Below are 72,089 nucleotides of genomic sequence, written 5' to 3' on the forward strand. Positions count from 1 at the left end.
CTCACATCTCATATTTTGAACCGGGATTGAGCTCCGGCGCACGCGACCTGTCATCACGGCAATATGGGGTCCCATGGTGTGCCTCCACGTCGTGCCTGCATGGAATCGCCGGAAGCCCTGCATTGGCTTCTCTCGGCCGCTCGTATCGCAAGGGCTTCACTCGGCAGCAGCCTGGAGGTGAATCTTGCCACCGGCTGTCGTGCAGCCCCTCAGACCCTCCTCTCTTTGTCCTGCGTAGACTCCACTCAGCCTTCGGTAAGCAATTAACCATCACAAAATACTCTTGAATGATCTGTCCTGGTGCATTTAATTCAGATTTGTGCATTGGGCTTTGTTCAAATAAGTTCTGACCTATACTGTCAGCAACAGTCAACTGGTTGATCTCTTCCTGTCTGTTGTCTATTGAATCAACCAATACCGTGTTAATTAAGGTGGGAAGAATGGATTAAGTAGAAGATTAATTAAGTTCAGCAAAGGCATCCAAGATTACTCTCTTCAAAGTAACATTCCTTGCTGCATCCATGGTGATGGGTCATGCATTCTAGGCTGGACACTTTCTGGTAAGAGAAAGATTAGTAGCATATCACTTGCATGATAGTGATTGAGTTCTTTTCTTCTGGATGGTTATCAATGCAGTCCATAGAGAGTTCAAAATATGTGATGCGGTCAGCTTATTTGTGACCACTTACAAAATTTATGGTAAGTAACAAATGAAATGCACAATGTCATATCATACTTTTATCTGTTCGCATATATTAGTGTGCTCTTTTGATGAATATTCTGCAAGGAGCTCCATTCTGAAGTTCACAACTTCGCCCTTGGTTGAAAAAGCCACCGCTTAATTTAAGAGATTCTCAGACGAATACCTTGTATGATTATTGGTTAGTTTCTTCATGTTATTGTCATTTTAACTACATGGGTAATATGTATAAAATGATCATGCTCTTTTTTGATTATATACTGCAATTGTGCGGCTACACGATGCTTTAGAATCTACTTCATAGTTGAAACATGCTTGAATAAGTTTTATTGTGAAATTATTGTATGACTTAGTTTTGTTATTATAATACTTCCATATATTATTATATGATTGTTCTTATAAAGTAGATTCCACTTTTTTTGTAAAACATAGTTGCAAACTTAATTTTTTTGTTAAAGCAGTTTCAAGTTTGTTGTGGTGTTAGTGGTATCGATCCCAAGTTCCTAACTAAACTTTTCGTTCTATTTTAGATAACAGGAAACTTTTACATTGGTAGGTTGGTTCTTCATACAAGGTTTGAAGGATCATGACAAATAGTAACTTTGAGCCACATTTTACAAGTATTTGAATCAATTTTTTTATCTAAATACTTGGTTCATTTCTTTGTATTTGAGACTTCTTATGCATGTGATTCATTATGCACCAGCGGCAATCCACAAGGAACCTAGCAAATGGTTTTTCTGTGCTATTGTATGTTTCAAAATTTTATAATTTTTTTATCTGCAATTCTATAGATATGTACCTCCACATTTCCGCAGCAACGCATGGGGTGTTATCTAGTACATTTAGTTGCCTGAGGTGCAGTGTGAATGCACGCTTCATCTTGAAGAATAATGAGCATGCTATTCGATGTTGAAAAAAGTGGAGAAAACTAAATATATGTACTACCTCTGTCCGGGTTTATCGGTCCGCTTCGTATTTTATTTTTGTACCGTACTACCTCCGCCCTGGTTTATTGGTCCCCTTCGTAGTTAGTGCCAAATTTTGACCGTAAAATTAACCAACAAAATGTCAATGCATGTAATAGAAAATTATACCATGAGAAACTATGTGCAAATACGAATCTAATGATATAATTTTTTATGACATGCATTAACATTTTAATAGTTAAATATATGGTCAAAATTGGACACAAAATACGAAGGGGGCCAATAAACCAGGACGGAGGTAGTAGATTTGACTAACAGAATAGTATAAGTTGTAGTATGTCATGAAACATATATTTTGGATTCATATTCGAAGTGGTTTCCAGAATAGTATCAATTATTTTTATAGTTAAATTAAAAGTCAAAGGTTAACCCAAAATACTAAAGGACTAATAAATTAGAATGGAGGTAGTAAAGGATGCTAGAAAATTATGACATTGAAATGTTCACAAAAAATAACTCTGCATTATTTCTTCACGTCTCAGACAAGGACATGATGATGCTTCGAACCTGTGCTTACACTGCATTGACCCAAACACCCTCCAACAGCACGAGGAATGCATGTAGTTGCCTGAGGTGCAGTGTGAATGCACGCTTCATCTTGCAGAATAATGAGCACGCAATTCGATGCTCAAAAAAGTGGAGAAAACTAAATATATGTACTAACTGTGTCCGGGCTTATTGGTCCCCTTCGTATTGTACGCCAAATTTTGTACCATAGATTTGACTAACAGAATACTATAAGTTGTAGTATGCCCCGAGATTTCCAATGATCATATTCAAAGAGGGAGCTGTGGGGAACGAGGGGAGAGGCTGCTCGATCGGGAGGGGCTCAAAGATCGTTAGGGTTGACTGCTGTGGCGGCTGGGCCTCGTGGGCTACAAGGGTTGGGCCGGCCTGGGCCGCTAGCTGGGCTCAGCGAGGCCATGTTGGATCGTAAGCCACGTGAATGAGGAGAATAGAGCAGCCGTGCACTAAGAAAACAAACCTTTCTGTGTGTGCGTTCAGAGTTGTGCATGTTATTGTTTTTATTTCTTGGTGTGTTGCTGCTATCAAATTTTATTTTAGTTTGAAAAAATACCGGGTTGATCTACATGCAGCTTAGATCCTGAATCGCTGCTGCCAGCGGCACACACGACACTATAAGTCTGGCCAATGTTTTTTGCAAGCTGTACGCGAAACTCAGATCGAAATTGCTTCACACACGACACTTGATGCACGATCAGCAAACGACACTTGCTCCCCAACAGCGGTAGCATCAGCTAAGGAAAAAACAATTGCTTCCTGCGTTCACAGGCAGCTGCCAAGTAAGATCGTGCAAGAGTCGGCCACAAATACATCGTCTGTATAGCAGCGCCGAACTCAGATTGACGTACTGCGAAACCGACTACACAAACGCTGCAAGGATAATCGTTTCGTGTTTAATGTGGGGTTGGTATGCATTTATTCTAGACCTCGGCTTATGCCTCCCTGCCATAGTCGGGTGGTACCTTTCAGAAGCTATAGTGATGATTTCGATGGATGTTTTAATTAATGAACACACTGACTTTCACTTTCCTCGCAACGCAGGGGCACATGTGTAAAGATTTAGTTCTTTGTGACAGATGGTAGGAGGGAACACACACGGCTTCTCCTTAGATCCGTCGTGTTCTCAAATCCTTATTAGCATTGTCTTCTTTTGGTAAATTTTTTGCGAGATTTCTTTGGGTTTTTCTTACGTCCATAGCAATGGCGGACATGGCTACTACTACGAGCTTGATCACTTCAACGATCTACGAGTTCTGACGACACTACGTTAGCTTGAAGCGTGCCATGAATGGCTACTACTACGAGCTTGATCACTTCAACGATCTACGAGTTCCGACGACACTACGTTAGCTTGAAGGGTGCCATGAAGGACAGGCAGAGCAGAGGTTCATTCGCACGACTGGCTTGCACACCCATCAAGGATGCAGCCCTCAAGCCGACATCGACGGCGCCACCCGTGATTCACCGACCTAAGCCGAGTCGCCGTGCGCTGCCTGTGATTAATCGTCTAGCCCGTGAGCCGACTCCTTTGTCAACTGCCACATCCTCTGATGCTTCCGTCTGCCGGTAATGTCTCCCTCATCGGCCTCGCCTCGCCGGACAAGCACCGGCCACGGGTCATGGCAGTGATCGATCATGCTTGCCCCTTCTACGCTTCTTTCTAGGTCTGCCTTCTCACGTGCATGCTCTTGGGTCTGTCTTAATATGCACTATGCGTGCTAGCTGTTGTTGCCGCCCTAGACTAGCTCTCTCTCACGCCGGACCGGAGGTAGACGAAGCTTTTTTTTCCTGGCAACCAACGCCCCGGCGCTCAAACGCCCTTTTTTTTCAGCACACAAACGTCTCCGGCCGCACGAACAGCCCATTGTATTTCCAGCGAGCTCGAACTCTGCCACACACACCACCCCACGGCGAGCACACATGCACTCTGAGAGGCTACATCTCTCTCTGGCTCCTTTGGCTCTACCACCTGCCAGCACCTTAAGTAGTAGACGCGCACATACACAGCTCATGCGCCACACCGGCCATGCCCACACGCATTAGCTAACCACTAACTACATGCACTACATGCACGCCCACGCACGTCCGCACTACATGCACGCCCAACGGCTTGGCTGACCCAGCTGCTCCGCTTACGGCGGCACGGCACGAACGACCTGGCCGAGTCTTCGCACGAACCATCCAGCCACGAACGTCCAGCTCCGCGAGTCAAACCACGAGCGCACGCGTCAAGATTAATGCTATCACTAGCTAGCTTTAGTTAAGCTTGAAACATGGCAGTTAGCTAGGTAGCTTACTTTTCTATCGCTTCACGGTTTACTTAAGCTTTCATTGCTTCATTCTTAGGACAAGCATGCCGCTGATTTGGAACGACGGGGCTGCCCTGGGTGTTGGCATTCCTTTTGGAATTAACTGGCCATAAGTAAAATATAACTAGCTTAGGTTTGACAATTTCTTTTCGATCATAAACCATGGAATATTGATGCTAGAGAAGGTGATGTCGTGAGGCTGGAGTTTTTCTTGTTCCGACCACAAGAGAAGGCAAAGCTTTATTTCAATGAGCCACCCAAAAAGATAAGGCTTTTCACAAGCTTCAATGCCCGCAAGGGGACAGTGCACAAGTGGGACTGCGTGCGCCTTCATTGTCATCCGTTCTTGGTCTATACAATATATTTCTCTACCTATATTATTTCTCCCAATTATTTGCCCATCATTGGAAGTGTCCTCAAAGTTGTTAGAATTTACCCAATCCAAGAATAAAAAATAATGATCCGCTTGCACCTTCAGTCAATAATGTAGCCCTTCAATCAATAATGTAGACCTCTTTCTGGCCTGAACCAAAGTGCCTCTTTCTAGATGCTAACAAAATGACAATTTCCAAAGCATGATCGACCATTTCGTAAAGAAAACATGACCGACCATGATCTAGAAGCCTGCAAACTAGATCAAGCTCGCCAAATTGGAACTTGAAAAATTATGCAAAAGAAAGAAGACGCAAAGGGAACTCAGATCCGATTTGTATTTTGGGGCCATAGAATAAATCAATCAATTATCCAAATCATGTTATTCAAGGTACCAATTTAGAAGTTTCTTAACTCTATATCAAATAGCTCCTAATCTGAATACTACTATGTGATTTGTATCCCTCCTCTAACGTATATTTGGTTCTTTGAATCAATTTAACTATAACAGTTGCTTCAGTCAATCGGGAATTCAGTGCTTCGCTTCGTCGTTGTTCGTCGTCGGTTGTCGAAAATTACTCGGCGGTGCGGGCGATGTGGACTGGGACAAAATTTTGTGTCTAGAGCAAGGTTGATCTTTAAAACTAACCATATGCTTCATTTCTGCTTTATGTATTTTTGGGGTACGAGCACTTTTTCCCGTTGCAACGCATGGCCATGTTTACTAGCAGTAGCGGAGCTTGGGCTGATTTTGTGGAGGGGCAAATGGGCTGGAGGGGCAAGAAACATGACTTTAGGCTGATTTTAACTGGGCATATGGGCTGAATACTAGGGGATATATGCTAGTTTTCTCATGGGCTGGGGGGCAATGTCCCAGGTTGCTCTCCACTAAGCTCCGCCATTGTTTACTAGTGTTCATATGAAATCCGCCGTGTTTGCATCCGGTTTGTATGAAAATCCAGACGTGTTTGCATGAATTTCGTTTGACTGTTCTGATAATAGTTAAAATGTATGTGGGCAGTGTTGGATGGCTGCCTCTCGCATCCGTGTCGACAGACTGGTCCTCCCCTGACAACGGACGGATGCGGGAGGAAATTTGGGGGTCATGGTTGGTGATGCCCTAAGGTATATTATTTCTTGTTTTTCGGACTTTGTTTACATTTTTTGGAGTTAAAAAACCAATTAACTCATTGTTCGGGGTCAAGTCTTGGCACCCTCATGTTCAATTTTATTGTTGTTGTATAATGTGTTAACATAGACTCAAGAACACATGTTTGATTTTTCAACCCAGTTTTTCCAAGCTCTTGTACTCCAATTTATTTATATTCACTAAATGTCTAATGCATAGAAAGTAATTTCTACAAAGAAATAGACAGGGGGGGGGGGGTAAAAATACTAATATAAATGAGTAAATAATGTAGAAAATAACAGAGCATAAAAGGAAAAAAAAAAGAAATACTGTACAAAAGAAAAGGAACAAGATAAATAATAAGAAAACAGAAAAAGGAAGTGTTTGCCAAGTGCAATAAAAAGACATTTGGCAAAGAGGAAAGACAAGAAAAAGAAAAAAAATGCCATGGGAAAAAAGAAACTCAACAAAGAGAGTTGTTTGCTGAGTGCAAAAGAAAAAAGCACTCAGCAAAGAGTTCTTGCCCAGTGCAAAAAAAACACTCGGCAAAGGGCGTGTTTGCCTACTAGCCGACAAATGCACTCAGCAAACCCCTGGCACTAGGGAAAAAAATCCAGATTCCATTAGATGATCTCGCTATTGCCATGGGAAAAAAAGGAACTCAACAAAGAGAGTTGTTTGCTGAGTGCAAAGAAAAAAGCACTCGATCAGCAAAGAGTTCTTTGCCCAGTGCAAAAAAAAAAAAACACTCGGCAAAGGGCGTGTTTGCCTACTAACGGACAAATGCACTCTGGCAAACCCCTGGCACACTTGGAAAAAATCCAGATTCCATTAGTGGATCTCTCTATTGCTCCTTACAGGGAGATATTTGTTCAGACGGCAAAAATCAGGCAGTATATACAACGAGTAATGAGTTAAGAAGACACAACTTAATTAAAAGCCAAAATTCAAAGGATGTTTCTCTTCAATTAATAATGCGCTCCTTATAGTGAAAGCGCATTGGGAAATTTCAATTTGCTCCAACTGAAGCTATTTTTGCTTTTCATGGAAGATGCAAGAATCACCGGTTAAAAAGAAATGTCCCCACGAGAGCAATATTCTATTATTAACAATGTGCGAACGGCCACGAAGGTGCTTCCATATGATATAGATGTCGCGGCCATAGAGATTCAGTCTCATTGGAACATTACGCAGAAAAGACTTGTCGTCATGGATGCCAACCTTTTTTGAATGATGCATGGTAACCGTATTTGCTGACAAAGGTATGGTCGACATTCTCCATAGGAAACTCCGCATGATTTTGATGGCCACGGCCAATTGGTCGTCACCATTCTCCTATTTAGCAGCCATCGTTAAGGAATAGTGACACATCTGGAAGTGTCCGCAGCCAGGTTTGTGATCTAGTCATTATCCCCAACTTGTCAAGAGATTCCCTTGCTTGTTGAAATATTTCCAACAAAGTTCCTTTTTTCTTTTTTTTTTGATAAAGGGTGCTTTTATTATCTCAAAATGTAGCATCAAAGTGATACAAAGCATTAAGAGTATCACTCGGCCTCTACATAATTAGGATGCACACAGCCAAACACCAGTAGTCTGATAAACAAAAAGATAAAAGACCGACAATTCGGCAACAGTAGAGTCCATAGACTGACACTATGCCTATGTCGAAAGAGATGGTGGACCGAGCCGGAGATTATGTTGTCATCCATGTTGGGTAAAAAAACCTCCGTAGCCACCTGCTCCAACAGCATACGCACCGCCTTGAACAACGATTGGTACGCTGCTCGTTGTAGCGTACACCACGTATGAAGTGAATGCATACAACGAAAAATAAGCTGCAAAGGAGAAACAGTTTTGTCATTAAAAAAACATCATTTCTACATAGCCAAAGCGACCATAGTAAGGCATACGCTCCCACCCTTATTAGCGTTTTATACCTATTTGAAATACCGTCCAGCCAATGACCATAAATATTGGCAACACTTGTGGGCGGATACAAATTTGACGCTATTTGGATGGCTGACCACGTAGAGCGCGCAAACTTACAGTGAAAAAAGAGGTGTTTAATAGTCTCCTCATGATTACAAAAACAATACTTCTTACTTCCCGACCAGTTGCGTCGTACGAGATTGTCTTTTGTTAGCACAATTCCCCTACGAAGATACCACATGAATATGAAGTCATGAAGAAATAGTAGTGATTGGTATGTGAGGAACGCAGCTTAGTGCGAAAGGGAGTGGGTTGGTGGATAGCATCATAGCATATACGAGACATTTTTTTTTCAATTGCAGTGACGTTCTCAATAATTCAGCTCTTCTCTACTGATTTTTCCCACATGTAGGGGATGAAGTGGTGAGGGTGCAGAACCCGGACGGCAACTTCAGTACGGCATCAGTACGCGAGGGAGATGGAGAAGACGGAGGATCTCCTGAAGATTGGGTTTTATTTTCGATTTCCTTCTGGATTTTTCTTGTAATGACGGTGTTTGACTCGCTCATTCGGAAAATAAAGAAGTGTACCTACCACCTGACCCGCCGTGATAAACCTGTATATGTACGTGGCTTCATGTTTTCTTACACGTAGGTTGGTGGGTAAAGAGAACGAGTGAACGCAGCTCGGTGCGACACGGACATATATGGGTTGGTGGATAGCATATACTAGTCATGTTTTTCCAATGCAGTGACGTTGGCGATGAGGCACGTCGCTCAGATTTTTCCTATATGTAGCCAGCTATGGCGTCTACTGAGCAAGTACCAAGTACTTGACTCTCAGCTCAGCTTCCGAATATTACTAACCTAGTACCAAGTTGTACCTTGAACTGAGACGAAGGTAATTTAGCCAGCTATGGCGTCTGCTGAAACAGGAGGCGACAAGTACCGATCGTTCATGGACGGCGAGGGCGAGAAGAACACCGTGTGGAGGCATGGAGTCCCTCCCAACTTCGACGTCGTGAACAAGCTCTTCGAGGAAGAGAGGACTAAGGTACCCACCATATGTTCTTCCACGAGAACAAATTGTACTTATTTTCAAACATAATTTGTTCACGTACATGATTAACGCCGCCCCGCATGCACGCGCACCAGGAATGGGCGGAGGGGAGTGTGGAAGAGAAGGTGCAGCGGTTGCTCAAGACATGGGAGATGGAGATGTTCCACAAGTTGCGGCCTGAGGACCAGAAGAGCGTGCACTCCCAGGGATTCACCAGCAGCACCAACGGTGAGACCTCACACCGGCACGTTTACAGATACTCTATCCACCGATTCTTGCCACATAAGAATAAGACACCAACGCTTTTCATCAGGGATGAAGCCTCTGACCCGAAAGGAGTGGACGGCCATCGGCGGCTACAACGCGTTCCTGGCAACCAAGCTGCCGCTGGAGCACCGCATCTATGACCCGGACACGGAGACGTTCGACTCCGGCATGGAGACGTTCCTCACGGCGTTCCCCCGGGGCTTCGCCATCGAGGTGCTCGACGTGTACTGCGACGGCCCGCCCAGGGTGGCCTTCAAGTTCCGGCACTGGGGGTACATGGAGGGGCCCTTCAAGGCGCACCCTCCACATGGCCAGCGTGTGGAGTTGTTTGGCGTCTGCATTTTCCATGTAAGTTAATTTGGCATACAACTCTCGCAATTGTCGAGTTGCACAATCAATTTTGTTCATTACAAGAACTTGACTGTCATGATAGGTCGATGAGGAGATGAAGGTGGAGAAGGCAGAGTACTTCTACGAGCGCGGCAACTTCCTCGCGAGCTTCTTGAGCGCGCCTGCTTCTGCTCCTACTGCTGCATCTGCTTCAGGTTGCCCTGTGATGAGAGGAAACTAACTGAAGCACCAAAGAAATTGAAGCATATATGTCGCTAATATCAGTGCCAAGCTTGGATGATCACCTTCATATTTCAATTTGGCTTTGATTCCATTTCATGACATTACAAATTTACGATATACAATGTTAAAATAAAGTAGCTTATTTGCTTGGTACAAAGACCACTTCGGGTCTGCAGGTGTAAGAAGCTCCACTTGGTTTGGAGGACATAACTATCGGAAGAGCTACATGCATGAAAATGACTCGATGACAATGAACTTTCCCAACTAGCTGTACTATATATTTACTCAAAGCATGCATGGCTACACAAAAATTGATGAACGTATATTTCTCTCGAAACAGGCTTTGGCTCCACTTTCTAAATAAAGCAACCAACACGTTCATGCAACAAGTCCATGAGCCACACCGAAAGTAAAATAGTCTACTGGAGCAACGACACAACTCCGCCCAAAAGAGAGCATAAAAGAAAGAGGCTAAAAGGCCACCCAGTAGCCGGGAGCTCAGTTGATCTGCGGCGACACAAGAGGCGCACGGCAGCAGTCATCGCGTCCACCATGTGTCCAAGACGGTTGCGATTCCGTTGTCTAGATAGCAGGTGCAAGTGTTGCAAAAATGAAAGGAATTTGAAAATAGAGTCAGAGATCCGCCTAAGAAAGATCTGCTCAATCATCATGTTATGTTTTGTCCTTATTAGAGATAATCACGATTAGGCACCTGAGTCCGGCACGGACTCGTAGCCCAGGCCGAGTCGGCTGTGTATAGGTAGATAGGTAGTACTATATATACTTGTACGTGGTTCCCCCTGTAATTATCAGATCGCAAAGTAATAAAAATCAGCAGGACCGATACGGCCCTGTAGCCATCAAGTCGCCGCGTGTGTTTCGTTTGTGTTCCCGGCAACTAGTACTTCGTACGTGATTGTTGTCTAGCCAGCCAGAGCAATCGATCTACTTGCGATTTCTACACTAGCGTATCGCCCGGAAAGAAATCGGCCGTAGCTAGTTCGTCGTCCGTCGTTCCGCCGGAAAGTAAACAGCAGATCGCTGCGTCGACGTTGGGACCAAGGCCAACAGTCCTTAGGGTCCAAGCTAGCGCCGCGAACACAAACTAGAAGAGGCGTCTCCACCTCCATGTCTGTTTGACATGGGTTTGGAGGAGCCCAGCCAGGCACAAGGCCTCTCGGTTAGGCCCAGTGCCTCACGTACAAAGGTCCATAGGAATCTCGCCATCGTGCGAGAGAAAAGGATGAGCGTCCCTATCTCCGGCACATCACAAAGGGGGCACAACTTGTCGCCAGGGCCGTGCCGCTTGATCACCTCTGTCCCATATGGCATGCAATCCTGCAACAATTGCTAAACCAAAATCTTAATCATCATAGGCATGTGCGCTTTCCAAAGCCAAAATGTCGAGGAGAGAGACGGCCGCCAGCATAAGGCATGGTAAGCCGAGTCAACCGAGAAGATCCCCGAGGAGGAAAGCTACCAAGATACGGTGTCCAGATGTCCGTGAGAATCGGTGGGAGGCTAGCCCACAACTTGACCCAATCTACGGTCTCCACAGGCCTAACTGTCCGTAGGAACAAGATGTTGCTTTAGCCATTGTGGTTCACTGTGAAAACCAATGCTGTCGGATCCGAGCAGATAGCAAACACATCAGGGAGGAGATCCGCCAATCCATGTGTCATGTCAAAAATAGGTCCCATCTCCGTTTCCTATGGCTACAGAGATCCCATTGCATATCTCATGCTTGATCCGCTGAATAGATTTTTAGAACTTACATATCCAATGATAATAACCTAGGAGGCACGAGGTAATAGCTCAGCATGCATACAAGAACAACACATGTATCCAACAGTAATGCACATATGAAAATAGGTGCCAAATATACGTACGAATTGCGTGTCTACGTGCTGCTAGGCAGTGGCGGAGCTAGGTAGAAACTGCTGAGGGGGCTAAGGGTAAAACATGAGTGTTTGTGGGTGTAAAATGTTAAAAAAAATCTCACTTAAGCTCTCCTCGAAAAAATTTCTTCATAGTTTGGTACAAAGTTGGGGGGGGGGGGGCACAGCCCCCCAGACTTGTACATAGCACCGCCCCTACTGCTAGGAGACAAACTGAAACAACGACGACAATGACATTTGAGGTTCATCTCTCTTATACTTGTCCACGACCACAGACATATGATGAGCCATATATTACGTCATCTCTGTAACGAGAAGAGGCTGATAACAAGAGGAAGAAGATGGGAAGCAGGTGAGATGTAGAGAAACGAGATGAGGGAATTATGATATTTCATCCAATGTGAACAGCACATTACCCACGAATACATTAAATAGCCTAGCTGGCTGGCCTAGGGCTCACCTGACGACTACCCCTCCTCAGCTACTAGTGGCCTAGGGCTCATGTTATGCTTATTCGAACAATTGACTGGGTTAAAGATTAACTTTCACAAGAGCGAATTGTTCTATTTTGGAATAGCTAATGATGATCAAGACGCGTACAAACAATTGTTCGGGTGTGAATTGGGGGCTTTACCTTTCACGTATTTAGGTATACCAATTCATTCCCGTAAGCTGACCAACAGAGAATGGAAGTGCATTGAGGACCGTTTTGAGAAGAAACTGAGCTGCTGGAAAGGCAAGCTGATGTCATACGGAGGCCGATTATTCTCATTAATTCGGTCCTCACGAGTATGCCCATGTTTCTTCTCTCCTTTTTCAAGGTACCGGTTGGAGTCCGGAAGAGGCTAGACTTTTATCGATCACGCTTCTTCTGGCAGAGTGACGATTTTAAGCGAAAATACAGACTTGCTAAATGGGATATCATTTGTAGGCCGAAAGACCAAGGGGATCTAGGTACTGAGAATCTGGAGGTGAAGAACAAATGTCTACTTAGCAGGTGGCTATTTAAGCTTTCTGTCCAGACGGAGGCCACATGAGCTCAGATCCTGCGTAACAAGTACCTTCACTCTAGAACCTTTTCCCAGGGGACAGTGAGGCCGACTGATTCGCCTTTTTGAAAATGATTGATGAGAGTTAAACCACTCTTTTTCAATAGGACAAGGTTCATAGTTGGAAACGCTACCGCTATGAGGTTCTGGGAGGATACATGGCTAGGGGAGACACCCCTCGCACTTCAATATCCTTCTTTGTATAGCATTGTTCAGCGTAGAGACACTTATGTTGCAACAGTACTGCAGTCCACTCTGCTCAATATTCAATTTCGGAGGACGCTAGTGGGAAACCTTTGGGAAGCCTGGCTCAATCTTGTGAGAAGATTGATGGATATTCAGCTGTCTCAACAACTCAATCAGTTGTGCTGGAAACTAACTAAGAATGCAGAGTTTTCACTTATATCCATGTACTTGGATGTTATTAACTCTAGCGCGATTCCTAGAACGAAACATGTTTGGAAAGTTAAAGTACCTTTGAAAATCAAAGTGTTTATGTGGTTTGTGCATAAACAAGTTATTTTAACTATGGATAATTTGACAAAATGCAATTGGACAGGATCTACAAGATGTAGCTTTTGCGACCAACATGAATCAATCAAACACCTCTTTCTTGATTGTCCTCTGGTAAAAATTATGTGGCGGTCGGTTCACATAGATTTTAACAATACTCTTTTGAATTCTATTAACACGTTATTTGGGACGTGGCTTAATGGGATAGATTCCGATACAGCGGGACATATTTGTGTAGGAGTATGTGCTTTATTATGGGCAGTCTGGAACTCCAGAAATGATTTGGTCTTTAACAGAACAGCGGATATTCATCTTTTGAAGGTTATTTTCAGAGCCACTGCGTTGATCCGTATGTGGTCGTTACTCACTCTGACGGAGGCTAGAGGGCATTTGGTTACTGAATCTACCCGATGGGAGATGCTAGCACAGGATATTTTCAACCGGTTTAGATGGCGGTCATGTAATAAAATAGACATTTAGTGTTCCTATCTTTTTATCCCAGCCGGTTGTGGCTTTTCTATTACTGTTTAGTTCTTCGTGATCCTTTTTTTGTTCTTTGTTCGACACATAGAGACTTATGTTGGACCTTTTGCTTTTTAATAATCATGGCCATATGTATCATTCTGATACAGAGGTTGGGGCGAACTCCCTTATTTTGAAAAAAAATCTCTCATCCTATCCACACATTACACACCAGGAGAACACACGCTACCTAGTGTTTTTTTAAGCCAAGTTTTTTCCTCAGGTACTCGGCTTATGCACGTGTAAGCTGAGTATCCTTCAGAAGCACACTACAACTGCAGTCCCTCGGCTTAGTTCCCTATAAACCTAGAACAGCTAGAAAATACACATGACTTGCAGAAACAACTCCGCATAATATCCACAAAACACTTGGCTTGCATGCGTGGCTTGGCGAAGCACATGCCACGTGCCCATCGCCGGTGCTTGAAAGCCCCATGACAGCGGCTCGCTATAAGTCGAGTGTGCCATAGGTTGAGTACGCCTAGTGTGCCACAGGAAGTAGAGCGTGATGCTAGTGTGCCTTTGGCTTATCGGTGTCCACGCGGCAGCCCATGGGGCCTGCTGGGGTAAGGCTGGTCATAATGGGAGTAACATAAGTAGTAATATATATGCCACATAAGAAAAAAGATGATGGGTCAGATAATTAATGAAGAGAGAGGCAAATAGAGTACACATATGTTACCATCACATAGCGGTTCTCAATGCAAAATGAGTCTACAAAGTAATAAATGGGGTGATGCATGACACTACACATATGTTACTATCCACTATAGAGGTAGTAACATAGATTAGTAACATATGTATGTTATTAGTCTAAGTTACTCCCCACTATGACCAGCCTAAGTGGATGCCGAGTCATGAAAGTCGGCTTCCTATAAGCCGAGCATGCAGGAAAAGCACTCCTCTTTATGGCAGGCGCCATGTGGCACAACCTTTAGAGCATGGTTAATAGTATAGTCAGCTGCTGGCTATAAGCCAATGCCATGTCATCTATAGTCCATTTTATAGCCAACATGTAAAATAGTACTCCCACTGTCCCAAAATATAAGAACGTTTTTAACACTACATTAGTATAAAAATGTTTTTATATTATGGGACGGAGAGAGTAGATCAAAAGAGTATACTACTTTTTTGTTATGTCGCCTACTTTTCATTCTCACAAAGTGCCTAGGAGCACGTGCTAGAGCGCTCTTCACGAAGAGCCCGCTTACCTTCTCTCTCCTCTTCTCTTTCCTCCAACTAAGCACAAATATACTAGTTTATTCTTTATAGCCCGCTGACTCAGCTCTATTGTATTTGCTCTTAACGCAGCCCGACAGTCAAACACCTTTATTTTTTCGAGAGACATGGATTTTCTTTTCTCGAGTTATACGTTGGCAAGTGGCCGACGAATAACACTCGGTCTACACCTAGTTGCTGACATGTTGTAAGGCTGGTCATAGTGGGGAGTAACTTATACTAGTGTCATGCATATGACACTAGTCTAAGTTACTACCTCCATAGTGCAAAGTAACATAGTAATAGTATCATAGATGACTTTATTTATTACCTTATAGACTCATTCTTTCTCGGGAAGCGCTATGTTACAGTAACATATTATGTTACTCTAAACACTTCTCTCCTCATTAACTACATGCCACATAAGCAAAAAAAATTAGAGTATGCTATGTTACTATCTAAGTTACTTCCACTATGACTAGCCTAAGCTGGGTCTTGGAGGCCGAGTGTAACACTCGGCGTATAGTTTGCCATTTTGGGCCTTAGCCGAGTATACTTGGCACTCTCTTTTGAAGTTATTCATGTAGAGACATATATTACAGCAATAATCCAGTCGATCTCCAAATAATTTAGTATAGCAACTAGAAAAACGATGAACTATGTATATATCCTAGGGTCAATGTTTGACAGAGTTCGCCGCTGCACCTTCCACACCATCATGCAACCATGGAGAGGGGAGTCATGAATTTCTCAAGCAACAAGATGATCGGCTGCAACATTAAGTCATACAGAGCTAAATGAAACAAAGCACCCATCAGAAAATCTATGCCCACCACCGCAATCTTAAAGCTATTATAATTACAAGATTAAAGCAGCTCGCCCAGTGAGAAAATACACAACCAAATCAAGTGCTTAAGATTTGCATTGATCAGAAGGTTGACGATGAGTGCTTCTAACTAACTCATATCTTATGTTCCGGTGGAAAGGGGTACTTATTTTACATTCACAGGTACATTGAACACATAAAAAACATCAACAATTAAAAAGAAATGGGTCTTACTAAGATGATATTCTTTTATTAACATGTATCTAAAGGTAAATATAAACCCTTCTCTATCTTTCCTTCCGAGAGAGTGTCAGCTAAGCTACCGGCATGCCACATAAGGTTCTACATGGGACACATACAAGTGTAGAAGTTGAAAGTTACAGTGTTGGGATATCCTCCTTAGGTGGGCTGTGAGGAGATAGACATTTGAAGCGTTTTAGCAAATCCATCAGTATGCAAGACCCATTACCCACTAGGGTTGTGACTTAGGGTCATTTTTTACTTTGCACATGAGATAAGGAGGATGTTCACCCTCCCAACTAGCAGCACCAACCAGAGTGATGAATCTGAGTTTAACCTCCATTGGAGAAGAAAAGAGAAACCGAGAAAGATAAGGAACGAGAGGATGATTGAAGGAAGAGGCTTGCCACCAAGGAAAGGGAGTTCCTCCCCAAGGTTTTGAATTCTAGATCCACCACCTTGTCTCCTTCAAACTACGGTTCCATCATCTTTTATGAGATTATTCCAATCCCTAGTTTTTGCAGCCCCAAATCTTGTTGTTGCTCTCCATGATGCACAAATCTTGACGGATGAGATCCTCTAGTGCTACCTAAAGGAGAATTAGTTGTATCCCTTATTAGATAATAGTAGAAAAGGATTGGGTGGCTTTGGCCCGTGGTTTCCCCCCTCAAGTTTGGGGTTTTTTTGCGTAAAAACTGGTGTCTCTGTGTTGATGTTTGTTGCTACATCTTTTGGGCTGAGCACAAATAGGACTTGTCCTACCTGCTTGCTGAAATCAGCTAATACTTGTCCTACCTGGCTGTTGTTTACACCCATTAGGCTAAACCTAGTATCTTCATGTATATTTGATGTATGTGTTTCATTCCATGCTAAGAAATGATCCTTTGGAGTTGGTAGATGACTGGTGGTAAGTTTACTTTGTTTCCACTACAGCTTTAGACCACAAGTGGGTGCTAATTCCCCAGAGTGGCATCAGAGATTTGGTTGCTTAGGAGGTTATAAATCCCATTTAATTGATTATTGCTGGAAGTGCTAGTAATGATGGCTTTGAAAGAAAGCGCTACTACAAGTGGCATGATGAAACTTGAATATTTCAATTACTTGTTATGGAAGCCCATGATGAAAGCCAACCTTTATTGTAAGGATGTGTCTGACCAATTATGAAAGACAAGATACCCACTGGTATCATGGAAGAAGTATGAAGAGTGCTGCACAGAAAGCCGGTAGATATGATTCGTTTGTACATCAACCATAATATATCCAGCCATGTTATAAATGACACAAATGTGTATGAGATGTGGTAGAAGTTGGGGTCTATGTATGAGAGAAAGACATCAATAAACAAGGTCTTGGTGATCAAAAGACTTGCAAATCTTGAGTACTGAGATGTCACCACTGTGATTGAGCACATGAATGTCATTCAATGCCATATAAATAAACTCCTAGCCATGAGATGAACTTTGAGAATGAGGTGCAAGCATTATTGCTACTGAGTTTCCTGTCTGATAGTTAGAACACGCTTGTAAAGTCACTTAGCAATTCAGCTCTAGATGAGATGATGACTTTATGGTGAAAAATAGCATGAAAAATGAAGAAGCCATAATGGAGGAAAATGGTGAGAATGATTCTTCTTCTGATGCATATGTGGCTGAAACCCATGGGAAGAATGAGAATCATGTACATGGTCACATAAGATTTTAGCAAGGCAAAAATAAATCCAGGGAAGATGAAGGTCAAAATAAAGAAAAAAAATATTACTCACTTTCATCGTGGCAATCTCACAAGAAGAGGGAGTGTAGAAAATACAAAAGAGAGCTTGTAGAGCGGAAACTTGCAAAGCAAACCGAGCAAAAGACTGCAATTCAGCCATGACCGCAACATGTGAGAACTATCTAGTAATTGAAAATAAAGAATGTTATAGTGTTATTCGCGATGATGCTGGCACGAATAGAAACCTGAGCGGGTACAAAAACCTAATGGCCCACCAGCCATCCTCGGCGATAAACAAAGCACCAACACGGAGCAAGCTTGAAGAAACCATGCGAATGATGAAAAGAGGATGATGAGTGAGGCCAGAATGGGAGAAGAAGAAACAACCCCAATTATATGCTAGAACACTCCGACATACCACACTCGGAGGAACCATCCGATAATGCCCACCAACCAGGGATAAACCGGGATGAACCTGGAGCCGGCACCCAATTAGCTCCTCGTGCCTGGGTGGGCAAAGTGCCCTAGAAAATGCCTCTCGATAGCCCATCGTTCTCGGGTGGGCAAAGTGCCAAGGAAAACGCATGTTGGACACACGGGGCCGGCACACAACCGGGCAGGGGAACTGAGCAGCCATGTGGGATGAGAGGATGGACAATGTCTCATGAACGCACGAGAGGCAACACGCGTTGCCATGCCAACGTCCCGAGATGGTCAACAAACACACGCATAACCAAACATGGCACACACACGACGCTCGCACGGTAGCGAAGCAGCCCAGCAGGGGAAGGAACGCAAATAGGGTGAACCAGGGCAACGCACACAGACGCGACGCAAAGCCTGGAGGAAAAGTGGTCTTGACCGCGCTCGCAGCCCACCCGGGGCGAGATATCGAACGACACGTAGGGCGCCCAGGAGGCATCAGAGGGAGGTACTCCAGTATTTTTATTGGAATAATATATATTTAATGGAAAAGGTTTGATTTCAACCACATGAAAACAAACCTGGCAAGCCGCCCGCACTGATGGCACATGTTCCCTGGGCCTATCCACCGCTTCGCCAGCCAGCCATATATCTTCGACCGCTCTCTCCTTCACACATTTTCCTTTCCACTTCTCTCTCTTCCTCCATCTTTGTCCCGCGAGAGGAGAGCTCCCATGGCGAACTTCGCCCCCCGGCATGACAAAGAAGGAGAGACGGAGCCACCTCGTTGCTACATCCCACCCGCAAAATGGAGAGCGGTGAGGCCCCGCGCGCCACCGCCGCGGTGCTACAAGTCTACACCCCCGAGGTGCGACGCGGCGTGCGGGGGAGGCGGCCGCTGCAGGCGATGCGTCGCGTGGCCTCATCAACGTCGTCTGTGCTGCGACGCAGCAACGCGTCCATGGCCACAATGCTGTGAGGCAACCTAGGGGAGGCTCTGTTGATGCTGCAAGTCCCCAGCGTCAGAGTTGTATTGGATCACTATCTAAGTCATTGGAGCTCCACCATGGCTCCAATGAAGCGCCGCCGAAACTGCCGTGAAGCATGCCGGAGTTGCAGTGAAGCATCGCGGGGGGTCATTGAAACTTCGCCGGGGTTGCAATGGAGCCGCCGATGCCTCACCGGCGCTGCAATGGAGCTTCGCCGGAGTTGCAATGGAGCTTCTCCGAACGCCGTTGGTGCTGCTTTGGAGCTTCACCAGGGCTGCAATGGAGCTTCACCGAATGATGTCGATGCTGCGTTGGAGATATGGTGGTGCCACGCTGCGCTGCAGTGGAGCTGGCACCCCGTTGCGTTGAAGCTGGTCTGCTGTTGTGGCCTTGCTGCATCGAACGGCCCCAAGGGCACTGATACGATGGCTGGGCAGGCTAGAAATCATCCGGCTGATTTGTGGCAGCGGCGTTTTAAATCACATGGACGAAAAGCATGTTCAAACCATATTTTTGTTTAATTTTTTGGAGCTATATAAAATAAAATAAACGGGGCCTTTGCTGGATGGGCATAATTTTTTGCCACTGTCCGAAGCATTGAGACTGCTCACAGTGAGGAGTAACATAGAGTAGTAACTTGCCGATGTTATTAGTCTATGTTACTATCTCCATATTGGGTAGTAACATATGAGTAGTATCATGAAAGAGTTCATTTATTAGGCTATAGACTCATTATGCCTTGAAATAATGTGTGATGTTATAGTACTCCCTCCATTTTTATTTAATTCGCGTATTAGCTTTGGTCAAAGTCAAGCTTTATAAACTTTGACCAATTTTATAAACAAAAATATTTACATATACGATAACAAATCAACATCATTATATTTATTATTGAATGTACTTTCACATAGTATAAATTTGTAATGATAAATGTTTATATTATTTTCTATAAACTTGGTCAAACTTTACGAAGTTTGACTTCAGTCAACTCTAATATGCGGAGTAAATAAAAACGGAGGAAGTAACTACCTAAGTTACCACAAATCCCTCTCTCCTCATTAATTAGCTGCCACGTAAACAATCTTGTATTGAAATGTGTGATGTTAGAGGGTTCTTGGATCCAAGGGACTATTTTTAGTCTGACTAAAAATAGTCTCTTTTAGAGGCTAAAGTTCTAAACACCCCTGACTAAAGAGAGGCTAGGACTAGTCTTGAGCCTAAAAATTTTTAGTCATAGGAAACCTACTAAAATATGTATTAGCCCTCTTTCTCCTCATTTAATTCATCTCCTTTAACACATGCAAGTTCTGGATTGGAGGGTTTGGAGGATAATAAATGCTCAATAACTTAATTTTAGTCTCTTTTGTATTTGGATCCAAGCATAGGTGAGGCTAGCAAGTTTTAGTCCCACTACTTTTAGTCATGAGACCAAAACGTATCCAAACACCCTCTTAGTAGTTAAGTTACTCCATCGTGACTAGTCTGACCGTCAAAATTCCGGTGGAGCACGAAGCGACGGACGTGTCCTCGTGAACTGGCGACGTATTCAATTCCCCCCGGCGCCGGCTGGTTGGGCTTCTCAGCTTCCGAGGCAACGAACAAACGAATACGCTTCTCCCTCCTCCTATTTATGTCACCCACTCACTCCCGCGCCGCTTCATCTCCATCACAGCTCCACACCTTTACCAGAGACAAGCACTGCTCCCAGCGAAACCTCCGGCAAAGGTGAGGCCGCTGTGCCTGTGCGCATGCACAGAGTGATCATCTTTCTTCTCCGCCTCTCGGCTGCAATCTCTGGTCTTCTCACCGTGTTTCTTTCCAATACCAAAGATCTTGGTTGCTGACGCGGCGGCGATGTTGTTCCTGTCGGCAGGTCCCATCCATCATGGGTGGCGGCGGTGGCTGTGGATGTGGAGACGGGGACGGCGACGGCAACTTGGTGCTGCCCTGCCAGTCCCCTCCGCTCGCCGAGGTCACCCTCGCCCTCGTCGGTAAGATCGGCACCGGCAAGAGCGCCACCGCCAACTGCATCCTCGGGACCCACGCCTTTGCGTCGGAGTTCGCCTACGTAAGCGTCACCGAGACCTGCCAGAAGAGCAGCGCCACCTTCCACGACGGCTATGGCGCCACCCGCACCGTCAACGTCATTGACACCCCAGGTAACAAAAACAAATAACCCATCCGCAGCCTAATCAGCCGAGCATCTCCAGAGATCTGTTCTGTGCGGTGACCATGCACTGAGGGTTTGCACATCGATCTTCAATTTAAGAATTGAATGTTCTGCCAGCTTTAATTTGTGGAGGAAATTCATTCTCAGGGCCTCTGTTATTTGCATGATTGTAAAAACATGGGAATAGGAAAAACACATGATCGGAATATCATGCCCAAGTGAATCCTACTTGATTTGAATTTGTATGATTGCATCCTATGGAATGTAGTACTAATCATTACTCACAAAAAATTCCTATAGGATTTAGTCCTATGAATCAAATCACCAAAGTACGTAAAATTCCTAAAGACTTTTTGCTTCAAAAATTCCATGTTAGTTTTTAGTGCAACTGAGTAGCCCAACATTTGTCATAAGGGAATGAGCAAAATCATATGTTTTTATTGAAATACAACCATATATAATTTCACACGCACAAGTAGTATGTAGTTTAAAGTTTAAACATAACTAATTTTGAATATATACACATACTTTAAGATTTTAGTGCATTTTTTCTACCTGTCTATTGTGTTGCTGTATGTCATCCCATTTGTTTCATGATACATGGGGAAATTCTCTGTTATTGCCCCAGGAACATTGTTATCTCAATTTTTTATTCACATTTGAAATTGTTTACTTTTTCTGTGTGACCTTTTTGTGCCAATGCGGCCTATATCAAACTAAACATGCATTGCTACGTTGAAGCTGAATTATAACAGTCTCACTATATATTTTCTTTTTGATAGGGTTGTTTGACATGGAGATTTCGATCGAGGATGCCCGTAAAGAGATTGTAAAGTGCATTGACATGAGCAAAGATGGCATACATGCTATGCTTATTGTGTTCTCAGCCACATCACGGTTTTCTTGTGAAGAGCAGAATACAGTTGAGTCAATTAAACGGTTTTTTGGTGACAAAATCGTCAACCACATTATATTAGTTTTCACACATGGAGATGCGGTTGGGGATGAAGTTGCCTGGAAGAAAATGCTAGCTGTGAGGTCCCCGGTTTATCTCCAGGTCTATTTCATATCTTAACACTATCAATAAAGTGTTTCACACTGAGTTTTATTTGATTGTGTGACGCCACAAGAATGATTCTTGTGCAGTTAGTGTATATCAGTTGCAATCTTCTTGCTAACAGCTTATATTTTCATCCTCATTTTTGCAGGACATGATAAAGCTATGCCAAAATAGGGTTTTTCTCTTTGACAACATGACCAGTAATATTGAGCGCCGTGAGATGCAACGTCGGAAATTGCTTGATGCAGTTGACTTTGTTATATCAAGTAATGGTGGCACATCATTTTCCTACAAGATGCTCCCTCACATTCAGGTGATTGATTCAGCTTTTAGTAGTATTACTTCTGGATACATGCACCTCTCTCTCTTTTCTCACCTGTGCTTTTGTTCCCTTGTTGCAGGAAGCAAATGATGGACAAAGTGAGAATAGTACCGGTGGATATTCTGCAGAAAGGATATATGAACAATTGACACAGATAACCAAGAAGGTAAACGAGTTTTACATATTTGAGTCGATTTTGTAGTGGTGTGATCCTGTCTACGGAATTGTTGCAGCAGATTTCTTGCCTTGCTGTTAGTATATGTTAATCTGTATTCCCGCAAAAAAAGATATGTTTGTATGTATAACTATCAGGTGTGAAACAAGGTGACAACTATTTTTTTAGGAAAACATGTGACTGCTGAAGTTTAATTTACATCAATATTATTCATTTTCAGTACTAGAATATTCTTTAAATGGATTTTTTCAGTGGATCATGTGTTTTTCTGCTCTGGATAAGTTGATTATTTTGAATTTCGGATACATGATTCCTACCAATATAGACCTGACTTAATTAATTTCATCGGTAGGTTGATGAAAACCTGAACAGTACAGAAGAGGAGATCCAGAGGCTCAAGGAGAGGCTGGAGAAATCTCAGAAAGAGCATGATAATGTCAAACAAGAAATGACAAATGCAGAGAACCTGAGAAGGCTAGAGGAGCAGAAGATGAAGGAGCAGAAAGTGGAGATCAACAATCTGAGAGAGGAACTTGAGAAGGCAAGGCAGGTAGAGATGGAGCGCAAGGAGAAGGAGATCCAGAGGCTCATGGAGAGCCTGGACCTGGCAAACAAGGAGAAGGACAACTACAGAACGATGTACGAGAACAAGTGCATCGTTATGTGAAGAATCCAGCAAGTCATCTTTGGACATGAAAAATCTGAGGCGCGGAGCATCAGCCTGTGCCTGAACTTCTTTCATGTTATTAAGTATTTTGTTGAAGCTCTTTTGCATGGGGCTGCCATCTATCGTGCCTTTTGTGCATTGCATGCTTCATGTCATCTGGAGACCTTGCCTGGGTTATTGTTTAAGGGGTATCTTTCAGCTATTATTATGTTGACATTTGCTTCCTACTTTGTTGCTTAATTTAGCGCTCTGTTTATCCATTGCATCTTATCTTCCTGAATTTATTCCTTGCACTGGCTGAAGTAAAAATGTGGTAAATTCATTGCAAAACAATTGCTGATCTTACAACAAACATTTCTGAATATTTTCTAGAAGATTTTTTTTTTCAATGCATGGTCTTAAGGTAAACTACAAAACTTGTACATAATGCAAGATTTTAGGTAAACTACAAAACTTGTACATAATGCAGGGTTTCAGGTAAACAACAAAAGTCGATATGCCATAGTCGAGGCCTGTCAGTTTAGTTGCATATCACTCATGTGTGGCCAAATGGCTGGTCGGTGATGAGGGGTCAGTAGTATGTTGATTTGTAGTAGTTTCCCTTGAAATGGCGGGATCTAGCCGTCTAAGGTCATCGCTACCGATTCACATTGTCAATCTAAGCCTGGTGCGCAGTTGACCCACGCACACAGCAGTGCCTCACCCTCTCCTTCACCAATGTGCCCCTACCCCTTCTGAAGAGTGTTCCACAGCGTGCAACAAGGGCTATGGGGGATGTGGGTGTCGGAAATAAAGTCTGGGACACCAACCATCGGTATGAGTTTGGGTCCTACCAATCGATGGAGCTAGCGGCAAGGGCCAAGGGAGTGAAATTTGTGAGCCTCTATAGCAGCCGGGGGGAGATCAACTTCCTCGTGGACAGCCACGAGGTCCTGGCGCCCATCAACATTGATCCCAGTGGTCTCCCGCCGCGAGAAGAGTACATGCCCGAGCTCTGTAGGATGCATTCGGAGCTCGTCATTGAGGAGCACCGGCGGCTCAAGCACTACGAGAAGGGGGCTACTGACGAGGACAGGTTGTCGTCTAGCGCTTTGAACTCCGACTCCTGCTCCGGCAGCTCCGTCTCGGTCGACATGGATTCAGAGAAGATCATGGCTAGTTTAAATCCAGTTTATGCAATGTAGTTTGAACCAAATTGTGTTATCTATTTTATATCCATGTTATGCAACATAGTTTGAATCAAATTGGGCCATCGCTCTTTAAATTTGTCTGAAATTTCTTTTTAGGGAGCTAAATCTGAGAGTTTGATTAGGAACCATATTTTTTGTAGTCCTCAAGTCATGAGTTACAGTTTAAGAAGGCATGTAAGAGCAACTCTAGCCGCCGCCCTAAAATTCAAAGAGTAAAATTTTCATTTTACTCTAGTAATTCGACACCTAGCCGAAATCCTAAATTTTGTAAGGAGTAAAACTATTACTCCTCCACCAACCCCCCCCCCCCCCCCCCGTGTGTCTAAATATACTCGGCGCCCACGCGGCCGAGTAAAATCTTGCCCGCCACTTCCCGCCGTCCTCGCCACAAGGGTGGAGGGCGCGCCAAAGGGGGCAGGGCGCGACCCCCAACCTTGTGGGGCCCTCGGTGACTCCCTGACCTAGATCTTCCTCCTATATATACTCATATACCCCGAAAACTTCCAGAGAGCCACAAAGCCACTTTTCCACCGCCGCAACCTTTTGTACCTGTGAGATCCCATCTAGGGACCTTTTCCGGCATCCTGTCGGAGGGGGACTCGACCACGGAAGGCTTCTACATCAACATCATTGCCTCTCTGATGAAGCGTGAGTAGTTTACCACAGACCTACGGGTCCATAGCTAGTAGCTAGATGGCTTCTTCTCTCTTTTTGGTTCTCAATACCATGTTCTGCTCGATGTTTTTGGAGATCTATTCGATGTAATAATCTTTTGCGGTGTATTTGCCGAGATCCGATGAATTGTGGATTTATGATCAGCTTATCTAAGAACATTATTTGAATCTCCTCTGAATTCTTATATGCATGATTGGATATCTTTGCAAGTCTCTTCGAACTATCGATTTGGTTTGGCCAACTAGATTGTTTTTTCTTGTGATGGGAGAAGTGCTTAGCTTTGGGTTCAATCTTGCGGTGCTCGATCCTAGTGACAGAAAGGGAACCTACACGTATTGTGTTGTTGCCATCGAGGATAACAAGATGGGGTTTTCATCATATTGCTTGAGTTAATTCCGCTACATCATGCCATCTTACTTAATGCGTTACTCTGTTCTTATGAACTTAATACTCTAGATGCAGGCAAGAGTCGGTCGATGTGTGGAGTAATAGTAGTAGATGCAGAACCGTTTCGGTCTACTTGACACGGACGTGATGCATGTATTCATGATCATTGCCTTAGATATCATCATAACTTTGCGCTTTTCTATCAATTGCTCGGCAGTAATTTATTCACCCACCGTAATAATTTCTATCTTTGAGAGAAGCCTCTAGTGAAACCTATGGCCCCCGGGTCTATTTCCATCATATAAGTTTCCGATATACAATTTTAGTTTTCGATTTACTTTCTTTGCAACCTTTTACTTTCCGTTCCATAAACCAAAAATACCAGAAATATTACTTTACCGTTTATCCATCTATATCAGATGTCACTTTGCAAATAACCGTGAAGGAATTGACAACCCCTTTATCGCGTTGGGTGCAACTTGGTGTTTGTTTGTGCAGGTATTCGGTGGCTTGTCGCGTTGTCTCCTACTGGATTGATACCTTGATTCTCAAAACTGAGGGAAATAATTACTCTACTTTGCTGCATCACCCTTTCCTCTTCAAGAGAAAAACCAACGCAAGCTCAAGAGGTAGCAGAGTCGTCAGCGATGATGGGACTAGAAGATGTCAATTACGATTCGTTTTGGGATCATTCGGAGGTGGCCGAAGAAGAGGTGGCCGAAGATGAGATGGAAGAAGAGGAGGTGGTTGAAGAGGAGATGGCCGAAGAGAATGAACTTGAGGAGGTGACCAAAGCAAGTACGAAGACACCAAGGTCACGAACTCACAATTACAATGAAGTTGAAGATACTGCTCTATGCTATGCTTGGATGAACATCTCCATGGATGCAATGGTTGGAACGGGTCAAACCAAGGCTATGTTCTAGAAGAGAATTGCGGAGCACTGCAACAACTCGACGGAGGTGCAATCAAGCGGTACACAAGGGTCTCTTGGGAATCGTTGGGAAACCATTCACGACCAATGCAATCGATGGTCCGGTTGCCTCAATCAACTAAATCATGCACCACCGAGCGGTATGCAAGCCACGGAGTATGACCCGTACACCCAAGAAATCTTCTAGCATAGGAACAAGAAGTTCGGCCACAAGCCCTTCGTGTTGCATAACAAGAATTGGATTAAGAGAGTTGCAGAGACCACTCAAAAGAGATCAAGGTTGAGCATATCCGTTGAGGAGTACGATGAAGTAGATGAAGAGGCCAACAATAGACCTAAAGGGAACATAATTGCAAAAGAGAGAAAGAAGGGAAGTGCATATGGTGGCACATACAAAGAAACATTTGTGGCCATGATTGAGGCCAAGAAGGTGTTGGCGGCCGAACGCAAAGAAGAGAAGATGGTGAGGTGGAATGAGCTGAAGATGTTGGGAATGAGAAATGGAAGGCCAAGTTGGTGGCCGAAGAGAGAATGTTGAAGCTGGAGGAGCGTAAACTTGCAGTTGAGAAGGAGAGGCTTCGTGATGCCAAGAAAGTCGAAGATCATGCTATCATGTTCATCAATCCAACTACAATGGATGAAACCGCAAGAAAATATTTGGAGCTCACTCGTGGGAAGATCTTGACCCAAATGAAAGTCTCTCTTCAGAATGGTGGTGGTGGTGGCGGACGAGAGGGTGGTGGCCGCGAGGATGGTGGTGATGGTGATGGTGGCCATGTGCACCATGATGGCGATGATGATTTCTACGGTGAGGACATTATTTGAGTTCTTGCATGCCATTGGTTGGCCTTGATCCACAACATAACACATGCTATGTTTGTGGTGATTTTGGATCAAACTTTGTGTTTAAGTGATGCCTTTTGGATGAACTATGCATGCTTTAATTTAAAAATCACGATTGATGAAATTATATGTTTGTTAACAGTTATGTTATGCATGTTTTAATTTGAATGTTTTATGATATATATTGTGAAGTATTAGAAGTTCATCCGGTTGGAACAAACAACTTATGTAATTTTTTTACTACACAAGTTTAGGGGATCAGTAGGTGCGACGATCTATAGAGGAGTAAAAGTTTACTAAATTTACTCAACCGGATACTGCTATATTTTTAGGGGATCAGCTAAAGTTGCTCTAAGGTACTCAATCATAAGTGTTCGGCTAGAGATATGCCTTAGAAATACCCTTTGAAACCAGACGGGCGAGAAAACATGTCGATACTATATTTTTGTTTAATACTTATATAATTTTTCTTCTGATTGAACTATAAAATAAACCGGGCCTTTGCTCGAGCTGGTTGATAAAGGCTTGATCGTTATGTGATAAATTCAGCAAGTCATCTTTGGACGAAATCTGCGGTTTGGATCATTGCCCTACATGTGAACTGATGTCATGTTACTAAATATTTTGCTAAATCCTTGTTTCAGTGGTACATCTGGGCTACCATCTATCATGTTTTTTTTGTAGTTTGGAAACCTTGTTCAAGTGGTACTTGTCTTTGAGCAGCTGTTATCATGTCAACATTTGTTTCCTTTTTCGTTGCTTAATTCACCGCTCCGTTTATTCGTGGGTGTACTTCTACTTGCTTTTCTTTGATAGATCATATAATTAGCACTTGTGACCACTTTAATAGTTTGGAGTTGGTGGCCCTCTAATTTTCAACACATGAAAACCCCAAGTTTGATTTGGCCTCTCCAAGTGAATAGCGGAACGTAATGTAACCATGTACAATTGTTATGGTTTATAACTAAACTGGGATAACCTCACTACATAGGTGGATTTTCTAGGAATTGATCCCATAATATCTAAACTTGACTATGACCGTTGGATACTGGGATTGAAGAATCACTATCACAAACATGAATATCACACTGTGTGGGCATAGAAACCAATTTTAAAGTTTGTAATAGTCGGACATTTGCATTTTTTCCCTTAATTTGAACCCACTACACAAATTTGCCTCTAATTCCAAAGTGTGCTCAAATATGCCCCTAATTCTGAAATGTACGGAAGGGAATTTCTATAACCGCACTTAACGGAAGAGGGGCAAATTTGAGCACACTTCGGAATTAGGGGTAAATGTGAGTAGGTGGTTCGAGTTAGGGGCTGAAATGTAAATGACCCTATAATTAATTCATGTTCTTTTTGGTTCGTGTTCTGTTTTGAAATCGGAAGAATCAAAGAGGGGCCTTCTTGAGCAAATGATGTACCTTTTGATAGTTACTCTTTCAGTTTCAAAATCAGGGCTGTAAGAAAAACAAGAAAGACATGTGGAAAAAGAAAATACCCCTAGGAACTGTGGTAATCCGAAACTAAAAATAAATAAGCTAGCATTTATGTCAGATAAATTCCGTACTAACTCAATAACTGCTGGTAACACTTGCCTTAACCGAATCAAAGCACGTTTAATAACCCGATTCCCCCCTTAATCAATAAATACGATTTTTTGAGCGGACTATAAAATGCACACCCACTTCTACTTTTTTATGGGTACTATTTTGAGACAATTGTGTGAAGCTTTATTGAACTGTCACAATGTTTACATAAATGAACAAAAAGATCACCGAGTTGGCCTAACCAGACATGGTGCCCAACCCCTAGAGTACTACTACTTCTGTCCGCCTATGTCTCGCTTAAAGCGAGACAGTAAGATGTTTCGCTGAAAGCAGCTGCCGGATTGGGCCGGCCCAGTGCGGACACATACCTTCAGCGCCATTTTACTCTGTTTCTTTTCACTTTTTTTTTGCATTCTTTCTTTGCTTTTCTTTTTCATTTTACTTTTGCTTATATTTCAAAATATTCTGACTATGTCTACTATAAAAATCACTTTATATACAAAATTTTAAAATGTTAATCATGCACTAAAAATGTTAAAGGTGTATGGAGAAAATGTTTCTGACATATACAAAAAATGTACGATCGATAAGGAAAAGGTAGGATTTTTTCATTTATTTCAAAAATACTAATAATGTATATAAAAATGTTAAATGCATATAGAGAAAGTGTTTCCAATGTATACGAAAAATGTATACACAAAATGAACAATATGTATGGAAAAAGTAGACATCGAAAATATAAAGTTTTAAAAAATGTTAATCATGTATTTGGAAAATGTTAAATATGAATATAAAAATTGTTGGGGAACGTAGCAAAAATTCAAAATTTTCCTACGTGTCACCAAGATCTATCTATGGAGAGACTAGCAACGAGGGGAAGGAGAGTGCATCTACATACCCTTGTAGATCGCTGAGCGGAAGCGTTCAAGTGAACGGGGTTGATGGAGTCGTACTCGTCGTGATTCAAATCACCGATGATCCTAGCGCCGAACGGACGGCACCTCCGCGTTCAACACACGTACGGAACGGAGACGTCTCCCATGCCTTGATCCAGCAAGGAGGAGGGAGAGGTTGATGGAGATCCAGCAGCACGACGGCGTGGTGGAAGTAGCGGGATTCCAACAGGGCTTCGCTAAGCGCTGCGGGAGGAGGTAGATGTGTCACGGGAGGGAGAGGGAGGCGCCAGGCCTTAGATTGGTTTGCTCCTCCTTTTCCCCACTATATATAGGGCCAAGGGAGAGGGGGAGGCGCAGCCCTTGCCCCTTCCTCCAAGGAAGGGTGCGGCCAAGGGTGGGGAGGAGTCCATCCTCCCCAAGGCACCTCGGAGGTGCCTTCCCCTTATAGGACTCTCCCCTTTTCCCATCTCTTGGCGCATGGGCCTCTTGGGGCTGGTGCCCTTGGCCCATATAGGCCAAGGCACACCCCCTACAGCCCATGTGGCCCCCCCGGGGCAGGTGGCCCCACCCGGTGGACCCCCGGGACCCTTCCGGTGGTCCCGATACAATACCGATGACCCCGAAACTTGTCCCGATGGCCGAAATAGCACTTCCTATATATAATTCTTTACCTCCGGACCATTCCGGAACTCCTCGTGACGTCCGGGATCTCATCCGGGACTCCGAACAACTTTCGGATTACCGCATACTAATATCTCTATAACCCTAGCGTCACCGAACCTTAAGTGTGTAGACCCTACGGGTTCGGGAAGCATGCAGACATGACCGAGACGTTCTCCGGTCAATAACCAACAGCGGGATCTGGATACCCATGTTGGCTCCCACATGTTCCACGATGATCTCATCGGATGAACCACGATGTCAAGGACTTAATCAATCCCGTATACAATTCCCTTTGTCTAGCGGTATGTTACTTGCCCGAGATTCGATCGTCGGTATACCGATACCTAGTTCAATCTCGTTACCGGCAAGTCTCTTTACTCGTTCCGTAACACATCATCCCGTGATCAACTCCTTGGTCACATTGCGCATATGATGATATCCTACCGAGTGGGCCCAGAGATAGCTCTCCGCTTACACGGAGTGACAAATCCCAGTCTCGATTCGTGCCAACCCAACAGACACTTTCAGAGATACCTGTAATGCACCTTTATAGTCACCCAGTTACGTTGTGACGTTTGATACACCCAAAGCACTCCTACGGTATCCGGGAGTTGCACAATCTCATGGTCTAAGGAAATGATACTTGACATTAGAAAAGCTTTAGCATACGAACTATACGATCTTTGTGCTAGGCTTAGGATTAGGTCTTGTCCATCACATCATTCTCCTAATGATGTGATCCCGTTATCAACGACATCCAATGTCCATGGTTAGGAAACCATAACCATCTATTGATCAACGAGCTAGTCAACTAGAGGCTCACTAGGGACATGGTGTTGTCTATGTATCCACACATGTATTTGAGTTTCCTATCAATACAATTATAGCATGGATAATAAACGATTATCATGAACAAGGAAATATAATAATAACCAATTTATTATTGCCTCTAGGGCATATTTCCAACAGTCTCCCACTTGCACTAGAGTCAATAATCTAGTTCACATCGTCATGTGATTAACACTCACAGGTTACATCGCCATGTGACTAACACCCAAAGAGTTCTTGGTTTGATCATGTTGCTTGTGAGAGAGGTTTTAGTCAACGGGTCTGAACCTTTCAGATCCGTGTGTGCTTCACAAATCTCTATGTCATCTCCTAGATGCAGCTACCATGTTCTATTTGGAGCTATTCCAAATAACTGTTCTACTATATGAATCCAGTTTACTACTCAGAATAATCTGGACTAGTGTCAAAGTTTGCATCGGCGTAACCCTTTACGACCACCTCCATAATCGAGAAAATTCCTTAGTCCACTAGTTACTAAGGATAACTTTCACCACTGTCCTGTGATCCGTTCTTTGATCACTCTTGTACCCCTTGACTGACTCATGGCAAGGCATACTTCAGGTGCGGCACACAGCATAGCATACTGTAGAGCCTATGTCTTAAGCATAGGGGACGACCTTCGTCCTTTCTCTCTATTCTGCCGTGGTCGAGCTTTAAGTCTTAACTTCATACCTTACAACTCAGGCAAAAACTCCTTCTTTGACTGATCCATCTTGAACAACTTCAAGATCATGTCAAGGTATGTGCTCATTTGAAAGTACCATTAAGCGTTTTGATCTATCCTTATAGATCTTGATGCTCAATGTTCAAGTAGCTTAATCCAGGCTTTCCATTGAAAAACACTTTCCAAATAACCCTATATGCTTTCCAGAAATTCTACGTCATTTCTGATCATCAATATGTCAACAACATATACTCATCAGAAATTCTATAGTGCTCCCACTCACTTCTTTGGAAATACAAGTTTCTCATAAACTTTATATAAACCCAAAACCTTTGATCATCTCATCAAAGCGTACATTCCAACTCCGAGATGCTTACTCCAGTCCTTAGAAGGATTGCTGGAGCTTTGCATACTTATTAGCATCTTTTCTGGATTGACAAAACCTTCCGGTTGTATCACATACAACCTTTCCTCAAGAAAATCGTCGAGGAAACAATGTTTTGACATCCTATCTGCAAGATTTCATAAATAATGCAGTAATCGCTAATATAATTCCAACAGACTCTTAGCATCGCTACGAGTGAGAAAGTCTCATCGTAGTCAACTCTTTGAACTTGTCGGAAAACATCTTAACGACAAGTCGAGCTTTCTTAATGGTGACATTTACCATCATTGTCCGTCTTCCTTTTAAAATCCATCTGTACTCAACAGCCTTACGACCATCAAGTAGTTCTTCCAAAGTCTACACTTTGTTTTCATGTATGGATCCTCTCTCGGATTATATGGCCTCGAGCCATTTATCGGTATCCGGGCCCACCATCGCTTCTCCATAGCTCGTAGGTTCATTGTTGTCTAGCAACATGACTTCCACGACAGGATTACGTACCACTCTGAAGTAGTACGCATCCTTGTCATCCTACGAGGTTTGGCAGTGACTTGATCTGAAGTTTCATGATCACTATCATAAGCTTCCACTTCAATTGGTGTAGGTGCCACAGGAACAACTTTCTGTGCCCTGCCACACACTAGTTGAAGAGACGGTTCAATAACCTCATCAAGTCTCCACCATCCTCCCACTCAATTCTTTCGAGAAAAACTTTTCCTCGAGAAAGGACCCGATTCCAGAAACAATCCCTTATTGCTTTCGGATCTGAGACAGGAGGTATACCCAACTGTTTTGGGTGTCCTATGAAGATGCATTTATCCGCTTTGGGTTCGAGCTTATCAACCTGAAACTTTTTCACATAAGCGTCGCAGCCCCAAACTTTTAAGAAATGACAGCTTAGGTTTCTCTAAACCATAGTTCATACGGTGTCATCTCATCGGAATTACGTGGTGCCCTATTTAAAGTGAATGTGGTTGTCTCTAATGCCTAACCCATAAACTATCGTGGTAATTCGATAAGAGACATCATGGTATGCATCATATCCAATAGGGTGCAGTTATGATGTTCGGACACACCATCACACTATGGTGTTCCAGGCTGTATTAGTTGTGAAACAATTTCCACAATGTCTTAATTCTGTGCCAGACTCGTAATTCAGATATTCATCTCTATGATCATATCATAGATTTTTTATCCTCTTGTCACGACGATCTTTCAACTTCACCCTGAAATTACTTGAACCTTTCAATAATTCAGACTCGTGATTCATCAAGTAAATATACTCAACATCTACTCAAATCATCTGTGAAGTAAGAACATAACGATATCCACTACATGCCTCAGCACTCATTGGACTGCACACATCAAAAATGTATTACTTCCAACAAGTTGCTTTCTTGTTCCATTTTACTGAAAACGAGGCTTTCAGTCATCTTGCCCATGTGGTATGATTTGCATGTCTCAAGTGATTCAAAATCAAGCGAGTACAAAACGGTCCATTTGCATGGAGTTTCTTCATGCATATACACCAATAGACATGGTTCGCATGTCTCAAACCTTTCAAAAATGAGTGAGCCCAAAGATCCATCAACATGGAGCTTCTTCATGCGTTTTATACCGATATGACTTACGTGGCAGTGCCACAAGTAGGTGGTACTATCATTACTATCCTATATCTTTTGGCATGAACATGTGTATCACTACGATCGAGATTCAATGAACCATTCATTTTAGGTGTAAGACCATTGAAGGTATTATTCAAATAAACAGAGTAACCATTATTCTCTTTAAATGAATAACCGTATTGCGATAGACATAATCCAATCATGTCCATGCTCAACGCAAACACCAAATAACAATTATTTAGGTTTTAATACCAATCTCGATGGTAGAGGGAGCGTGCGATGCTTGATCATATCAACCCTGGAAACACTTCCAACACATATCGTCAGCTCACCTTTAGCTAGTCTCCGTTTATTCCGTAGCTTTTATTTCGAGTTACTAACACTTAGCAACCGAACCGGTATCTAATACCCTGGTGCTACTAGGAGTACTAGTAAAGTACACATTAACATAATGTATATCCAATATACTTCTATCGACCTTGCCAGCCTTCTAATCTACCAAGTATCTAGGGTAATTCTGCTCCAGTGGCTGTTCCCCTTATTACAGAAGCACTCAGTCTCGGGTTTGGGTTCAACTTTGGGTTTCTTCACTAGAGCAGCAGCTGAATTGCCGTTTTATGAAGTATCCCTTCGTGCCCTTGCCCTTCTTGAAACTAGTGGTTTCACCAACCATCAACAATTGATGCTCCTTCTTGATTTCTACTTTCGCGGTGTCAAACATTGCGAATATCTCAAGGATCATCATATATGTCCCTGATATATTATAGTTCATTACGAAGCTCTAGCAGCTTGGTGGTAATGACTTCGGAGAACCATCACTATTTCATCTGGAAGATCAACTCCCACTCGATTCAAGCGATTGTTGTACTCAGACAATCTGAGCACAAGTTCAACAATTGAGCTTTTCTCCCTTAGTTTGCAGGCTAAGAAAATCGTCGGAGGTCTTATACCTTTTGACGTGGGCACGAGCTTGAAATCCTAATTTCAGCCCTCGAAACATCTCACATGTTTCGCGACGTTTCAAAAAACGTCTTTGGTGCCTCAACTCTAAACCGTTTAACTGAACTATCATGTAGTTATCAAAACGTGTATGTCAGATGTTCGCAACATCCACCGACCACGTTCGAGGTTCAGCACACTGAGTGGTGCATTAAGGACATAAGCCTTCTAAGAAGCAATGAGGACAATCCTCAGTTTACGGACCTAGTCCGCATAATTGCTACTATCAACTTTCAACTAATTTTTTTTTCTCTAGGAACATATCTAAACAGTAGAACTAAAGCGTGAGATGCGACATAATTTGCAAAATCCTTTTGACTATGTTCAGGATAATTAAGTTCATCTTATGAACTCCCACTCAGATAGACATCCCTCTAGTCATCTAAGTGATTACACGATCCGAGTCGACTAGGCCATGTCCGATTAACACGTGAGACGGACTAGTCAACGTCGGTGAACATCTTCATGTTGATCGTATCTACCATACGATTCATGCTCGACCTTTCGGTCTCTGTGTTCTGAGGCCATGTCTTCACATGCTAGGCTCGTCAAGTTAACCCTAAGTGTTTTTGCATGTGTAAAACTTCTTACACCCGTTGTATGTGAACGAAAGGATCTATCACACCCGATTAACATGTGATGCTTCGAAGCGACGAACTGTAGCAACGGTGCACAGTTAGGGGAGAACACTTCTTGAAATTTTAATGAGGGATCATCTTATTTACTACCGTCGTACTAAGTAAACAAGATGCATAACATGATAAACATCATATGCAATCAAATAGTGACATGATATGGCCAATATCATGTAGCTCCTTTGATCTCCATCTTGGGGCTCCATGATCATCTATTACAAGAACATGATCAATCTCATACATTACATATATCATTCATCACATCCTTTTGGCCATATCACATCACATAGCATACCCTGCAAAAACAAGTTAGACGTCCTCTAATTGTTGTTTGCATGTTTTACGTGGCTGCTATGGGTTTCTAGCAAGAACGTTTCTTACCTACGCAAAACCACAACGTGATATGCCAATTGCTATTTACCCTTCATAAGGACCCTTTTCATCGAATCCGATCCGACTAAAGTAGGAGAGACAGACACCCGCTAGCCACCTTATGCAACTAGTGCATGTTTGTCGGTGGAACCGGTCTCACGTAAGAGTACGTGTAAGGTCGGTCCGGGCCGCTTCATCCCACGATGCCGCCGAATCAAGATAAGACTAGTAACGGCAAGCATATTGAACAAAATCAACGCCCACAACTACTTTGTGTTCTACTCGTGCATAGAATCTACGCAATAGACCTAGCTCATGATGCCACTGTTGGGGAACGTAGCAGAAATTCAAAATTTTCCTACGTGTCACCAAGATCTATCTATGGAGAGACTAGCAACGAGGGGAAGGAGAGTGCATCTACATACCCTTGTAGATCGCTGAGCGGAAGCGTTCAAGTGAACGGGGTTGATGGAGTCGTACTCGTCGTGATTCAAATCACCGATGATCCTAGCGCCGAACGGACGGCACCTCCGCGTTCAACACACGTACGGAACGGAGACGTCTCCCATGCCTTGATCCAGCAAGGAGGAGGGAGAGGTTGATGGAGATCCAGCAGCACGACGGCGTGGTGGAAGTAGCGGGATTCCAACAGGGCTTCGCTAAGCGCTGCGGGAGGAGGTAGATGTGTCACGGGAGGGAGAGGGAGGCGCCAGGCCTTAGATTGGTTTGCTCCTCCTTTTCCCCACTATATATAGGGCCAAGGGAGAGGGGGAGGCGCAGCCCTTGCCCCTTCCTCCAAGGAAGGGTGCGGCCAAGGGTGGGGAGGAGTCCATCCTCCCCAAGGCACCTCGGAGGTGCCTTCCCCTTATAGGACTCTCCCCTTTTCCCATCTCTTGGCGCATGGGCCTCTTGGGGCTGGTGCCCTTGGCCCATATAGGCCAAGGCACACCCCCTACAGCCCATGTGGCCCCCCCGGGGCAGGTGGCCCCACCCGGTGGACCCCCGGGACCCTTCCGGTGGTCCCGGTACAATACCGATGACCCCGAAACTTGTCCCGATGGCCGAAATAGCACTTCCTATATATAATTCTTTACCTCCGGACCATTCCGGAACTCCTCGTGACGTCCGGGATCTCATCCGGGACTCCGAACAACTTTCGGATTACCGCATACTAATATCTCTATAACCCTAGCGTCACCGAACCTTAAGTGTGTAGACCCTACGGGTTCGGGAAGCATGCAGACATGACCGAGACGTTCTCCGGTCAATAACCAACAGCGGGATCTGGATACCCATGTTGGCTCCCACATGTTCCACGATGATCTCATCGGATGAACCACGATGTCAAGGACTTAATCAATCCCGTATACAATTCCCTTTGTCTAGCGGTATGTTACTTGCCCGAGATTCGATCGTCGGTATACCGATACCTAGTTCAATCTCGTTACCGGCAAGTCTCTTTACTCGTTCTGTAACACATCATCCCGTGATCAACTCCTTGGTCACATTGCGCATATGATGATGTCCTACCGAGTGGGCCCAGAGATACCTCTCCGCTTACACGGAGTGACAAATCCCAGTCTCGATTCGTGCCAACCCAACAGACACTTTCAGAGATACCTGTAATGCACCTTTATAGTCACCCAGTTACGTTGTGACATTTGATACACCCAAAGCACTCCTACGGTATCCGGGAGTTGCACAATCTCATGGTCTAAGGAAATGATACTTGACATTAGAAAAGCTTTAGCATACGAACTATACGACCTTTGTGCTAGGCTTAGGATTAGGTCTTGTCCATCACATCATTCTCCTAATGATGTGATCCCGTTATCAACGACATCCAATGTCCATGGTTAGGAAACCATAACCATCTATTGATCAACGAGCTAGTCAACTAGAGGCTCACTAGGGACATGGTGTTGTCTATGTATCCACACATGTATTTGAGTTTCCTATCAATACAATTATAGCATGGATAATAAACGATTATCATGAACAAGGAAATATAATAATAACCAATTTATTATTGCCTCTAGGGCATATTTCCAACAAAAATATTTCTGGTGTATGCAAAAAAATTAGAATGTGTATGGAAAAAATTAGATATAAAAATGATGTATTTAAAAATATCATGAATTTAGAAAATTTTAAACTTGTATATAAAAATGTTTCTAATGTATACAAAAAAATATAGATAGTGACCATAAAAAGTAGACATCAAAACCTATATGTTTAAAAAACTGTTAATCATCAATTTGGAATATGCTACAAGTGAATATATAAATGTTCCGGAAAATGTACAATGTTTCTGAGAAAAGTAGGTATTCCATATAAATGGGAGAATATCATACGCAAACCAAAATTCGGTGGAAACCGGTCAAAACCATGAGAAGAAGATGTTTTGGAGTTTCAAAAAAATCTAAAAAAATACGGGATGTTAAGAGGATGATGTTTTATTGTCACGCAAAATTTCAAATTGAAACACATTATGAGATGTGAGCTATGAAAAAGACAAAATCAGCGTTGAATAGTGCTGAATAGTAATATCACTATTCAGGGCTGAATTTGTCTTTTTCATAACTCCCATCTCGTAACGTGTTTCAACTTGAAATTTTGTGTGGCAATAAAATTTCCTGTATTTTTTTCAGGTTTTTTTCGAAAATTTAAAATATGGTTTCCACAAAGTTTTTATTGAATATTGGTTTTCATATGATATTCTCCCTATATAAATATATGTTCTAATAATATTAAGCATGTATTTTTAAAATATTAATCATGTAAATGAATATGCTCCTAGTATAAATAAAAAATGTATAATGCGCATGAAAAAAGTAGACACTAAAAAAATATAAGTTGTCAAAAATATTAATCACGTGTTTTAAAGATGTTTAACGTGTATATAAAAGTTGTTCCTCGCGTATAAGAAAAATTAACAAAGAAAACCTACAAAAACCTAAAAGGGAACACACAAAAAAATCAAAGGAAGCAAAAAAGAAAAGCAAAAAAAAGTTAAAACCGACAAAAAAGAGAAATAAAGAAAGAAAAGAGAGAGAAAACTGACGAAAACTAAGAAAGAAACAAGAAGTGGCTGAAAACAGAAAACCAATGAAGAAACAAGGAAATCGGTAAGAAAAAAATCAAATAAAGAATGAAAAAAATGTAAGAAAACTAAACCAAACCCACACAGATGACATCGATCGAGCGAACGAGAAGCGAGGCAAACAACAAAAATCATCTAAATGGGTCGGCCTAGAAAACAACAAAAGAGGAAAAATCCTTTAGCGAGACGAACTACCATCTCATATTGATCGAGATATAAAGAGTAAGTTAGGGGTACCTTTGCAGGAGCCCCTCAAGGGTGAGTTATGGTGCACTAAGAACTACCACCGACAACACTCTCAACCGCTACCATGTGTCGCGTGCTGGGCGCTCCCTTAGAATTTTATGTTTTTATATTTTCCTATATGCGTTGTCGTTGTTTAGATTGTTTTTTTAGGGAGGTGGGGGGTATGGATTTTTCGGTTTTGTTAGATTTTGCATAATATTTTTTTCATGAGAGGCACAATTTTATTTTCTTGTGTTGGCACAAATTTGCTTTTGCGGGAGGCACAACTATACCTCTTGGAAAGGAAAAAAGTATTTTTCCCCTTCCATGAGGGGCACACGTTTGCTTCTTATGGATGCACATATTTGTTTTCTGCAAGAGGCACAACTATACCTCTCAGAAAAGGAAAAAAATGCATTGTGTTTTTGCTTCCATAAGAATACAGATCTACTTCTCATCGGGGCACTAATTTGCTTACCTGAGAAAAAAAATGCATTTTTTTTTGCTTCCACGAGAGTGGCAAGTGTTCTTGTGGAGGCATAGGTTTACTTCCGCGGGAGACACATTTGTGGCTTTCAAAAAAGGGAAAAAAACTTTTTTTCTTTCTAGTAGAGACACATATTTGATTCTCGTTGAAGCACAAAATTTCTTCCGCGAGAAGCACAATTGTGCCTCTCGGAAAGGGAAAAAAGTGAATAAAGAAACATGCTTCCAGCCGTGGTTTTTTCTAATGATTTTTTCATAAAAAGAAAGTTCATCAAAACCTATTAACATGCGATCTAGTTTTAAAAATCTCGACGCTAAGAGCCTGTTCTGAAGTCCTCCCAGCTCTCCCAACTCCACAAATTCAGCTTCCCGACCTAGCTTCTCACTCCACACAATGGTTCACGTCCGTTCGGGAGCGAAAAAACTTCTCCATTGCCCAGCTTGGGCTGGTAGCGTTGGGCTGGATGGAGAACGTTCGATGGACTAGTAGCCCAATTTTAAGGCAAGCATGTAGCCCCAAAAAAGGAGAGCTATATCTCTCTACGAGGAAGGACCCACACGCCAGTTTTCGGAAAAAGAAAGAAGGGAGGAGAGAGATTAAGGGAAACGTTTTCTTCACTTGGCGGTGGCATACCAGGTAATTCCCGAAGCTATGATTTCGCGGCTTCTGTAACTCCATGCTCATTACACTATGATGGACCACAACTTCTCTAAGTTAGCTTCCGGGAGCTAGAGCGTTCGGCTCGGCTCCGCACATGAGATCTGTGAAAGTGTGGAGCCGGGTGACTCCAGAATAGGCCCTGATAATTCAACGATGAAAACGGTTCAGGATCCAGACGCACCATTCAAGAGATAAAATGTTTTCTAAAGCGAAACTTGGAGAAAAAGGCTGCCACTTGTCAGCCTATGAGAAGGTGCGAATAACCTTTGCAAAGGGTACCCTTGAGTAGTGATTTCGCGAGATATGGCTCTCAAGCTACTAGGGGAGAAAACCGAATTCCTAAATCCACACAAACTGCCGCGGGCTTCAGCCGCGCGGATAAAAGCCCATGTGATCCACAGCAAGAGGCCCATTTAAGCTTAAACCCATGTCCCCTAAACCCCCCGTAGGTCTCCGTCCCGGCTCCATCCCGAATTCCCCATTCCCCATCTCCCTCCCTCTCCATGGCCGCCGCCGCCGCTTCCATGGCCCGCAGGCTGCTCTCCCCCACCACCTCCTCGCCGTCCACCGCCATACGCCTCCTCATCTCCCGCCGCATCGCCTCCGCCCCGTCCATCCCGCGCGCCCCGGCGGCGGCGGCGAGGGAGATGCTGCGCCCGGCGGCCGTCGCCTCCTCGTCCTCCTTCCTCCTCCGCGGCGCCGGGGGCGCCAGGGGAATGGCGCGGCGGCCGGGGGGCGACGGGTACTCCCCCGCGCGGGGCGGGGGCGGGGGCGGAGGGGACCGCGCGCCCACGGAGATGGCGCCGCTGTTCCCCGGGTGCGACTACGAGCACTGGCTGATCGTCATGGACAAGCCCGGCGGCGAGGGCGCCTCCAAGCACCAGATGATCGACTGCTACGTCCAGACCCTCGCCAAGGTCCTCGGAAGGTACCCATCCGTCCAGCCTCTATCCCGTCGCGAGATCGGCTCACTCAGTCTCGCTCATTGCTCGGAAAATGAGTGACAAGGACTACAAATTTGAGTCTTGCTTGGGTTGGAAGACCAGCTCAGTGTTACCTTCTGTCAAGTAGTATTGTTCATGTAAGCCTGATGATATGATGTTGCTCTGTCTCTGAATGTTGTCCCAGCGAGGAGGAGGCCAAGAGGAAGATTTACAACGTCTCGTGCGAGCGCTACTTCGGGTTCGGGTGTGAGATTGATGAGGAGACATCCAACAAGCTTGAAGGTTTTTTGTGCTTATTAACTACATTGAAAACCAGTCATGAGCTGTTTCTCCTTCTGTGTATTTTTTAATTATGTATGGTGTACTGCAGGGATTCCTGGTGTTCTGTTTGTACTCCCCGATTCCTATGTGGACCCTGAACACAAGGACTATGGAGGTAATTCTCGACATACTATACTTATCCTGCAACCATCTTCTGGTTTGTTTTGTTTGGTATGCCATCCATGGAAGGGAGCTAGACTATTTGGTTCTTTGTGGGATTAGGACTGCTCAAATCGACAACCATTTTAGATTTCTGCAGACTGATTGTTTTGTGCCAACCAGCAAGACACCTATTGCCCAGTATCATTTAAATGATTCCATCTAGGTGGTCTGATGCAGCCTTATGAGTAATATATTTGATTCGGTTGCTGATAAACTTTTAGATGGTTGTGTATGTTTGTAGAAAAACTAATCATGGAACGCACTCCCTCTGTAATTGCAATCCTTGGTGCTCTAACCTGTCTCTGCTGAGCAATGAAGCCTAACACACACTATCAAGTGCTGTAGGCAGTATGTATAATACATCATTAAACATTAATGCACCATATAAAGTTGTAGGAGCAAAGTGTATAATTGTGTATTTACGAGTATATTGTCAACTTCCAACGTTTGCTCTGTTGTCCATGTGGTTGAAGCAATGAAGTCTAGTGTGCGATTCTTGCTATGGGCATGTAAATATGTAACAAATACCTGCATATTCTCTGAAAGTTATTTATGCCCCAAGTATTGGAAAATATTTGTAGAGGTGAGAGGTACAATAAATTATCACGAAACATATTCCCTCTTTAGTTACAACTTACAACCATTGCTGCTCTAATCTATCCAGGGTGGGCACTGACACCTAACGCACACAATCAAGTGCTATGAGCATTGTTTGTATATATATAACAGTAACAGTGCACGGTATCAAGTGCTATGAGCATTTCTGTGTAGTTGGGTATTTATAACTATCTTCAACTACCGAAATTTGCTATACAGTCCATGTGGCTGAAGCAATGAAGTTTAGTGCGTGATTCTTGCTTTGAGTGCTAATGGGATCCTAACAAGTCCCTGCATATTCTCTAATGGTATTTATGCCGACAAAACATGGTAAGAGCAGTGCCTCTAGTGTTGATTATATCTAAGAGAAATGCTCCGCCTTGCTAATTTTACCATGAAACTTGGGGTAGTCAGCTATTTCTGGTCAAAGCAAGTGGTTTTCCTGAGCTATGCCTTGGTTTGCATACTACTCCCTCCAATCACAAATATAAGATGTTCTAATTTTTGTGTGAATCGGATGCATATAGACATGTTTTAGTGTGTTCATTCATTTCAGTCCGAATATGTAGTCCATATTGAAATAACCAAAACATTTTATATTTGTGAATGGAGGGAGTAGCATACTATTAATTTGTTCCTTCGCCTTGATGTAGTGTCCAAGTTACTGTTTACGAAACGTTGACCCAACTAAGAGATGGCGCATTCACTTATGTCTTGCTTTACATGTTTGGTGATATTTGTAATATGTGTTTGATGAAAGAATACTGACAATCTTATTCCGACGTTTGGCTATGATGTGCAGCCGAGCTGTTTGTGAATGGGGAGATTGTGCAGAGATCACCCGAGAGGCAGAGGAGGGTGGAGCCCGTTCCGCAGAGAGCGTCGGACAGGCCGAGGTACAACGACAGGACCCGGTACGCGCGCCGGAGGGAGAACCAGCAGCAGCAGCGATGATCCACCACACGACCGGCCGAGGCCCGAGCTAGAGGCAACCTGCTGTGCTGTTTTCAACCCCTCGACACAGCAAGTAGTTGGTATTGCTTGGTTTTAGCAATCCGTTTCATGTTGCTACTACTCTGTTATCTGTATGTATTTGACGACTTGGAGCTTGAAACTAAGAACCTTGATAGCATAAAAGAAATTTAGAGCTGTGAGTCGTGTACTTCTGCCAGCTTGTCATGCCGAAACTTGAACGGCGTAGATGATTCGAGCTGAGATTCTGATTGAAGGTTGAGGCGTGGCAGAGCATCTTCACCTGAATATATTGCTCAAAATGTGTACAATATTACGGGAAGGCGCCTCAACCCAACTTGAATCAGCAGGTAGATGGCACCTCGGCCTACAATTCTTTTGCATCTTCCGAAAGGGACGAGAGAGTATGCCCATCAAGCTTCTACCTCGTTGCTGTTCCGAACCGGCTGGTGGAGCGGAAAACCATGGAGTGGTCGAGATCTAGTATGTTCTTGGAAGCGGTGCATAGTGCATGTAGCAAGCCCTTAAGGTTGTCCTTTGTTTCACGAACCTTGCTATGACCAGGCGCCAGCCATCGCGCACGGGCATTGTTTACTCAGCGAGTCAAACTTCATATGCCAACCCTAGCGCAGGAAACAAGATCGGACGGCTAGAAGAGCACCAGGCAGGCAGAAGGGGTGCCACGAATCGATCAAACGGCGCAGTGGACACACGAGGGCGTGGATGGCCTCGGGAGGAAGATACTTTAGCATAACTAGTAAAAAGGCCCGTGCGTTGCAACAAGAGAAAAAATAAATTCACCAACCATACAAGCATGGCTCAAGGCCCCCCAACCCCCGCATGCATGTTCTCTATTTTAACATGACATCTCACCCATGTCGCCACTTATCCTCTTTCCCGCCCGCGTGCCTTTTCTTCCCACGTTATCTCTCTCCCTCCACAGGGCCATTCCTAGTTCTCTTGCGGCATCATCGATCTCTCTGTATCAAGTCTCGAGGCTGCTTGTTGACTTGTTTAACTCGTCCATATTTGAATTGGTGAGAATTAGTACAAAGAAGCGAGGTGGGACTAATTTAATATGTGAATCAAGCTTTCCTTGTACACACAAAACATGAGCTAGGTTATTTCGCAAAAAAAAAACATGAGCTAGGTTAGTTAGCCACGTTATTAGTTTTTCAATTCACCTGGCCGAACAAATTTTGCCTCCTATATCGTGGGGCCACAGATCGTTCGCTAAAAAAAAGAAACCTTACACCGGCCAGATATGTGGGCCGAAATATTTGGCCTCTATAGTTTTCTGCTGGCACAAAGAAAAAAAACGGATGGTTCGCTCAAAAAGGAAACGGGGCATGTGTTGTCGAGCCGGACGTACGAAACTTGAGGTCGAGGCCCAGCCAGTTGAGCATGCTTGTGACCAAAAAAATCATATGAATAGTACCACATCGGATATATAGAAAATACTATGGCCGAAACGGGCGGACGACGGACGGATGAAAAACGGACCAAATTACAGTTGTAAGAAGCAATAGTCCCTTTATTATTTGCGCGACTAGCATAGAAAAACAGCCACGGGTAGAAAAATAGAAAAAAAAACTATCTGAGCCATCAGTTCCAGGATGGGTGGTCCAGATTGTAGTGGATGGAAGTGACAGCACACGTGCTAGCTTCTTTGCACAAAAGCCCCCCACTTGTACTCATTTTCCTTTCAGAATCTGCTTCTTCCTTCGTCCGATAGCAGCAGCACAGTCCAAAATTCCCCAATCTAGCTTGACTGCCAGCCGCCTCCTGGATCAATCCTCTCGCTCATCGTCCTCCAGCTTGCCGACCGTGGCGGAGGTCCAGATCCGGTGCCCACCTGGGCAAGTACGGCCAGTAGAGGTGTTGTTCCAGCTCCTGGTCGTCTCGTCGCCGTCGGCGCTGCTCCGGCGGATCTCGCCCTGTTCCAAGCCGCGACCTTGTGCGAACAAACACTTCAGGATACTCTGCTCCGGCGGTCAGAGGTCGACCTCGCCCCGTACTTCTTCCTACCCCAACCCGCCATTCTCCACACGTTGCGCCCTACTCCTGTGCGGCTAGCTCGGCCACCCACCGACGCCAGAGAAGAAATCTCGGGTCTTAAGGTATGGTATCTGCTGAAGCTGCTACCAATTTCAGATTTAATTCTAGTGCATTTTACTTAGAAAGTACTCCTTCGTTCAGATTTGACTATCGGCTATCCATATCATGTGCATAATATTTTCATTTATAGTTAATTAGTTACTTGAGATCTTCCAGTGAAAAAAAGTACTTTCACTTTAAATTTGTGCTAGGAGCATCTGTTGGATTGCTGTTGAACACTGTATAATTTTGTTTCTTTTCACCAAGATATCCTCTGGGAGGAGATTTAGAAAGATTTAGAAATTCTGGATCTTTGGAAATGATATGAATGGCTGCATTTAAAATTTTAAACATATGGACACATAGTGTAGATGATACAATTTGATAGTGAGTAGCAGTAGCTTGGAAGCTTAAAACGGTTTTTGAGCAAATGCTATATTAAGCAAGAAATGCATGAACAATACAATAGCTAACCTGCTAGTGTCACACTATGTTATACATAGATAGAGAGAGCTAAAGGAAATCGCCCAGGACAGAAAATCCATTAATGCAACATAATAGCTATATTGCCAGCATATATGCTTACAACTTTTCGATCAAGCTAAAAATAAATCTCAGTTTAGTATGTACTCGCACTTTTTTGAGCCAATTTCAGTTAGTTGGGAGAGACCTTTATTCAGTGTTGATTTTCCATAACAATAAACAGAAATTCTGTCAACTAATCTCACATACTACCTGTTAAAGTATCTGAATGTGAAGTGCTTGCTGGAACAAGACTGGAATGTATTACACACTTGCAAATATGTGGCACTTCATTGATTTATGGGAGTTCACTATCTATTTGGATTTTGACGTAGAACACAATTTCTGCTCTCGGTATGATGGACAGATCGGAGCTTGTCGACTAGTGCTAGCCTTGGCCTCCGTTGTTCTGCTGTTGCATCTCAATCTGAAATGCAGGGAAGTAGTATTTTACATATGTCATGGCCTACGGGAGTGTCCGAACAATAGCTGTTGAGCTCTTTTCAGCAAAAAGAAGGTTTGTGTTCGTCTCTTTCTTAGGTCAGTTGTGGCAAATGGCGTACAAAGCTGGCATAATGATTTCCTCTCTTCTCAATATATGATGTTTGATATATGTTTCTAACAGACACATATTTATTTGGTGTGCTTAACTAGGTGGATTGAACTGATGAAGTTTATATAGAGTCGCCTTCAGAAAAAAATAAATTATATAGAGTCCATGGAGGTTGTCATCTATTCCATTAGATGAAGGTCGATTAGCAAGTCACTACAGAAGGAAGGCAAGATCATAGATCTTTTCTGTCATCCATCAATCCTTAATACTTGGTTTTCCTGGAAATGTACTAAAAAGATCTATGTATGCCTCTTGTGTTGTGTTCTCATGTACTTGAATACTCAAATGCTTGTTGAGATATAATGTACCATCAGTCCTTAATACGCGGTCTACCTGGGAATGTACTACAAAAGATCTGTGTATGCCTTTTGTGTTGTGTTCTCATGTACTATACTCTGTTGAGCGGGCACTTCGGTCCTTTATTTTCTCATGCATTCAGGTTAACATGTACGCATGTAGTTCCGCTTGATATGGGATGGTTTAATTTTCTCATGCGCTCAAATATTTTTGATATATGTTGGTTTTTTTGTAACCAACATGTTCAACTCTCTTGAAAACCTAGGACTTAAATATGCATGGATCTCATGCAGAAAATATTTGCAAAGATTTTATATCCAACTAAGAGGAGAGGGTAATCACCACTGTGCATATCTGAAAATAAACTAATTTTACAAAGACCTGAGATTGTACTGCAAAAGAGCAGTCATCAACGCTGCCAGCTTTGAAGAATAGTCGTATTACCAAGGACAAAACGATTGGATATGAGGAAGTCGAGGTGGTTATTGCAAAAGTCAAGTTTTATATCTAACGAGTATCAGGGGGGTTTCGTGAAATGTACATTAAGTGGCCTGAGGTGCTCCACTAGAATCTGAGCCATACATGCCTGATCTGATGGCCCATATTCATTTTTTCTATTTTTGTACTACATGTCCAGATTCTATCCTAGTTGCTCCCCTTTATTATTAGCACTAGCACATATACCCGTGCGTTGCAACGGGAAAAATTGATATTTTGTGCAAGCATAATGTCCCACAGCACCTGATTAACTATAAAGAACATGCTAGCATTCTTCTATAAAATGAACATAAAAAAACACGTTGCAATTTAGCCGTGTTCATATTTTCTTTGCGGGGAATAATCTCCCACTGATTCCATTTAAGTATAATCATTTTAATGGTATTCAAGTATAATCCTTTCATTAATTACCATGACGTTCTCATCCGTTTTAGTCGGGAATCAAATCCTTTCTTTTCTAGTTTAGTAGCCCCAACACATTGAAGTCTACGGATCCTTCATTTTAATTATCCTACTTTTTATCTCAAATCCTTCATGTAGAATTTATTAACACCACAATCTTTCTTTTAGTTATTTCACCAATTTACCTATAATCCTTTTTTAATTAACCACATCCATTTAAATATTCTAGAATTTATTAACACCACAATCTTTCTTTTAGTTATTCCACCGATTTATCTATAATCCTTTTTTTAATTAATCACATCCATTTAAATATTCTATTTAAGCCTACAATCCTTCCTTTATTAGCTCATTCGCTTAATTAGCTCGCCCTAAATATGATGACTGTCACTCGTATATTTAGAGTGAGTTGGGATTAGTAAATATGAAAGGTTTTTTTAGGGGAGTAAATATGAAAGGTGCATAGGTCGTCCCACAATGTTGAATTATTTTGACCCAATTATTTTTCGCGATCTCTATGAAAGCCCATAAAATGCCATCAACATACAAGTACCTGGTCCAAATCGCTTAGCGTGTGTAAACCAAACGAAAAGGACTAAAGTAAACTATTACGATGGTAAGAAGCAATAGCCCCTTTATTATTAGCATTAGCAAAAGATTTAAGGAAAAAAGTCTTCACTCCAACTGACTGATTTCCGACCTTGCATAAGCCACGTCGTACACCTGACACGTGTCCTTGTGGACACAGGCGTGCGTTACCGCTTGCACCCCTCGTCCTTATCCTTTCTCTTGGGTTCCTATTCCGCATATTTGCTTTGGTCAAAGTCAAGCTTTGTAAACTTTGACTAAACTTTTAGACAAAAATATTAACATACACAATAACAATTCAATACAGTTAGATTCATTATTGAATGTACTTTCACATCATATAAATTTATTATGATATCTATTTATATTTGTTGCTATAAATTTGGTCAAACTTTAAAAAGTTTGACTTCAATCAACTTTAATATGCAGAGTAAATAAAAACGGAGGAAGTACCTTATCCTCTACACCTCCTCGCTTCTGCAGTTTTACTCTTCTCCGGCACGGCCGACCCTCTCCTCTCTCTCTCACACCCTTCCTCCGGCGAGCTGAGCCACTCATCCTCTTGCTACAACTCCCATGAGAGCATCTTCCTCTTCTCCCCGTCCGTCCCCAACATCCTTTGGTTTCCCTTGTGCAAGACGCTAGGTGCTTTTCGTGCTCCACACCGGCCATGAGCTGCTGTGAGCTCTCCCAGGCGCAGCTGTTATGAGATCTCCCGGACGCAGCTGCTGCAAGGACGCTGGTGGCGCCTGCTACTCGCGGGGGCGTGAGGTCACGCGCTTGCGGTGCCTGCTGCTATCGTGCTGTGCTATGGTTTGCTGCAGGTGTTGCGAGGTCGTCGTCGTTCACTCCGGGTGGTGCCGTGGCTGGGCCGCGGGACGGCGCCTATGCCGCAAACCGTCCAGTGACGTGCTTTTGCTCCATTATTAGTCGTTGGCGTGGCTGGTGCTGTGATGGAGCACTCACGATGCCTAGAGAGATACCGGTGCTGCGATGCATCACTCGTATGCGGCTGTCGGTGCTGCAACGGAGTGTCGCCGGTGTTGTGATAGAGCATTCTCGAGCCGCCAGAGGATCACCGGTGCTGTGATGGAGCATCATTGGCCGCCGAAAACTCACGGGTGCTGCAATGGAGCATCATTAGGCTGTCAAAACCTTGCCGGTGCTGCAATGGAGCATCATCGGGGCCGTCGGAGCATCGCCAGTGCTGCAATGAAGCATTTTTGGGCCGTCGGAGCATCACCGGTGCTGCAATAGAGCATCGTCGACCGCCGAAACCTCACAGGTGCTGCAATGGAACATCATCGGGCCACTGAAACCTCGCCGGAGCTGCAATGGAGCATCGTCGGGACCGCCGGAGTTTTGCCGGTGTTGCAACGAAGCATCGTCGGCGTTGTGTTGGGGCATTGCCGGCTCGCCGGAGCATTGTCAGTGCTTCAAGGGCGGGGGGGGGGGGGGGGGGGGGGGTGTTCACAGTAGTGACGTTGCTGCAACCGGACGCTGCAGCCGTGGCTCGTGCATGGTGAGCTCGTCGGCGTTGTTGGTGTGAGGTGACAAGTGACGCGGCTGCTGCTACCTGAGCGCTACGGCTAGTGCATGTTGGCCAACTGAAGCTCATCCCGTGGAAGAGAGGATGCACCAATCTGTGCCGGAAAGATATATGCTTTGTTGGGATGGAAGTGATGTTATGGTTCAGGGATCAAGCGGCCCAAATTAATGCAGATCAACGGCTGGCAAGGCGGTTTAAAACCCCCTACCATCAGCCGGTCTACGCGTAGCATTGGCCAAGATTTAATAAACGAGTAATGCGTGCACGTCGAATCAAACACTTTCAGCATGATACATATGACTGTGGATACATAAATTAACACATAGTAGTTAAATAAACATATTAACTTTCCACCCCCGGCAAAGAGCACTATAAATCCATAAATCCATCAAACTAACACATAGTAGTAGATTATGTATATCTAGCTTGTGATGGGTGATGACTGATCGATTAGTACCCGCAAAAACATAACTTAGCTAAAATATTTCTAACATAATAGATAGATAACCCCTAACATGTCACCAAGATAAAGCTTACAAACACAGTTGCATCTTCGATGATATAATTAAATCCCTTAAAGTAGTATAGATAGCCATATCCTATATAATTCCGTCGGCGGCGGTGGAGTCCATCGTCCAACCCCTGGGGTCAGAGTGGTAAAAGTCGTCTTCATGCCCATTCTCCTTGAAAGCAGCCATCTCTTCTTACTCTTGCCGAGGTTCGTATGCCCCCCCATAGGTATCAAACTCCTTCAAAAACTGCAGCAACATGCAAAATAGATGTTCAAAAATATATACGGACACAGGAGTAGCTCAATAATTAATCAGAGCTGAGTCGTGCAAGAAATTCAACTAGATACGTACGTCTGACTCTGGATCCACATCGCGCAATCTCCTGAGAAAAGCGATGATTTCTTTGTCCACATCCTGTTCCGTCTTCACGCGGCCACGACTTGGCATGATGTTCCCTTCTGCTTCTTGTTGTTCTTCTTCTTCATCTTGCATGAGGGGTTGCCGAATTCGGGGATGGAGAGCGCCGAACGGAACAGCGCTGCCGCAGGCTTTGAGGACTTCCTTGCTCTTTGCCAACAATTCGACGAGCCACGCTGGCGTCTCCGCCATTCGGATGTAGTAGTCCTCGTCGACCTCCACGTAGCCTCCCTCTGGTCCTATACTCCTCCCTCAAGTTCCATTCTTCACCATCATCAAGGTCAGGACCATCGTCATCACTGTCATTATCATTATCTTTATCATCATCATAATCATCATCATCTTCCGCAAAAGGCTCCTCCTCAGTGAGGTCGCACAACTCGGCGACGTCACTGTCGGGGTCTCCGACGGTGAGGCAGCAGCCGAGAGCCAATTTCTGCATGATGGTGTCGTAGTCTAGCCGGATCTTGCCGCGGACGTGGAGGTGGCGGTTAATCGCGTCCTCGGAGGAGAGCGCGGCGGCCCAGTGGCGGGAGAGGCAGCGGCACTGGTGGAACTCCCTCGGCGGCAGCCGCACGAAGATCTCCTTCAGCACGAGGTCGGGGAGGAGCGCCGCCTGTGCCGCAAAAACCATGGCTGATCGAGTGAGTAGATCAACCGCGATAAATATCTGGATCTTTTCCAAGCTCGAGCTGGCACGTATAGACTTTGAGATCGATCTGAGGATCTTTGGCGCTATATATATGTTGGATTTAAACACGACTTGTTGTGTCCGTGTCGGTTTCCTACACGTCACCTAGTAGGACTAGAAGTCATGCGTGTAGGTTTGATTTTACTAATCCTAGCTGCTATATATATACCATACCCGTGTTTCACCCATATAAACCTGAACCACGTTGGGAAGCCAAAATCACACCCCCCCCCCCCCCCCCCCCCCGCGCGCGTCTGACGACACGGGGGGAAACCCTCGACGCCGGGAACTCCCCTTCGCCGCCGCCGGAGGGCTGGCCGGCTAAGCCATGCCACGCCCGGGGATGGCGGCGGCGGGGTGATTCCGTTCCTGCTCCGGACCAACCCGTCCTGCATCGGGCCCTCTCCGCCTCCGGCTCCCCGCGTCGCCGCCGCCGGAGGCCCGGCCGTGTGGTCGCGTCGCCGCGCCTGAGGATGGCTGCGGTGGAGTCCCCCCCCCCCCCCCCACACACGAGCTGGAGACCTTCCCTCAACCCGGCCCCAGATCGGATCTGGCTCGCCGCGGCCTCTCCGCCCCGACCAACTGCTGCATGGAGTCTTGCCGGTCCTGTGCAGCGGCATGGCCGCCTTCGTGGTGATCCTCCCCCCGTCCGCCTCTTGCCCCCAGTGCCGCAGCCTCTCGTCTTGCTGTCGTCCGTTGGGGCTGGCGCGACCCCTGGGGGAGGTGGCCGTGGCTCGGCTCTGCCCTAGGTGCAGGTCACCCTTCGCCCAGATGGCGCCTCGTCCGAGCTAAGGTGCAGGCCTCTGCGTGTGTGGTCTTGGGATCCTTTGGCAGGATGCTAGAAGCTTCACGGTGGATATTTGTCAGACACCGCACCGGTCCCGGCCTCCATGGACCTGCGTTCTCCAGTGTCCTTGTCTGCCGGCGTCTGCTACCTCTTGAGCACAGCGTTGGTTTTCCCTTGAAAAGGAAAGGGTGATGCAGCAAAGTAACGTAAGTATTTCCCTCAGTTTTTGAGAACCAAGGTATCAATCCAGTAGGAGGCTACGCGCGAGTCCCTCATACCTGCACAATACAAATAAATCCTCGCAACCAACGCGATAAGGGGTTGTCAATCCCTTCACGGTCACTTACGAGAGTGAGAACTGATAGATATGATAGGATAATATTTTTGGTATTTTCATGATAAAGATGCAAAGTAAAATAAAAGCAAAGGAAATAACTAAGTGTTGGAAGATTAATATGATGAAGATAGACCCGGGGACCATATGTTTCACTAGTGGCTTCTCTCAAGAGCATAAGTATTTTATGGTGGGTGAACAAATTACTGTTGAGCAATTGACAGAATTGAGCATAGTTATGAGAATATCTAGGTATGATCATGTATATAGGCATCACGTCCGAGACAAGTAGACCGACTCCTGCCTGCATCTACTACTATTACTCCACTCATCGGCCGCTATCCAGCATGCATCTAGAGTATTAAGTTCATGAAAACAGAGTAACGTCTTAAGCAAGATGACATGATGTAGAGGGATACATTCATGCAATATGATAAAAATCCCATCTTGTTATCCTCGATGGCAACAATACAATACGTGCCTTGCTGCCCCTACTGTCACTGGGAAAGGACACCGCAAGATTGAACCCAAAGCTAAGCACTTCTCCCATTGCAAGAAAGATCAATCTAGTAGGTTAAACCAAACTGATAATTCAAAGAGACTTGCAAAGATAACCAATCATACATAAAAGAATTCAGAGAAGATTCAAATATTGTTCATAGATAATCTTGATCATAAACCCACAATTCATCAGTCTCAACAAACACACCGCAAAAAAAAAGATTACATTGAATAGATCTCCACGAGAGAGGGGGAGAACATTGTATTGAGATCCAAAAAGAGAGAAGAAGCCATCTAGCTACTAACTATGGAACCGAAGGTCTGAAGTAAACTACCCACACTTCATCGGAGAGGCTATGATGTTGATGGAGAGAAGAAGTCATCTAGCTACTAACTATGGACCCGAGATGCGGCCGCCCCAAGCTCTCTCGGTGCCGTCTCATCGTCTTTATCCACGAGGCACCTCTACATCGGGCCACGCTTTCCCATCTACCGCACTGGAATGGCCACCTGCTGGACGAGGTATCATGCTGCTATTTTCATATTGAGTTTCTTCCAATAAATGTATCTTTCGTATTGGCTTTTTTGTTGCTATTTTCATTTAAACTGGAAGTTTATGCGAGGAAGGGGCTGTGTTGAAATGCATGAGTTTGTTTTCCTATTTTCTTTTCAACTGGAACCTTGTGTGAAGAAGGGGATATTCTGGAAGGCATGTAACTAACTCATGTATGAATGTGAGGTGCTACATATACATGCATATCTCTGTGAAGAACCTTGCGCCTCCCTTGATCCAACTGGGAACATCACAATCAAATGGGATATCGGAACTGAAGGAGATCAGTTTGAATGGAGAACTGGTACAATACCTGATTTTTTTTGCAAGGAGGATTGCGAATAAATTTAACATGATGCATTCCTATTTTCAGGTTTTCACTAAAACTTTACTACATAGAAGAAGAATAACTAAGATCCCTTCTTTTTCCATATATATGCAGCAAGAATGATCAATGAGAAGGTACAGATTACTACGCCCAGATTGCAGCTTAGGTGATATTTGCTCCTTTCCATTAGCTTTGGTTTTGGTCTTTTCTGTAGAACCATGTCATAGTACATAGCTTTTATTTTGGTTCTTTGTATTTGAGAAAAGGTTATGAAAATCGAGATATGTTGAAGCAATGTGTTATCCCAAAATTTTTAAATAACGTTTGGAGATATATTTCGAGGCAATATTTACTTCTGTGTATTTATACGGGGTTTTGACCGGTCTAATTATCGTTCTAAACTGAAAAGGATGCATTGAAGGTACTAAGCTTTCTTATGTTTATGTTTTTTTTAATTTTACTTCATGTCAACAAGGAAACCAAATTACTCACACCAGTTTCTGAACTCTTTGCTCGGTTATGGTTTTCTTGCTTCGAAGAGTACTGCCACACTGTTAGGTCTTGAACGTGTGGAATGCACCATGTGCTTCATCTGGAGTTGGCGTGATGTGAAACTTTGTATTGGAATACAGAAGCAAATAGTGTATGTATCTTATTTTACATACTCAGTCTGGTTAGTTGTTTACATACACAGAACAAGAGGAGTGATCACTTTCTATTTGTTTTGCAATGTCCCTCCTACTGTAATCTTGGTATTATAATTCTCTATTTATTGGTATTTTATTTGTAGCTCCTTCTTACATTGTAAATTTGTAGAGAATCAGACAAAGCTTGGCAGTTAGCATGGCAACAGAGATTTCTTCAGTTCAATAAAATCGATGTTGTGCATGCTTATTTTAAAAAACATAACCAGTAGTGGAGGATACATGCCTATCTTGATGCTTCGAATGTCCAGCAATCAATGAACACTACTGCAAGTGGAGAATACATTGTCTTGAGTGGTCTTCCCTGTGACAGTAGACTTTGTTAGAGAAAAAGGATGTCACGAGCTCATTATGATTTATCGAATCAAATGTCTACATTTTTTAAGTAAGTATGGCTGAAGTTGCTACTGTTCTGAAATATTAGTTCTCCTGATTATTCTCTCATCAATTTTGATAAGCACGGTTGTGTTGTTTCTTGTGTTATAATTTTGGGTATAAATATTTCAGAGGTCACACACAACAATATTTCATTCAGGTTCTTGAGGGACAACGGATCATATTATTATGCAATGATGGAACATTTTTTTAAATATTTTTTTGTTCTTTTGTTTGTTTGTACGTATGCTAACTACTCCCTCTGTAAATTAATATAAGAGCGTTTAGATCACTAGAATAGTGATCTAAATGCTTTATATTAGTTTACGGAGGGAGTACTAAATAAAAAAGCATTCATTATTTTTATGGTTTTGATACAATTTTTTTATCATCTGAATTGTTTTCCCCATCATGTGTGCCATTCTGTCTTGCGCTTTGAATTTCTGACTATTTGAAGTTTATATTTATGTTTGCTCTACATGCCGACATTGAGCACTTCGAAAGCGAACAAAATATTTTACTCTTTCCACACATTTCTTGTACATTTGTAATATCTACGAGTTATTCTAAAAAAATCTGTCGTAATTAACAAAGGCCTCTCATTGTTTACTTTTTTAATCATGCACCACAAGATGATATGTTTCATTTTTTATTTATAAATCCACAAGTTAATGAAAGGGAAGAATGTTCTTGACTTCACAATGTTGGTCCTTTTGAAGTCATAATTTTGATTAGATGACAGAAAAGGTCCCAATATGTGCTCTTCACTGTCAACACTTAATATGTTATCATTGTAGTTACCATTTGGTAATTAACTCCATGTCATAGTCGTGGTCATCATTTGTATGATTTTCCACTTTTATGGTATATCCAAACTTTTTAAGGAAACATGCCTCATTGTGTGTGTGAATTTGTATATGCACTGTTATACGGACAATACATGTTTTATCACAAGTTACTGCAGTTCCAAATTTCTCAAATAATATGATGCCTCCGTGATCTGTAATTATTAAAAATAAGATCCACTACATGTTTTTACAAAACATTGCAAACCTCTATCATCCAACATTTCTAATAGACGGGCGCGGCAACGCGCGCCATCGATGATCTAGTAAACAGGAAAACCAAGCATGAATTGAATCAGCGAGCGGCCATCAGCCTATGACCAGCAGTGCACTTCCATCATATTCCTAACTCTATGAAAAGAATATACAGACGTGCCCAACTCACAATGGGCATGTATTCTTTTCGGGAAAAGGCAGGGTACATATCTTGTATGTTATCCAAATATTCCTAACTCAGTTTTTTAAAACATATTAATTTAAAAAAAATCACACTCTTGCTATGCATGATAGATTTCCGAGCCCTATAGACACGTATGTGGGGCACATACAATTTTAGAGAAAATTGAATAATTAGTCAAGTGGCATGTATATGAAGAACCAAAAATTGGGGCATACTAATCCGAGGAAGAGGCACATGTATCATATCAAAGCAAGTAGTATGTATATGTGAAAAATGGTATTCATCAAGACACAGCTTGCTGACATCCATCATGGTCCTGCCATTCTAGAATTAATCAAAATTACCTTCCAGGCTTCTTCCCTTGTCCAGCTGATTCCCTCCTTGTTGGGCACCATTGTGATCTGAATTTGGACGTATATATAGCCCTAACTTGATCTTGATAAACAAGCAAAACTCATGCAAACTTCAGGAGAAAAGCATACATACATGGAATGAGGGACAAGGGCTCTTCAGCTAGACACATGTTGGTTGTACTATGTTAGTATTAGTTAGTAATGCAATTTCCTGTAATGAAATGAGGGACAAGGGTTCTTCAGCTAGAAGCTTCAGGAGAAAAGCATACTCCTGTCATGATTGCAATTTATTTTGTTAGTAATGCAATTTGGTAGGAAACTAAATTATTACCTGGATCCCAAAACATTAGACACGCCAATGTTACGTCTGACTACGATGGATTTATTCAATATCCATTGTTTGATTACATATATATTCAGTTAGAGGCAGCAAATCAAGTCTTCCTTTTTTGTGTGGGAAAAATCAAATCTTCCTTAAATCCTTTAAACTGAACACGACAAGTATTGTTTACATCTAATTGCCACCACCCTAGCTAGAAACACGACATGCGATCTTTCAAAAAAAGAAAAGAAACACGACATGCTGGCTTCATATTGCTTGCAAAATTCGATTAAAGCAATCACCTGCAAAAATACAGCACGCTAGCTTCAAATCGCTTGCGAAAACATGGCAGTGTATTTCCGGGCAGCACATATTAGTGTAGACTTAACCATAGGAAGGCAAATTCAGACCCAAACGGAACATCCTCTCTCAGTCAGCTGGATGCATATATTCTCGTGGTCGAGGCGAGTGATACTGTGAGCGTACAACCACACATTACACATGACTAATTAATCAGAATGGCGCATACATAAGCAGCGCTTATAATCCAAGGCCGAGGTGGGAACCTGTCGGTCAGCGTCACGCGTAGGACGGCGGAGCAGTGCCTAGTTGCAGGCGAGGAGGGATACGGGAGGCTAGCTGGCGATCGGGAGAGCCAGCGGATTGGCTTCACGGGGCACATGGCAGCGACCGCGAACTGGTGGCTGAGCAGAGGGGAGGTTACTCACCAGCAACCAACGAGCTGGCTGGGACTGGGCGGCCTCGGGCAACGCAGCTGGCGGCTCGGGCAAGGCGGAGCCTTAGTAGCGGGGCGCGGGTCACGGCGGCGCCAGGTGTCGGGCGAGTCAGAGGCGGGGAAGGAGCTCTGCGGCGACGAGGGGCTAGAGTTCTGCGACGAGGCCGACGTCTGGCATCAGGCGACCTGGATTTGGCAAGGCGGTTGCGCAGGAACCCTATCGGCCGGCGACGCGACGCCTTGCCCGGAGCGACGTGAGGAGCGTGTGGGTGGAGCAATTTTTCTTTGGCGAGGCGGTCGATTGGAGAGTGGAGCGTGGGACTTGGGTGCCTTCGCAGGGTTGCGGTTGGTTTTTGGAGGGAAATTGAAAAAAAAAATCAGTGGGAGGACGTGGGTGGGAAGTAGCGATAGGAGGGGGGGGGATCGAAGAGGTCGAACCATTCAACCATCATGAGGTCGATCCCCCTTTAATAATAGAGATTTTACTAATCCTAGCTGCAATATACATGAGAACCAATCTGTGGTTGGATGGTTAGAGGGACTATGGTATCCCCAGCCCATCAGGGTTCAAATCCTGCTGCTTGCATTTATTTATGGATTTATTTTAATATTTCCGGCGATATGCATTCAGTAGGAGAGATATACCGGCTCAGTCTTTTAGAGGTGTTCATAGGATAGGGTATGCGTGTATGCGTTTATAAAGGTGAGTGTATGCATGTGTATATGAACGCTTGTGTTTGCCTTTTTTTTTGAGGCAATACGATATATACATACCTGTGGCAATACGTCGCGCAGGGGATCGAACGATCGACCCGTCATGGGCCAGCCCATTTAATTAGCAGCGAGACAGGCATCGCCACCGGGCCGGTTTTTTGGGGGGAACGAAGCTAGCCATGGGGGCTAAGATATCAAAAGGTTTGGGGAACGTTCTCGAAGGCCCCCAGCCGTTTTTTTTTCTCTTTCTCTTTCTTTTCTCTTTTCCGTTTCATATTTATTTTTCTTTGGTTTTTCGTTTTCTTTTTGCGTTTCTCTTCTTGTATTCTTTAATTTTATTTCTTTTCTTTTTCTCTTTTTCATCAAATGTTCAGTAATTTTAAAAAATGTTCATTTTTAATATATTTTTTCAGAAATGTTCCTGATTTGAAGTTAGTTCAGAAATTCCAAAAAAAATTAGAATTTCACATATTGTTAGGTTATTTTACAATTTTTCTGAAAATTCAAAAAAAATTTGTAGTTTACCACTACTGATCTTGGTTGCTCTGGATGCGGAAGCTGTCAAAGATGACAAACAAGATGAGCAAGACGATGCTGGACACGTTCACCTCGGTGAAGGGGTCCAGGGCTAGCTTCGTTCCAAGCAAGGAAAAGCTCTCCCCGCCACCGCCCCGGAGAGGTCGTTCTGGCCTCTCTTTACCCCATCAGTGAGTACAATAGTGCCAAGGAATGCCTTGCAGTAGTGGAAAAGAGTTGCATGGTCAGGATGTTAATTTCTACCTCAAGTTAGCAAGTCTTGCTTTAGCCCACTCGAATGCCGCACATGGGCAACATTGAAAGGTTCTTCCACGAGTTCTTCAAGACTCGATAGATTCCAGTCATCACAGGAAGTCCTACTGGTTGCATGTTGTAGTACCTGCTCCTCATAGCAAACAGGGGCATGATGGTGTATCCTTGTGTTTCACCATGGCCTCCCAAGGAATCCAAGGCTTCCATTAAGGGTTGTCCAATCCGGGGATGAAGAGCGCCGGCTTTGAGGAGCTCGTCGTCAGAGTCAGCAAAGGAGATGCCACTAAAGTCCAATTTTGCCCACTCCTTGTCGATAAACGCCTGTATTTTTGCCAATCGGATGTAGTAGTCCTTGTCCACCTCCACGTAGCCTTTTGTCTGATAATCCTCTCTCCAATCCCGCTTTTATTTCAATTCATCATCATCATTATCATCAATTTCTTTATCTTCTTCGTCTGAATCCTCCTTAATATGCTCTCTCTTGTCGGCTGTCTCACACACATCCTCGTTGTTCTCCTTTCTCCTAAGATGATGTCTCACCATTGCTCTCGAAGTTTGTATCCGCACTGCATCGAACAGTGCAGTTGAAGACCAATTTTTTCATGATGTTATAGTAGTGCAGCCGGATCTTGCCGCGCACATTGAGGTGGCGGTCAATCGCGTCATCCGAGGAGTGCGCGGCGGCCACGTGGGAGAGGTGTTAGAATAAATCTGAGGCGCCCCGTTGATCTATCAAGGACCAAACAATCACACGAGTACAACACCGAGATTTGTTAACGAGGTTCACCGGTATGGCTACATCACCGGGGCATGACTACGGGCGCTCCTCCCAATGACGCCGCTACAATACCGCACACCGGCCGCCCGGGCGCCGGCACACGCCGCCGGCTCCCCCGCGTGCCCGTGCTATTATGTTGGCATATGTTATATCGTGTGTCTACCCCCACTATATCTGAGAGGCCTAGGATACAAGTGTTCTATTAGGACACAACTCCTACCCTGTCTACACACAGTTCAAAACCAAGTCCAACTGTAACCTACCTTGTACAATAATATTCGACACAATTCTAACAAACTCCACCTTGACGAATATTCTCCACCACCTTGAATTCATCCATGCGTCGAACCTCCATATACATTGGACTTGAGATACGCCATGAGCACCGCTGCTACTCCCAGACTCCATGTGACTCCACCTGCAACTGTAGTCCCTTCTCGTCTTCTTAGAAGTCAACGCTCGAGCATAATTAAGTTCCTCGTTACTCTACCTTGTGCTCCCAACTTCCGGAGTATCCGCTCAACGCCATCACACACCGACCACTGTCTGTGTGAAAATGAACAACACACATATTGAACGTCACATATAGGAGTTAGCTGAACTCAATGTCACCGCTCTTTCTGTATTGCTTGTCTGATACTTGAAGGAATTTCACCGTCGCCCTGTGTCACCCTGAGTCAAATTCGCAGTTGTCTCACCCTTCTTCCGGATAGTCTCTGACATGTCCCACCGCTATAGCACTGTGCCTCCTTCTGTCCTTGTCATCCGCACTTTGCCATGTGCACTGAAACACCACAGAATATACGGCCATGTACTCTCCCAGCTTTTGATAATTTTAGACTTTCCGCCACTTTCTCAGATTCTCCATGGTCAACTCCTGTCCATCAACTAGCACCGATAAACCCAGTCATCAACTTGAATCTGGTACTCGTCAACACTGCTTCAGCACCCCTGCACACTATGTCTGACAACATGTCTCACGATTAGTGCCTTGGTCTGTCGTTGTGTCCTGTGCTTACCGCACGCCTCGCCGCTATCACCGCGTCGAGTCTCTGCTGTCCTGGTTGAGTCTCCCGGGTAGCTGCCCCACACTGCCTCAAACCCCTACTGCAGAGAACCACCGATCATCACCGACCGATGCCGAGTATCACGCCTCCATCAGACCATTGGGCCCCAGTCCGATCCACGTGTCTCTCGCTATCGCACTAAAATAGGCTTCGACTCTCCATGCATTTACGCCGTAGCCTCTCCATCAGCACAAAGTATAGTCCTCCATCAGACTCCAGCTCCACCTTCAACATGACTCTATGTAGCTGGCCACGCTACTCTGCGCCCTGTCGACTTCAAGCTCTCATGTGTGCACCATCTTGAATCAACCCCGCACCATAGTCTGTCGAAGCCGCACAAGCCCTCAGGTCTGCACCACGTGTTTCCACGCTCCAGAAGTCGGCCACCATCAGCATCACGCTCATATGTCGTCGTCGCTAAAATCACCTCCGTCTTCTGCTTTGACCAACATCCACGTCAGTCCATCAGACAACCCAGTCCGACCCAGCCGAAATTATCCGACTGCAACCATGCTCCACCCTGCGTCGTGTCCGCCCCGCACATCTCGTGCATTGCCTTGACGCCCTGTGTGCATGTTCCTACCATCACGCGCTCCATACCCCTCCGGGCCTTATACGCACGACGTCATCCTCGCCACGCGCTCCATCTTGATCAACTCGACATCACACCGCACTTTCATCCGAGAAATTATTTGGACCCAAGCAGCTTCTTCGCGTACGCATTGCAAACAACATAAAGGTCACGTTTTGCTCAAAACTCATGCCATGCATACTTCTTTGTCCAAAAAATACTCCCGATGCCTCAATTTGGCAACCTCATGCACCGGCTCCCAGGCCTCTTGCCACGGCGTCCTGTACCTAACACAATGCCTGCAATCTGAATTTGCCAAAAAGAACAGAAAAGTTGATCCCCTGATTGAGCCTGCGTTGCCCGTGAAGATATTTTTTCCTTTAACAAATCTCTCGCGGCCTTTTATGCATGTGCCAAGAACGGCCATGATCGCTACCTGCCGCGCCACCAGCAGCGGCCCGCTCCACGCACGAGACGCCCACGCCTGGGCTTTTGCGCTATGGGCTTTGCTGCCCGCCTGGACTTCAGCCTCCTCGCCAGTCACCTGGGCCGCTGGCCACCCAGCGCTAGCATGCACGTACGCGTGTATTCCACGCGTTGGCTGTACGCCTGCCCACGCGCACGCGCACGGGCCGCAATACGCGGCCACCACTGCCGTTCGCCCAGACTGGATCGATCCGATCTGGTGAAGTCGCTGCACGTCATCCCGAATTCCCGATCTTGTCGAGAACTTCGCGATCCCGCCGTCGCTGTACGCTAGATCGGCTGCTGCTCCTTCTGACTGCTCCTCACCTGACGATCTCCGAACGTTGCCGAGGTTCCTTCTGAAATCATGCCAACCCGCACGTTCACCATGACCATCCGCCGGTCTTCATCGCTTCCTCTAGATCCGACGATCCATAGCCTCTTCGAACCTTGCTCTGATACCACTTGTTAGAATAAATCTGAGGCGCTCTGTTGATCTACCAAGGACCAAACAATCAAACGAGTACGACATCAAGATTTGTTAACGAGGTTCACCGGTATGGTTACATCCCCGGGGCATGACTACGGGCGCTCCTCCCCATGACGCCGCTACAATACCGCACCCCGGCCGCCCGGGCGCCGGCACACGCCGCCGGCTCCCCCGCGTGCCCGTGCTATTATGTTGGCATATGTTACATCGTGTGTCTACCCTCACTATATATGAGAGGCCTAGGATACAAGTGTTCTATTATGGCACAACTCCTACCCTGTCTACACACAGTTCAAAACCAAGTCCAACTGTAACCTACCGTGTACAATAATATTCGACACAATTCTAACAAACTCCACCTTGGCGAATATTCTCCACCACCTTGAATTCATCCATGCGTAGAACCTCCATGTACATTGGACTTGAGATACGCCATGAGCACCGCTGCTACTCCCAGACTCCATGTGACTCCACCTGCAACTGTAGTCCCTTCTCGTCTTCTTAGAAGTCAACGCTCGAGCATAATTAGGTTCCTCGTTACTCTACCTTGTGCTCCCAACTTCCGGAGTATCCGCTCAACGCCATCACACACCGACCACTGTCTGCATGAAAATGAACAACACACATATTGAACGTCACATATAGGAGTTAGCTGAACTCAATGTCACCGCTCTTTCTGTATTGCTTGTCTGAGACTTGAAGGAATTTCACCGTCGCCCTGTGTCACCCTAAGTCAAATTCGCAGTTGTCTCACCCTTCTTCTGGATAGTCTTTGACATGTCCCACCGCTATAGCACTGCGCCTCCTTCTGTCCTTGTCATCCGCACTTTGCCATGTGCACTGAAACACCACAGAATATACGGCCATGTACTCTCCCAGCTTTTGACAATTTTAGACTTTCCACCACTTTCTCAGATTCTCCATGGTCAACTCCTGTCCATCAACTAGCACCGATAAACCCAGTCACCAACTTGAATCTGGTACTCGTCAACACTGCTTCAGCACCCCTGCACACTATGTCTTACAACATGTCTCACCATTAGTGCCTTGGTCTGTCGTTGTGTCCCGTGCTTACCGCACGCCTCGCCGCTATCACCGCGTCGAGTCTCTGCTGTCCTGGTTGTGTCTCCCGGGTAGCTAGCCCACACTGCCTCAAACCCCTACTGCAGAGAACCACCGATCATCACCGACCGATGCCGAGTATCACGCCTCCATCAGACCATTGGGCCCCAGTCCGATCCACGTGTCTCTCGCTATCGCGCTGAAATAGGCTTCGACTCTCCATGCATTTACGCCGTAGCCTCTCCATCAGCACAAAGTATAGTCCTCCATCAGACTCCAGCTCCACCTTCAACATGATTCTATGTAGCTGGCCACGCTACTCTGCGCCCTGTCGACTTCAAGCTCTCATGTGTGCACCATCTTGAATCAACCCCGCACCATAGTCTGTCGAAGCCGCACAAGCCCTCAGGTCTGCACCACGTGTTTCCACGCTCCAGAAGTCGGCCACCATAAGCATCACGCTCATATGTCGTCGTCGCTAAAATCACCTCCGTCTTCTGCTTTGACCAACATCCACGTCAGTCCATCAGACAACCCAGTCCGACCCAGCCGAAATTATCCGTCTGCAACCATGCTCCACCCTGCGTCGTGTCCGCCCCGCACATCTCGTGCATTGCCTTGACGCCCTGTGTATGCATGTTCCTACCACGACACGCTCCAGACCCCTCCGGGCCTTATACGCACGACGTCATCCTCGCCACGCGCTCCATCTTGATCAACTCGACATCACACCGCACTTTCATCCGAGAAATTATTTGGACCCAAGCAGCTTCTTCGCGTACGCATTGCAAACAACATAAAGGTCACGTTTTTCTCAAAAGTCACGCCATGCATACTTCTTTGTCCAAAAAAAATACTCTCGATGCCTCAATTTGGCAACCTCATGCACCGGCTCCCAGGCCTCTTGCCACGGCGTCCTGTACTTGACAGGATGCCTGCAATCTGAATTTGCCAAAAAGAACAGAAAAGTTGATCCCCTGATTGAGCCCGCGTTGCCCGTGAAGATATTTTTTCCTTTAACAAATCTCTCGCGGCCTTTTCTGCATGTGCCAAGAACGGCCATGATCGCTACCTGCCGCGCCACTAGCAGCGGCCCGCTCCACGCATGAGACGCCCACGCCTGGGCTTTTGCGCTATGGGCTTTGCTGCCCGCCTGGATTTCAGCCTCCTCGCCAGTCACCTGGGCCGCTGGCCACCCAGCGCTAGCACGCACGTACGCGTGTATTCCACGCGTTGGCTGTATGCCTGCCCACGCGCACGCGCCGCAATACGCGGCCACCACTGCCGTTCGCCCAGACTGGATCGATCCCATCTGGTAAAGTCGCTGCACGTCATCCCGAATTCCCGATCTCGTCGAGAACTTCGCGATCCCGCCGTCGCTGTACGCTAGATCGGCTGCTGCTCCTTCTGACTGCTTCTCACCTGACGATCTCCGAACGTTGCCGAGGTTCCTTCTGAAATCATGCGAACCCGCACGTTCACCATGACCATCCGCCGGTCTTCATCGCTTCCTCTAGATCCGACGATCCATAGCCTCTTCGAACCTTGCTCTGATACCACTTGTTAGAATAAATCTGAGGCGCTCTGTTGATCTACCAAGGACCAAACAATCAAACGAGTACGACACCGAGATTTGTTAACGAGGTTCACCGGTATGGTTACATCCCCGGGGCATGACTACGGGCGCTCCTCCCCATGACGCCGCTACAATACCGCACCCCGGCCGCCCGGGCGCCGGCACACGCCGCCGGCTCCCCCGCGTGCCCGTGCTATTATGTTGGCATATGTTACATCGTGTGTCTACCCTCACTATATATGAGAGGCCTAGGATACAAGTGTTCTATTATGGCACAACTCCTACCCTGTCTACACACAGTTCAAAACCAAGTCCAACTGTAACCTACCTTGTACAATAATATTCGACACAATTCTAACAAACTCCACCTTGGCGAATATTCTCCACCACCTTGAATTCATCCATGCGTAGAACCTCCATGTACATTGGACTTGAGATACGCCATGAGCACCGCTGCTACTCCCAGACTCCATGTGACTCCACCTGCAACTGTAGTCCCTTCTCGTCTTCTTAGAAGTCAACGCTCGAGCATAATTAGGTTCCTCGTTACTCTACCTTGTGCTCCCAACTTCCGGAGTATCCGCTCAACGCCATCACACACCGACCACTGTCTCCGTGAAAATGAACAACACACATATTGAACGTCACATATAGGAGTTAGCTGAACTCAATGTCACCGCTCTTTCTGTATTGCTTGTCTGAGACATGAAGGAATTTCACCGTCGCCCTGTGTCACCTTGAGTCAAATTCGCAGTTGTCTCACCCTTCTTCCGGATAGTCTTTGACATGTCCCACCGCTATAGCACTGCGCCTCCTTCTGTCCTTGTCATCCGCACTTTGCCATGTGCACTGAAACACCACAGAATATACGGCCATGTACTCTCCCAGCTTTTGACAATTTTAGACTTTCCACCACTTTCTCAGATTCTCCATGGTCAACTCCTGTCCATCAACTAGCACCGATAAACCCAGTCACCAACTTGAATCTGGTACTCGTCAACACTGCTTCAGCACCCCTGCACACTATGTCTTACAACATGTCTCACCATTAGTGCCTTGGTCTGTCGTTGTGTCCCGTGCTTACCGCACGCCTCGCCGCTATCACCGCGTCGAGTCTCTGCTGTCCTGGTTGTGTCTCCCGGGTAGCTAGCCCACACTGCCTCAAACCCCTACTACAGAGAACCACCGATCATCACCGACCGATGCCGAGTATCACACCTCCATCAGACCATTGGGCCCCAGTCCGATCCACGTGTCTCTCGCTATCCCACTGAAATAGGCTTCGACTCTCCATGCATTTACGCCGTAGCCTCTCCATCAGCACAAAGTATAGTCCTCCATCAGACTCCAGCTCCACCTTCAACATGACTCTATGTAGCTGGCCACGCTACTCTGCGCCCTGTCGACTTCAAGCTCTCATGTGTGCACCATCTTGAATCAACCCCGCACCATAGTCTGTCGAAGCCGCACAAGCCCTCAGGTCTGCACCACGTGTTTCCACGCTCCAGAAGTCGGCCACCATCAGCATCACGCTCATATGTCGTCGTCGCTAAAATCACCTCCGTCTTCTGCTTTGACCAACATCCACGTCAGTCCATCAGACAACCCAGTCCGACCCAGCCGAAATTATCCGACTGCAACCATGCTCCACCCTGCGTCGTGTCCGCCCCGCACATCTCGTGCATTGCCTTGACGCCCTGTGTGCATGTTCCTACCACGACGCGCTCCAGACCCCTCCGGGCCTTATACGCACGACGTCATCCTCGCCACGCGCTCCATCTTGATCAACTCGACATCACACCGCACTTTCATCCGAGAAATTATTTGGACCCAAGCAGCTTCTTCGCGTACGCATTGCAAACAACATAAAGGTCACGTTTTGCTCAAAACTCATGCCATGCATACTTCTTTGTCCAAAAAATACTCCCGATGCCTCAATTTGGCAACCTCATGCACCGGCTCCCAGGCCTCTTGCCACGGCATCCTGTACCTAACACAATGCCTGCAATCTGAATTTGCCAAAAAGAACAGAAAAGTTGATCCCCTGATTGAGCCTGCGTTGCCCGTGAAGATATTTTTTCCTTTAACAAATCTCTCGCGGCCTTTTATGCATGTGCCAAGAACGGCCATGATCGCTACCTGCCGCGCCACCAGCAGCGGCCCGCTCCACGCACGAGACGCCCACGCCTGGGCTTTTGTGCTATGGGCTTTGCTGCCCGCCTGGACTTCAGCCTCCTCGCCAGTCACCTGGGCCGCTGGCCACCCAGCGCTAGCATGCACGTACGCGTGTATTCCACGCGTTGGCTGTACGCCTGCCCACGCGCACGCGCACGGGCCGCAATACGCGGCCACCACTGCCGTTCGCCCAGACTGGATCGATCCGATCTGGTGAAGTCGCTGCACGTCATCCCGAATTCCCGATCTTGTCGAGAACTTCGCGATCCCGCCGTCGCTGTACGCTAGATCGGCTGCTGCTCCTTCTGACTGCTCCTCACCTGACGATCTCCGAACGTTGCCGAGGTTCCTTCTGAAATCATGCGAACCTGCACGTTCACCATGACCATCCGCCGGTCTTCATCGCTTCCTCTAGATTCGACGATCCATAGCCTCTTCGAACCTTGCTCTGATACCACTTGTTAGAATAAATCTGAGGCGCTCTGTTGATCTACCAAGGACCAAACAATCAAACGAGTACGACACCGAGATTTGTTAACGAGGTTCACCGGTATGGTTACATCCCCGGGGCATGACTACGGGCGCTCCTCCCCATGACGCCGCTACAATACCGCACCCCGGCCGCCCGGGCGCCGGCACACGCCGCCGGCTCCCCCGCGTGCCCGTGCTATTATGTTGGCATATGTTACATCGTGTGTCTACCCTCACTATATATGAGAGTCCTAGGATACAAGTGTTCTATTATGGCACAACTCCTACCCTGTCTACACACAGTTCAAAACCAAGTCCAACTGTAACCTACCTTGTACAATAATATTCGACACAATTCTAACAAACTCCACCTTGGCGAATATTCTCCACCACCTTGAATTCATCCATGCGTCGAACCTCCATGTACATTGGACTTGAGATACGCCATGAGCACCGCTGCTACTCCCAGACTCCATGTGACTCCACCTGCAACTGTAGTCCCTTCTCGTCTTCTTAGAAGTCAACGCTCGAGCATAATTAGGTTCCTCGTTACTCTACCTTGTGCTCCCAACTTCCGGAGTATCCGCTCAACGCCATCACACACCGACCACTGTCTGCATGAAAATGAACAACACACATATTGAACGTCACATATAGGAGTTAGCTGAACTCAATGTCACCGCTCTTTCTGTATTGCTTGTCTGAGACTTGAAGGAATTTCACCGTCGCCCTGTGTCACCCTGAGTCAAATTCGCAGTTGTCTCACCCTTCTTCCGGATAGTCTTTGACATGTCCCACCGCTATAGCACTGCGCCTCCTTCTGTCCTTGTCATCCGCACTTTGCCATGTGCACTGAAACACCACAGAATATACGGCCATGTACTCTCCCAGCTTTTGACAATTTTAGACTTTCCACCACTTTCTCAGATTCTCCATGGTCAACTCCTGTCCATCAACTAGCACCGATAAACCCAGTCACCAACTTGAATCTGGTACTCGTCAACACTGCTTCAGCACCCCTGCACACTATGTCTTACAACATGTCTCACCATTAGTGCCTTGGTCTGTCGTTGTGTCCCGTGCTTACCGCACGCCTCGCCGCTATCACCGCGTCGAGTCTCTGCTGTCCTGGTTGTGTCTCCCGGGTAGCTAGCCCACACTGCCTCAAACCCCTACTGCAGAGAACCACCGATCATCACCGACCGATGCCGAGTATCACACCTCCATCAGACCATTGGGCCCCAGTCCGATCCACGTGTCTCTCGCTATCCCACTGAAATAGGCTTCGACTCTCCATGCATTTACGCCGTAGCCTCTCCATCAGCACAAAGTATAGTCCTCCATCAGACTCCAGCTCCACCTTCAACATGATTCTATGTAGCTGGCCACGCTACTCTGCGCCCTGTCGACTTCAAGCTCTCATGTGTGCACCATCTTGAATCAACCCCGCACCATAGTCTGTCGAAGCCGCACAAGCCCTCAGGTCTGCACCACGTGTTTCCACGCTCCAGAAGTCGGCCACCATAAGCATCACGCTCATATGTCGTCGTCGCTAAAATCACCTCCGTCTTCTGCTTTGACCAACATCCACGTCAGTCCATCAGACAACCCAGTCCGACCCAGCCGAAATTATCCGTCTGCAACCATGCTCCACCCTGCGTCGTGTCCGCCCCGCACATCTCGTGCATTGCCTTGACGCCCTGTGTATGCATGTTCCTACCACGACACGCTCCAGACCCCTCCGGGCCTTATACGCACGACGTCATCCTCGCCACGCGCTCCATCTTGATCAACTCGACATCACACCGCACTTTCATCCGAGAAATTATTTGGACCCAAGCAGCTTCTTCGCGTACGCATTGCAAACAACATAAAGGTCACGTTTTTCTCAAAACTCACGCCATGCATACTTCTTTGTCCAAAAAATACTCCCGATGCCTCAATTTGGCAACCTCATGCACCGGCTCCCAGGCCTCTTGCCACGGCGTCCTGTACCTGACAGGATGCCTGCAATCTGAATTTGCCAAAAAGAACAGAAAAGTTGATCCCCTGATTGAGCCCGCGTTGCCCGCGAAGATATTTTTTCCTTTAACAAATCTCTCGCGGCCTTTTCTGCATGTGCCAAGAACGGCCATGATCGCTACCTGCCGCGCCACTAGCAGCGGCCCGCTCCACGCATGAGACGCCCACACCTGGGCTTTTGCGCTATGGGCTTTGCTGCCCGCCTGGACTTCAGCCTCCTCGCCAGTCACCTGGGCCGCTGGCCACCCAGCGCTAGCACGCACGTACGCGTGTATTCCACGCGTTGGCTGTATGCCTGCCCACGCGCACGCGCCGCAATACGCGGCCACCACTGCCGTTCGCCCAGACTGGATCGATCCGATCTGGTAAAGTCGCTGCACGTCATCCCGAATTCCCGATCTCGTCGAGAACTTCGCGATCCCGCCGTCGCTGTACGCTAGATCGGCTGCTGCTCCTTCTGACTGCTTCTCACCTGACGATCTCCGAACGTTGCCGAGGTTCCTTCTGAAATCGTGCGAACCCGCACGTTCACCATGACCATCCGCCGGTCTTCATCGCTTCCTCTAGATCCGACGATCCATAGCCTCTTCGAACCTTGCTCTGATACCACTTGTTAGAATAAATCTAAGGCACTCCGTTGATCTACCGAGGACCAAACAATCTCACGAGTACGACACCGAGATTTGTTAACGAGGTTCACCGGTATGGTTACATCGCCGGGGCATGACTACGGGCGCTCCTCCCCATGACGCCACTACAATACCGCACCCCGGCCGCCCGGGCGCCGGCACACGCCGCCGGCTCCCCCGCGTGCCCGTGCTATTATGTTGGCATATGTTACATCATGTGTCTACCCTCACCATATATGAGAGGCCTAGGATACAAGTGTTCTATTAGGGCACAACTCCACCCTGTCTACACACAGTTCAAAACCAAGTCCAACTGTAACCTACCTTGTACAATAATATCCGACACAATTCTAACAAACTCCACCTTGGCGAATATTCTCCACCACCTTGAATTCATCCATGCGTCGAACCTCCATGTACATTGGACTTGAGATACGCCATGAGCACCGCTGCTACTCCCAGACTCCATGTGACTCCACCTGCAACTGTAGTCCCTTCTCGTCTTCTTAGAAGTCAACGCTCGAGCATAATTAAGTTCCTCGTTACTCTACCTTGTACTCCCAACTTCCGGAGTATCCGCTCAACGCCATCACACACCGACCACTGTCTGCGTGAAAATGAACAACACACATATTGAACGTCACATATAGGAGTTACCTGAACTCAATGTCACCGCTCTTTCTGTATTGCTTGTCTGAGACTTGAAGGAATTTCACCGTCGCCCTGTGTCACCCTGAGTCAAATTCGCAGTTGTCTCACCCTTCTTCCGGATAGTCTTTGACATGTCCCACCGCTATAGCTCTGCGCCTCCTTCTGTCCTTGTCGTCCGCACTTTGCCATGTGCACTGAAACACCACAGAATATACGGCCATGTACTCTCCCAGCTTTTGACAATTTTAGACTTTCCACCACTTTCTCAGATTCTCCATGGTCAACTCCTGTCCATCAACTAGCACCGATAAACCCAGTCACCAACTTGAATCTGGTACTCGTCAACACTGCTTCAGCACCCCTGCACACTATGTCTTACAACATGTCTCACCATTAGTGCCTTGGTCTGTCGTTGTGTCCCGTGCTTACC

The 72,089-nt window shown here is 45.2% G+C and overlaps 3 protein-coding genes and 1 long non-coding RNA gene across 6 annotated transcripts; all 4 read left to right on the forward strand.

Annotated features, from left to right (window-relative positions):
* Window positions 1-8,790: 8,790 nt before the first annotated feature.
* Window positions 8,791-10,645, forward strand: LOC125515140 (pathogen-related protein). Of its 2 annotated transcripts, XM_087527255.1 has the most exons (5): window positions 8,791-9,006; window positions 9,108-9,240; window positions 9,326-9,627; window positions 9,713-9,824; window positions 10,193-10,645. In XM_087527255.1, exons 1-5 carry the CDS (start codon window positions 8,869-8,871, stop codon window positions 10,210-10,212), a joined length of 705 nt encoding a protein of 234 aa, XP_087383381.1. In that variant the 5' UTR covers window positions 8,791-8,868; the 3' UTR covers window positions 10,213-10,645. The 2 variants fall into 2 exon arrangements, with proteins under 2 accessions (XP_087383381.1, XP_048536538.1); XM_048680581.2 differs by lacking the exon at window positions 10,193-10,645 and having other exon boundaries at window positions 9,713-10,103.
* A 10,480-nt stretch (window positions 10,646-21,125) lies between these two features.
* On the forward strand, window positions 21,126-23,663 carry LOC125513914 (immune-associated nucleotide-binding protein 1-like). Its single transcript, XM_048679125.2, has 5 exons — window positions 21,126-21,399; window positions 22,193-22,467; window positions 22,619-22,783; window positions 22,872-22,958; window positions 23,320-23,663. Exons 1-5 carry the CDS (start codon window positions 21,126-21,128, stop codon window positions 23,632-23,634), a joined length of 1,116 nt encoding a protein of 371 aa, XP_048535082.2. The 3' UTR covers window positions 23,635-23,663.
* A 17,557-nt stretch (window positions 23,664-41,220) lies between these two features.
* Window positions 41,221-43,957, forward strand: LOC125513409 (multiple organellar RNA editing factor 2, chloroplastic). Its single transcript, XM_048678527.2, has 4 exons — window positions 41,221-41,707; window positions 41,908-42,005; window positions 42,094-42,159; window positions 43,606-43,957. Exons 1-4 carry the CDS (start codon window positions 41,283-41,285, stop codon window positions 43,755-43,757), a joined length of 741 nt encoding a protein of 246 aa, XP_048534484.1. The 5' UTR covers window positions 41,221-41,282; the 3' UTR covers window positions 43,758-43,957.
* Window positions 43,958-45,472: 1,515 nt separating this feature from the next.
* On the forward strand, window positions 45,473-47,369 carry LOC125516274 (uncharacterized). 2 transcript variants are annotated; one of them, XR_007287330.2, is made up of 3 exons: window positions 45,473-45,895; window positions 46,762-46,934; window positions 47,049-47,369. It is a non-coding gene; the product is annotated as an uncharacterized LOC125516274 (long non-coding RNA). The 2 variants fall into 2 exon arrangements; XR_007287329.2 differs by having other exon boundaries at window positions 46,762-46,911; window positions 47,049-47,339.
* The last annotated feature ends 24,720 nt before the right edge of the window (window positions 47,370-72,089 follow it).

This window comes from Triticum urartu, chromosome 6A (genome assembly GCF_056163025.1).
Source record: "Triticum urartu cultivar PI428250 chromosome 6A, HENAU_Tu73, whole genome shotgun sequence".
Lineage (NCBI taxonomy): Eukaryota > Viridiplantae > Streptophyta > Magnoliopsida > Poales > Poaceae > Triticum > Triticum urartu.

Excerpts from the sequence above, each read along its gene's own strand:
- LOC125515140 (XM_048680581.2), top strand. The coding sequence starts at position 8,869 with ATGGCGTCTGCTGAAACAGGAGGCGACAAGTACCGATCGTTCATGGAC. Across the intron at positions 9,241-9,325 it reads ATTCACCAGCAGCACCAACG|GGATGAAGCCTCTGACCCGA; the intron begins GTGAGACCTCAC and ends GCTTTTCATCAG. Across the intron at positions 9,628-9,712 it reads TTGGCGTCTGCATTTTCCAT|GTCGATGAGGAGATGAAGGT; the intron begins GTAAGTTAATTT and ends CTGTCATGATAG.
- LOC125513914 (XM_048679125.2), top strand. The coding sequence starts at position 21,126 with ATGGGTGGCGGCGGTGGCTGTGGATGTGGAGACGGGGACGGCGACGGC. Across the intron at positions 22,468-22,618 it reads GGTCCCCGGTTTATCTCCAG|GACATGATAAAGCTATGCCA; the intron begins GTCTATTTCATA and ends TCATTTTTGCAG. Across the intron at positions 22,784-22,871 it reads AGATGCTCCCTCACATTCAG|GAAGCAAATGATGGACAAAG; the intron begins GTGATTGATTCA and ends CCCTTGTTGCAG.
- LOC125513409 (XM_048678527.2), top strand. The coding sequence starts at position 41,283 with ATGGCCGCCGCCGCCGCTTCCATGGCCCGCAGGCTGCTCTCCCCCACC. Across the intron at positions 41,708-41,907 it reads CTCGCCAAGGTCCTCGGAAG|CGAGGAGGAGGCCAAGAGGA; the intron begins GTACCCATCCGT and ends ATGTTGTCCCAG. Across the intron at positions 42,160-43,605 it reads TGAACACAAGGACTATGGAG|CCGAGCTGTTTGTGAATGGG; the intron begins GTAATTCTCGAC and ends TATGATGTGCAG.